The sequence below is a fragment of the Pseudorasbora parva genome, chromosome 15 (assembly GCF_024679245.1).
Source record: "Pseudorasbora parva isolate DD20220531a chromosome 15, ASM2467924v1, whole genome shotgun sequence".
Lineage (NCBI taxonomy): Eukaryota > Metazoa > Chordata > Actinopteri > Cypriniformes > Gobionidae > Pseudorasbora > Pseudorasbora parva.
The window spans coordinates 5,746,676-5,818,764 of record NC_090186.1 but is presented as its reverse complement, the minus strand read 5'-3'; the positions used below and the strand labels follow the sequence as shown (position 1 = coordinate 5,818,764).

The 72,089-nt window shown below is 38.2% G+C and overlaps 1 protein-coding gene across 1 annotated transcript; it reads left to right on the top strand.

Moving 5' to 3' along the window:
- The first annotated feature begins 34,149 nt into the window (after window positions 1–34,149).
- Window positions 34,150–65,867, top strand: moxd1 (monooxygenase, DBH-like 1). The gene is made up of 12 exons (XM_067418456.1): window positions 34,150–34,614; window positions 36,470–36,616; window positions 37,584–37,751; window positions 38,197–38,280; window positions 45,927–46,106; window positions 46,186–46,288; window positions 46,659–46,825; window positions 48,371–48,562; window positions 49,156–49,215; window positions 52,356–52,498; window positions 63,373–63,541; window positions 64,937–65,867. The coding sequence occupies exons 1-12, from the start codon at window positions 34,345–34,347 to the stop codon at window positions 65,096–65,098; spliced, it is 1,845 nt and encodes a 614-aa protein (XP_067274557.1). The 5' UTR covers window positions 34,150–34,344; the 3' UTR covers window positions 65,099–65,867.
- The last annotated feature ends 6,222 nt before the right edge of the window (window positions 65,868–72,089 follow it).

Sequence of the window (72,089 nt, the reverse complement as noted above, 5' to 3'; positions counted from 1 at the left end):
TCCATGTGTTTTTATCAGCCATCTCTATCTTTCTGTCGTCAATCGGCTAATCGTGCGTGTCGTTGTCTTTTGAATAATGACATGCACTGAGCGCTCTCTTCTCACCATCATTAGTAGACACGCCCCTTACTGCTGATTGGCTGCAAGTTTGTTTTGATACTCTCCCCGAGACACTTTTTTAAATATTTTTTTAATAGCACTTACACCCTCTTTAATGCATTGAAACTTTTTACTGCAAAGAATATACAGTGAAAGGCATGCATATTTTTGCTAATGTGAGAACTCCTCCTAATCCAAACAAGATTACAGAACAAATGTTGTTGCATCTGTAGTGATTCTCTCTCCGTTTACCAGTAGATTAATAGCTAGCCAAGTATGCTATTCTAAACTGAAAGAATAAATCTGGCTTAAGTCATCTACAAACTGCCCTATTTAGTTCCAGTCCCTTGAGTGCAGTATCATACAATAGGGACGTCTTCATTTATGGGCAAGTAGATTATACGGGGAGGTTATGATGGGGAATGAGGCACAGGAGTATAGGCACTAGCCCCATAAATTACTCTGTCATCAAAGTGAGTTACACTTCATAAACAGCTTTGTGGTTTGTTTCTACACTTGTACCAGAGTACTCGTATAAAAGACTGACGTTTTGAGAGCTAGCTTTGAGAATCATGCTGAAGACTCAGTAAACACACCTTTGCTGTACAGTGTTTCACAGGGTTCTGTAAACCCTAACGCTTGAAATAATTAATTGTTTTGGGTAGAGCCAACCAATTTAAACAATTAAATGAACTTTTATGAGTATTTAGAACTTTCTTTTTCCTTTGAGTTCTCAAAACTAACAAATTGTCGGTAATCTGAATTGTTTCATTGTTTTTGAGTTTCAGGAACTTGTTTCTTTTAGTTTAGATAAACTTAAATTTATCTGAAACTGGGCTGGGATTTCTATTTTCCAGAATGCTTTGCCATGACAATTAAAAGGGAGCGTAAATGCAAAAATTAATTGTTATTAAAAAAAATTGTGAAAGATTGGTGTTAAGTGGGAGATTTGGTAGTGTTTAATGTTTTGTTACGCTAGTTTAGAAGAGTTTCTGTTATGTTGAGGTTTTGGGCGAGTGAAGCACGAGTTTGAGAACAAATATATTATGTTAAATGTTTTATATTGCTGTACTTATTCAGCAAGTGCTATACTAATGCTATCAAAGCATTGCGTTACAAATTAGCAAGGTGACATTTATTTAATTAGCTAGTTTAAGCTAGCAAAATTTCCACTACTAAAAATATTTAAATTGAGATTACATGATCCTATTAAGTTAATAGGGTGATGAATTGAGAAATCAACTTTCCCTTGAGCTTTTGATATATAAAAGGTCATGGTAATATAAGATTATCCTGTAAGTTTCAGAGCTGAAAACTTCCTTGTTAGTCAAAGAAAAGCTTTTATAGACACCAGGCCCAGAAAACGATGGTAGCCCCGCACACCGACTCATGGAGCTGATCGGCTCGACGTGCTAGCTCAACAACAATAAACATGCCGAGGAAGATAGCAAGATATTGCGCGTTTCCTCGTTGTGGAAGAACACAGTCGCTGCATAAGCTTCCTTCGGATACTAATATTAGGAATGAGTGGTTGAACTTTATTTGTAATGAAGTTCCAGCTCACGTGGGGAAGACATGTTCACTTCAGTTCCCTGCGGGATCGTTTGTAAACTAATCTCCGGTCGATGCTGGATTTGGATCCGACAGGAATGGTGCAACACACTTATGTGAGTAAAACGTGTTTTTATTTGTAATAGTATTGCATTGTTATAGATCGTTTTGCTTATGTGTACGTGTCTAACAGAGCATAACTTTATCACACTGGACTCAGACACGTGTGGGCCAGGGCTCGCAAAGCCCGGCAGGCCGATCAATCTCATTATATTCCGTTCTTGTTCTGCTACTCTCTCTCGTTGACATCTGAAGGGCAGCGCATGCGCCGAACGTGAATGTGTGTGCCGGAATTGCGCTTATATCGACTGATCTCGCGGGCTATGTGTAATATAAAAATAATAGTCCAAACTAGGGCTGGGACAACGCGTCGACGTCATCGATGACGTCGACGCAAAAAATACGTCGACGCAAAATATGTGCGTCGATTCGTCAGACTCAAAATTAAGATGGCGGCGCCGGAGAGTAGTAGCAACCATAGATGTACATAATAAAGTATATTATGTAATTAAGTATATTATTTATTATGTATATCTATGGTAGCAACACGAGTGGCTCCTCAGACTTTAAGAAGTGCAAGGCTTGCGGGTTGGCCACAGTCTATGGGGTTGGCGCGCGGTGCGCAGGGAGCATCACAGGCATGCGTGCACGCGTTTTGTTGTCACGGCTACATAAACAAATTTCTGCACACAGGAAGACAGATGTTTTGGTAATATTTGATGTATTTTAATCACAAAAACAAACGTGTGCATCAAGTGAAAGCATCTGACACATTGGCTCCGTTACCTACATAATAAGCTGTTTTAAATTTAAAATGTTCAATGTCTAATCGCGCTGATGTGACCGAGGGTATCCATCCTCTAAGTGAGCAGTTTCATCCCAGGACTATTCCGGTTTTAAACGGAATATTGGCGCCCATAATGCACTCTACATGTAACTGTTTTCACTGTCATGCCGCGGATGCGCGTGGCGTTTCTGTTGCGGGTCAGCCACGGGGCTGCGTGGCGTTTTCTCTGCCTTTGCACACAAGAAGGGTGTCTGACGCGGCGCTGCTGCTGCTATTGATGCGGAGGGAAGCCCTATTCCTAATGTTAAACAGAAATAGCCTACTGATACAGCAAAGAAAACGTCGGGAGTAGCCACATATCTATGGTATTGACGGCAAAATAGGCTACATAATATTTCGTTCTGTATTTCGTTTTTTTATTATTACAATTAGGCCTATATCTGCATTTATGTAAACCTACAGACTTTCAAACATGAAAATGTAATTTAATAATATGTATTCGTGTCAAAATGATATATAAACATCTTTTCCTATTCTATTTTGCCTGGAGACGCTCCCAACACACATAGGCGCTCTTCTATTTCTAGCATGCACGCGTTTTCCGCGCGTCACAGGCAGTGTGCAAACTCCAACCTGTTAACATGTGAGCCGAAACAAAAACGGACACGCCACGCAGCCGAGACGCTCACGCTTGCAGTGTGTCCCCGGATTTGATTAACCAACTTGTTGATATTTAATCGATGGGCATAGCCTGTAGGCTGAGTTGCATACATAGAAAAATCGTATAATATGTTTCTTTGTTGTAGGTTAATACTTATTTGTGTGTGTGTGTGTGTGTGTGTGTGTGTGTGTGTGTGTGTGTGTGTGTGTGTGTGTGTGTGTGTGTGTGTGTGTGTGTGTGTGTGTAGCCTACTTTATGTTTTCAAGGTTTTATTGAATGCATTGCTCTTGTATAGTCTTACTTTGGAATTTTAAGAGCAATAAACATATATTGCAATGTTAAGGAATTCGTTTTTTCATTCAGATAATTAAATCAACATGTATAAATTGCTATTAGGCAATTAATGGGTAGATAATCGGTAATCGAATCGAATCGTAACCGAATCGGTCAGGAAAAATTAATCGTTAGATTAATCGATGCATCGAAAAAATAATCGCTAGATTAATCGTTTAAAAAATAATCGTTTATCCCAGCCCTAGTCCAAACAATCGCGGGTGGATGAGAAATAAATCATTGTGTTTGTTTGATAAAGACGTTTACGAGCCCAGTGGTTGAGAGAATCATTCTGGTTGCCGCTTCTCCCTCAATCTCTCCTCTCTCATGTGAACTGACAGCGGAGCTTAAGCTCATTTAATATGCAAATCTTCTCCAATCCTAGCCGTGGACGTTTACTCTCCAGTGCGGCACGCCCATCAAAACCCAGCGTTCAGGAGAGAGCCTCAAAACCAGTTTAGAAAATAGCCTATTACTTATGATGTTTTTGAATGTAAAAAACACACAAACATCATTAGTTGACCTCAGACAACAGAATAATACAATTTAAAAAGTCAGTTAATGACACCTTTAAATGTATGAATTTTCTTTACTATTTCAAGTTAAGTGCATTTAAAATCTATGAGTACAAATTCTGCTTAGTTTTGCCAACTTATTAGGGTTTACAGTGTGTGAAACAGCCCCTGTTTTTATTAGAAGCAGATGGAGGGGAGCTTGACTAATTATGATGGGATATTAAACCGGTTTATGTGACTGCATAAAGCAAAATATGAATTATTGAATATGATTATTGAATGTTGTATTTATAGAGTAGAAAATAAATGAACGAGGAAGCACAATCAATGTCTGTGAGATTTCCACTGAGCGGGTAACATTTGGGAAGATTCGCAGGGTTTTGTGTGCTCAGTAATATTGTTAGCCATTTTTGGAAATAGGCCAATTCAGAAAAATAATCAAGTAACAAAATTACTCAATTTAATGAGGTAGACCTCCATACACACCTTTGTTTAATATTTCTGCAATCAGACCATTGCACAGACTACAATAAAACATGATAAATGACTAAGGTAATGTGATGAAAAATGAAGCAGAAATGACTTTGGGGAGGACCACTGGGGAGAAATTACTTTTTAATTTGATTTATTGCTATTCCCTCTGAGCATACACCGAAAATAACAATCACGTATGATATGTAAGGACACAACAGTACTTGCCCACAAACACAAATCCTCTCATGTCCTGTCTTTAAAGCCTAAGGATATTGAAACAGCTGTGTCCGTGAGAGTGTCTCTGTGTTTTATCGTCTGTGTGTGAGACTGAACATCAAGAGCAGTGTCCCATCAAAAAACTGCAAATTGAACATGTTTTACCTGCTCTGCAAAGACAAAGCCTCTTTTTATTCATTCTCTGCCCAATGTGAAGGTGCTGTGGGAAAACAACAAACAAAAGTAAAGATTTATAACAAGACACATGCTGATAATGTGCTGCACAGTGTTACATCAGCTTGTTTACTCGCGGTAAAAGTTTGGTTAATGTCACCATTAAATCAAGATTGACAATTCTATTTTTTCTATGGAACACTGCAGTGTTTATTATGAATCCATGCACATTATTGTTTTTTTCATATATTCATGTGCACTTGTAATCTTTAATCAAATAAAACTTTCCCTCCCTCTTGTAAATAGGCTTCATCTCCTCTGGGGCGGGACAACCTGTCACTCACATTAGATCACAGCAATAGCAAACCACAACCATTCCAACAATTCATGGACAACATCAAGTCCCGCCCTACATTCTTTTTTCTTGATTCGAAATTTGCTAATTATAATAATTTTTGTTGTTCACAACTTCCACTTAATGCTGACTTTAAAAGGAATAGTTTCCCCAAAATGTAATTTCTGTCTTCATTTACTCCCCTCATGTCATTATAAACCTGTATGACTTTCTTCTGTGGAATGCAAAAGGAGAATTTTTTAATCATTTCAGCATATGTCCATTATCTTTCAAACCTCTGTTGAAAGTTGAACTAATCCTATAGCCTTTTGTGAATTGGGTCAATTCATTAATTATCTCTTTCTGTTTTACTCTGCTTTTATTCTAGCTGCTTTCTTTTTTTTCACAAATAACGAAAAATTCAGTTTGTCGGGAAGGGTTTTCTCACAAATAACGTAAAATTCCAACCCGTTCTCACTCCCAAGGCGTCAAAATCCGAAGCATAGTCAAGTGCCTTCCGCGTCACAATTAAGACGCTAAAGGTGCTCCTGGGCGTCATTTTGCGACGCACTGGGTGCTCCATTCATTACAATGATAAACCTTTGGCGTCATAAACAGACACATTTAATTATTTGCGTTTATAAAAGCAGACATGATTTTATTAATATTTAAAGGCTACTATATACTATATTATATTTTGGAGCAACTAACCCCAACTCCTACCCTAAACCTACCCATATCTAAACAATATAAAACACAAAACAGGCAAATAAATGTACAGTCACAAGTATTTATTGCAAAAACTAATATCATAGATAACCCAAGAAAGGTTTTCGTTCACCTTCATTGGGAAATGGACTGCATTTATATAGCGCTTTTAACAGACCCTATGGTCATCCAAAGCGCTTTACATTTTGCCTCACATTCACATTCACACACCGACGGCGATGTCAGCCATGTAAGGCGCCATCCAACTTGTCGGGAGCAGCTAGGGTTCGGTGTCTTGTTCATGGACACTTCGACACTTGGTCAGGTGGAACCGGGGATTGAACCACCAACCTTTCAGTTTGTAGACAACCTACATGAACCACTGAGCCACTGCCACCCGCATTATTAATAAAAGTGGCCAAGACATTCCTCATAAATTCACCTTAAATGTTTCACAAATGTTTCATGGAGGAAAGAAAGTCAGGAGGGTGAGTAAATAATAACTTTTTACCCCCTTTTTACCATCTATTCCTTTAATGACAGTCAAATGTTTGTTCTTTTTTTCCCTTGTGAAGCCTCTGGGTCAGAAACAACTCAAACTTTCTCGAAGTGAGGAAGCGCAGTGACTCATCAACGCTCTCAGATGGAGGGCTCTATGAAACTGCACTGGCTGCATTTTTCCAGGCATATGCAGACAACCGACATCTTCATCCCGTTCCTACAGTATATAACAACAAACAGTCCAATACATTCATGATTTAACTCCATTTTAAAGCAGACTAGACTGTTTCATTTTCTTCCAGAAAGATAAGCGAAATGGCTGCTGTCTGAGTGACAATGAAATGTGAACGGTGAAGTTGCCAAGCCGGCCAGCGAAAATGACGACGGAAAATGGGCCAAAACTGAAAGAACACTAAAACCAGACGTACCCAAACACACACACACACACACACACACACACACACACACACACACACACACACACACACACACATAGTATTCCCTCTCCGCTCCCTCTCTCTCACATCCTTTGATAGAAGGTGCTACAAAGCAACGAGGGAGAGAGAAACTAGCTGTGCATTAATATTTTAAAAAGGGCATCCGCTACTTTTGATGCACGGACCTTTATGTAAATCAGGAGGAAGATACAGGTCCCCGAGGAGCATGTGCAGCTTTATAGTTTGTTCTGGATTTTTCTTTTTTCTTGATGAATCTAAATGAACTTTTCACACTCCCTCTGCAACCTCTGCTCACTGCTGAGACAAAGTTAAACTCTTTTGCCCACCAGCCGTGTGAGTTTGTAAGAGCACATGACTGTATGTGTGTGTTCGGTGCAGTCATGAATCATGTGGGCAGAACTGTAGACCACGTGGCTCAGCAAAATATGCATTCGTTTCCTGTTAACATTAATTAAGTCGATGAGAGCTCTGGACAAATTGGAAATAAATGAAAATAGATTGCAGCATTAGCAAAAATGGTTTAGAACACAGCTATGCCATTGATCACGTTTGACTCAGAGGATCTCAGTTTCAGTGTAAAATTAGATGCATTATAGGGCCAAATTGTTTTAAGAGGTCTGATTGGAAGTCAAATTTTCTCATTTGACATCTCTTTGTGAAATGTCAACAATCTGTCATCAACATAATAAATTATCCTTTGTCATCCCACTTGGTTTTGTCAATTATAGCTTTGTAATTTTTTAATTGTAAAACACATTTGAGTTGCATTATGAAAGTTTATAATTATCTGTTTTACTAGCCCCCTATCCTTGCTTGCTAACAAAATCAGGACCCGTATTTATCAAGCCTCTCATAGTGCCATTTTAGTCTTAAGTGCTGAGAATTCATGGAATTGACTCCTACTTTCAAACTTAAGTATAAAAGCAAGTTATCGTCATTTTCTTAAAGCTAAGAATCCCTCTTACTCTCTGTTATTTCAGACAGCTCGAGAGGTCTCTCGAATGGTTAGGAGTTGCCAGTAGGGCCTTGTGATGGCACTGAGGAGCCGAGACGTGCGGGAATCTCTCAGGAGAGGAAGAATGCTTTTGAAATGTTTGACGATGAGCAGTTAATCATACGGTATCGCTTGGACACAGCAGGCATCATCTTTATCAGCTCTTATGTTTGGCTGAACTTGCCTTTTATAACATCTTTACGCTGTTCGACTAATTCAGCAAGCAATAGCGATCGCTTCTTTCTCCTGCCCATTCAGTTGTTGTTTTATTAATCCATGTTGGATGATTATATCATAAAATCTAGGCTATGGTCAGTTCACAGCACACAGGTTTAAAATGTGTAATTAAGACATGGTGGAAAACGTGTTTCTTTCATTTTTTGATGTGTATCTCATAGCATATTCTCTTAAATTCTTTAGTCTAATGTGTGTTGAATGTAAACTCCTCTTAGGAATTTCACCATTCAATGTGAATTTATCTGAGATTATTCCTAAATAAGGAAATCTATTCAGTGATTGGTCCATGCCTATGACATCATCCAAAAATCTGTTTGCGGCACAGCAAAGTGTCATGAATCATCCCTGAGACGTCTCAAGACTGACACTTAAGATTTAGTCCTACACTTCACTTAAATAATGACTGAGATGCTTAATAACTAACTTTGAAGAGCAGCTTTGGACCAAGAATTTTAGCAGTGATCTTGTGAGTAATTCTCAGAGGCTTGATAAATGCGGCCCTGATTTCACCATGTGCAAAATGTTCTTGGATCAACATCTTTGTCTTTGTCAAGTTTTAACTTACAACCAGGGTTAGGTACTTCTACATCAGTGTCATTTACCTATCATAGTTTAACGTCTTCACTTAAAATTGATATTCACCTAACATATTTAAATTGTATTAATAATCAATAAAGTTGAAGTGAAAAATCTGTGTTGGCTGAATAAGTCCAGCCAATAAAACTGTATTGTAACCCCTCCCGCTCCAGACGGGACTCAAACTCAGGTCCGTCGGCATGAGAGTCGGACACTCTCTGTTCACACCAAATGCGAATTGAGTCAAAATCGTGCCTACCTTGACGCGTGAACATTTTGAATCCATTTGCACGTCCTCAGGGAATTGGATGCACGTAGAAATTGAGCATTTGACGCGAAATAGATGCGTGTTCAAGGCGCTCCAGGAGAAATATGTCATAAAACGCCACTCTGCCTCTTTTCATTTTCAAAATAAAAATAAAAATAGTAAGCATTAACAGCCACACAAATGTAGTTCAGCCAACACACTACCTGGACTATCTTCACTGCATGTATATTTAAATATCCTCAAAAAATATAAAGTTCACTTTGTCCTCAGTCAAAATGATTTGGTAGGCAACATTATATTCATTAGACCAAAGATCGGCCATTAGATGTACACAACATTAATTATGTCATGTTTAACCACTACAGAGACATCCGAGCCAGCGGCAAACGGCAGAAGGACTGGCCGAGGAAAGGCTGCTCTCATCGGGGTTAACGAGCGCTGATCGCCTGGTGATCGCCTGGATCTCACAACTCCAAAAACTCAAGAATACATTATTTAAATAGGTGCTCTCTTTATAAATATTTGAGCTTTCAACAACTACATTCTCACCTGGAAACGTCATAAAACTACATTTTGTGACACAATAGTAGTATTTTTAAATTATGCTGTTTCTTATCACATCACTTTACCACGTCACAGCAGCAAGAGGCTCCTCATTGGTTAACGCGACGCAAATTGAAGCCAAAGTTCAAATTTTTTAAATCAGGCTAAGTCGCTGATTCGCTTCAACACGCGTGAATGCACATAAAGCACTACTGGCGCAAGACGCTCAATTCGCTTCAGACGCGCGAATGAGGCGGAATCCAGGCGCATGTCAACGCACCTCTCCATTGACTTAACATGGAAATAATTTGCTCCGCCGCTCTTTCGCAATCGGTGTGAACGTACCATAACAAGAAGGCTAAAGGCTGCAATCTCTAGAATCAGTCAGTAGAGCGTCTCTTGAGATCAGAGGAGTGAGGTTTACTCGCACAGCAACTACTAGCTGGCCTTCATTCGCATACGCAACACGTGCCTGAGGAAAAACGTCGGCACGGTGAATTCAAATGCAGATTTGTGGGAGAGTGAGCAGAGCCAAACCAACTGAAGACCGAAACAAACATCCTTCCCAAGAGAATACAGATTTTCATCATCACAAGTTTCAAGACAATTATGGTGAGTAATGAGCACTGAAATTATTATCCAAAGTTTTGCCCAGCATAGTGTTTAAAAGGCATTTTGTAGAAACGCAAGTTCATGCATTCATTTGTTTTATGATTGTGTTTTCTCAGTTAAAAAAAGACATATTGCCTTTCAATGTCAAACACAACAATATTTATTTCATACTATAATATGCTTTAGTACAATGACAATGTAAAAGTCATTCTAACTTTGGTAAAAACTCATCATGTCTGGGGGTCCTTTATATTAAAGGTGTGAAAACCCCTGTCCTCACTGAATGGCACAATTATTTTGTTCTATTAGATTTGCATAGAGCTCAATTTTAGAATAATTCGGTGCTAATTATGGTTAAATTAAAACATCACACTGCTTAAATGTCTGTAATGGGTCCAATAATTTGAAAGTGACTCTCAGCTGGCTTTAAGTCTTCATTTTGGTTCATATACCCCTCTTGCATTTTAAAAGAGATCTCAGGAATGAAATATATCTGCTGAGTGGCTAACCAGAGAGAATGGGATATAATGTAAATCAGCTGTACTGAGGGCTTTTTTCAGCCTCAGTCATTCAGCCAGACTGATTTCCCCAAATCATTCATGCCACTGGAGGTAGGACTCATCTCAGAGGGTTAACTTTTAAACTCAGATCTTTAGATCTGTTCACTTTTTTTTTTTAACAGCAGAATTGGCGAATGAAATCTAATGCTTGTTCATGCATAAACATGAGCTGTAAAAAAAAATCCACTTCTGCACTTTACCTGTCTGTGTGGTGTTGAAGCCACAAAACCTCCCCATCTGTTTCTGAGGAAGGTGATGGTGTGTCTTACTTCAGCTTATAGAACTTGTCAAACTTTTAATGGCTCAAATGAAAGATAGTTCTATCCAAAGGCTGTTTGAGTTGGTTTGCAGTCTTCAAAGGAAATCAGCCTTCCCACACATATCGAGTTTTGCTTTCCATTCTCTTTACTTATGTAAGATTTTCGTGTCAGATCTCATTTGAATAATCGACGGAAAAGATTCTTTTCTGTTGCCCACAATACAATCTCAAAATCTTTTTATACACTTGCATTACAATGCAACTGCACTGCCAAATGCTCCGTCAATCAGAAAATTATATAATCTTCTTTTGACTGTCTCCAACATGTGATGGCAATATGTTGCAGCAGACGGAGGTAAAGACAAACAGATATGCTGTTCTGTGCGGTATTGATACGGTTCTGCTACTGTGTGTGGCTGACAGTGATTAATCACGTCATAAAGACCTCACATCTTCCAGTCATGGCTCCGCTGGCAGCCCATGGGTCAACTTAAGTGTCGCGCGGCGAGTATATTCGCCATCGTGACCGTGTGGTTGATCCAAAACCTTTTTACAGTATGTAGGCACAGGTTCACCCACTCATGACACTTTCCAGTGAGTGCCTCTAAAACGCATTCAGTTTTATGAAACCAGATGAACGAGAATCTTGCAGTGTTTTATTATGTTGGTTGTTGTACGTACAGCAACAGTTTGAAGATGAAATATCCAGTGAGTGGCACTAAAAGGTCAGTGCTCTGTTGCATTTGAAAATAACGCATCACCACTAAAAAACCTTCACCCTAACCTAACAGATAGTGTAATAAAATCAAATATAAAAACGCATTTGCTGAAGAACTGTGCCATTTTAGCTCTCATATACAAGTATTTAGGCTCTTTTATCATGATAAAACTCATACCCGAGCACAATGTACCAGGTGAGCTGTTAACCTTTAGTAGGCTATGCCAGGAAAGTCATAAATATGGAGCTGGATATGTGATGCAAACATCAATGTATTGGTTTACATTACAAATCATTACTATAGTCAAATGTTTTCAGGCAATAATATAGTATTGTGCCAAAACACACTATATTGCCAAAAGTTTTGGGATGCCTGCCTTTACATGCACATGATTTTTAATGACATCCCATTCTTAATCTGTAGGGTTTAATATGGAGTTGTCTCCCCAGCTCTACCAGCTTCTGGGAAGGCTTTCCTCAAGGTTCAGGAGTGTGTTTATGGGCATTTTTGACCATTCTTCTAGAAGCGCATTTGTGAGGTCAGGCACTGATGTTGGATGAGAAGGCCTGGCTCTCAGTCTCCGCTCTAATTCATCCCAAAGGTTTTCTTTTGGGTTGAGCTCAGGGCTCTGTGCAGGTCAGTCAAGTTCCTCCACACCAAACTCACTCATCCATGTCTTTATGAACCGACGCTTTGTGCACTGGTCATGTTGGATCAGGAAGAGGCCATCCCCAAACTGTTCCAAAAAAATTTGGAGCATGAAATTATCCACAATGTATTGGCATGCCGAAGCATTAATATTTATTTTCATTGGAACTAAGGGGCAAAGCCCAACCCCTAAAAAAAAACAACCCTACACCAATACTCCACCATACTTTACACTTGAGTGTACAGCTTTGCACTGAGCTCCCCATGAGAGCGACCCATTCTTTTACAAATGTTTGTAGAAGCGCCTGTATGCCTAGCGCTTGATTTTACACACCTTTGATCATGGAAGTGATTGAAACACCTGAATTCAATGATTTGGAGGGGTGGCCCAATAACTTTGGCAATACAGTGGAAGTCTTTTTTAATCAATACTCTGCCCCTGTAATCATAATTTGTGGGGAAAGAAATCAAAGTTAATGGTCATTCATTTCAGCTGGAAACTGCAGTGCATTAGGTATGTTTTTGGAGTTAAAAAAAAATTTAGGTAAGGCCCATTTTTCCAGTGAGTCTATTTATTTGTCAGTTGCTTTAGAATTCAACCCCTCGCGAGCTAAAGCACATTCTCTTTATCTCATTTGTGGTGTTTTGCCATTTTCCCACAGGAGACAACTAAAATACCCCACATCAAGCCCCTGCCCTTCTGATGTGCACATTTGGGCTGCGTAGTGGCTGATAAAGGTGTCCAGCCATGGGCATAAAATAGATCCTAAATGCTGAATGCTACCAGAGAACAGACTGCCACTCAGACTTAACTGGAGTCTTATTAATTCGGTGTTGAAGTTAATTTTCATCTCAGCGGCCTGAGCGAAAACAGAATGTAAATGACTTACACATGTCAAGTTTGGTCATCTTCTCTCTCTCTCTCTCTCTCTCTCTCTCTCTCTCTCTCTCTCTCTCTCTCTCTCTCTCTCTTATTTTGAAAATCAAATCTAATCCAGCCACTTGAGGGGGAAAAATAGAATATGGCATCGGTCTGTGTCGTTTTAAAATTTGCAATAGATTGTGGAAGATAGCACATTAAAATGGCATTTCCAAAAACATTTTTAGTGTCTTCAGGATGACTATGAGCCTGAATTAATCTAAATATGTATGTGAATCTCATACAGTTGCAGTCCATTCATTGTGGGAATATTTCATTGACTATTTCTGCAGGTTACATCAGTAGATGGTGACAAAAATGCCTGTTTTAATGGGGGAGTCATTTCAATAATTCTTTCAAATGATTCATTATAAAACACCAGTTCATGCAGGAACTATGCAAGTAAGTAATTTGAATAATTCACTCAAAACACATGCCTGATTACAGTTTATGTAGTATTAATGTGTGTAGTATGAATGTACTACAATTCCCATGTTTTAATTGTCATATGACCTACCAGCACCAGTTGCCTCATGGGATAATAAATAATCCATTGGATGTACACTTCAGCGTCACAGTTATTTTGCCAAGTAATACATGTTCCTGGATCAACATATTTTGTTGATCCTGGAACTACATTCCTATCCAAAAACCCTACCCATTACTCAAAATTGGGAAAAATCAGAGGGAAATGATAGGTGAATAAGACTGATGTAGAAGCTCGTAATCCTGGTTGTCAGGTCGTCAGTCCATCGTTACATTTTTTAAACTCCATTGTTGACTTGGTGGTTGAAATAAAATGCTGCGTGAACTCAACAAATCAGCATTTTCAGTGCTCAAGTCCCATCCCCAAAAGTTCTGCCAGAAAGACTCGGGAGAATAAATACTGTGACAATTATCCATTTATTAACAACCCAGCAAGCAATAAAGTACTTTGGGATAGACTCTGCATATCCTGCCTGAAGACGAAGGCAGAGGCGCAGCCGACCCCCACGTGAGGTATGGAAGGGACCATCCTGGTGGTGGTGGGGTTTGACTTGAAGGTGGTGGGGATGATGGCGGTGAATTGGGGTGTCAGCATCTGCGAACTCAAACATGAGTAAGTACCGATCCTTTATACCCAAGTATTAAAATGTGATTGGATAGATAGAAGTTGAAATGACGTAACAATTAAGTCTTCCCGGCAGAACTTATGCTAAAGCTTTCATTTCCTGAACTTTGAAAAAGTACTCCCTTGCAAACAGGGACTTCTTGAGGGGGACGTTTTTACCCAGAACTTCATTTAGACCCTGTTCCCTTTGGTCGACGCAGCTACAGATGTTGATCCAGGAGCATGTTGCACTTGGTGAAATCATGTTGTCCCATACGGTCTGCATATTCGGATGCGGCCACTGTTTGTATTAATCGTATGAGTCAGTATGATGTCTTTCCATTTTCCATTGGCAGAGCAAAACTGTACAATGTAAATTGCAATATTTTGTCTAAAATCTTTTATTAACATCACATAACACTTGCAATCCAATCGTGCTTCATAGTATACATTATTTTTTATAAATAATGACCAACTAAATATACTAATATCAATGGTAAGTCATATTTCATAATGTTAAAAACAATCGGGCTGCCAAAAACATAAATAATAAAGTTAGTAAAATATTGACCTTCATAATCAAATAAACACACTATCACCCACACTCCACAACATCTGTTCAATGTTCGCATAAATCATTTCCCTCGTATGGTGTGTGGCATTATACTATATTCATGAAAATAATATAATAAATAAATGTTGAAATTCTCTTCATGGCAGTGGTTGGTTTAACCTCATCTCCAGACATTAGGGCTTCTAGCATGGAAAACCCCAGCTATCTGTCAAGTTGGCTAGAGCGGGCAGCACATGTTCCTGTGGATTCAGATGGCCAGTCAAGGGGATCTCTCAGCAGAGAACCCCTCAGACTGACAGATGCATGCTGGGACATCACTATGAATCAACCCTCACCGATGCTTTGATGCCACCAAAACACGAAAGAAACTCTTGTTCTTGATAAATTGCCTTTAGGAAGAAAAAAAACTTTTGACACATTGTGCAGGAAGAAAAGTCATAGGAAGAAAAATTACAGCCATAGCATATTATGTTTTACTCTATTTTTGCCCCTATGTTCCTGTCACAGAAGTTTGACAGATGTGCTTTAAACTTGCAAAATTACATTTTGATGTGTTTTTCTTCATACTGTAGAAGTAAACTCTTAACTATGATGTCATTTCTGATAGAATTAGGCAAATTAAGCCGATCGTCCGCTGGTCAAATTCACCGTCTTCGTCTGTTCTCGAAACAGGCCAGATATGAAACAATGCAGTGCCATCGTCTCCACGGGACAGTGTCAGAGAGGCTGGTCTATGTGTCGAACTGACCGACCAGTGTCCCCTGGGGCTCCTTTGGTGTAACGGAGCTGATATCTGTTATTCGGGCTTCTCTCTCCCTGTCAGTTAACGGACAGATAAGCTACGGCACACTGTCCCTGCTGAGGGCAATCAAACCCTGAGTGGCTTCTCTGAACACTTTTGGACCACACCGGTTGACAGTTTCAGGGGGAAAGAAGAGGAGGAGAGAGATGAAATAAGCTTAAGTAAAAGAAAGGGAAAATGTACTCTTGCCAGACATGTCGGTTTTGCTGAACCTGAGAGCCCTGTCATAAACTGACTATAGCCGCTCCCTATAGAAAACCTGCTGAAGGATAACATAGTTCTCTCCAGCTACTGCAGTACAGCTCAGATAGTGTATGGTATACTGACAGTCTTGTGTTCACCTCAACTTGATATGTTGATTCTCGGAAGGATTTCTACCTCAGAGACGTGATATTTTTATCTCAGAGCAAAACAACTATTTTCTGTAGTCATATACTTTTTACAACATATAGCTGATTTGTAATTATATCCATTGCGAAATGCAATGAGAAAAGTGCAAACGGCAACAAATACAGCCAAGAGCAAGTTTTTAAACTAGCCATTTTGTACAACCAGCTTTTTCAGGCAAGGCACTAGTATGACTGATTAATGTTGATTTTCATCTAAGTGCAGATACTGCAACTTTTGACATTGCTTTGTATTTTTTATTGCATTGTGGTGTGATGTGAAGAATATTGAGCAGGCCAATGATTTCAGCTCCATCCAGTACATTATATATGGTTTATTAATGAGAATGTTTAGCATTTTATTCTCAGTCACTTTCTGTGAATACCAACTTGCTCTTGACCACGTTATATTCGGGGAATGATATTTGTTTAAAGTGAGCAAAGTGTTGCTGCATGAGGATGTTGTGAATGCAGTGATATTTGGAAACTGTCATTTTGTTATTTTTTTACATGGAGTTAGATAAAGTAAGAATTATGCAACACGACATTTTTAGAATTTGTTAGGTAACAGAGTAAGCAAATACACTGTAAAGATGTTTTTCTTACTCTGTATTGTTTCCCCATACAAATATCTATATTTTTTTAGTGACCCGGGAAGTCATCACTATCGAGCCCGGGCTCACGAAAATCTGTGTAAATAGTACGAGTGTGCAATATTGTGGAATGTATACGCCAAAATGAGTTTTGGCGTGCATATGGTACACACTTTATGCCGTATTATAGATACGAATCACCCACCCCGCAACCCCAACCTACCCAAGAGGTTATTTATTTTTAAAGTTTAACATCAACTTTATTGTTATTCCTCAATCAATTCATTTTAACAACAAGAAAAGAAAAAAAAATCTAAAAGAATGCCTGTTTTTCCTAGCCTGACAAGCCAGACCCACATCAAGATGTTTGGTCTGGAAACTCACCATTGACAGGGCTCAATCCGAGAGGCGGATAAACGGTTGTCTTTCAAACTCCCTCTGCACGCGATAGGATAGCGCTACACCAACCAGAGCAACGAAGGTGAAGCGCAGCTAGTTGACAAATTAAACATTCGCCGTATCCGGTCGGCTAAACTCCGAACACATCTTCCCTTTTTAAGAATGACTTCAGTGCCGTTCTTTGTTCTTTTCTCAGAGAAAAGCTTAACTCCAAGTCTTCCAGAGTCGCGGTCAAAGCTGATTCAAAGACCGCCGTTCGCCAGTTTCTGTGTTTACTAGAAGCACGCAAACGCAACTCGGCCGTCGTCATTATGGCCCCGCCCACCGACTTTATACACGATGTGATTGGCCCGGCAAGAGTTTGGCGTTTACAGCTCAGAAGGGTATTGAGAGTTGCTAGACGACACTCGCGGGCAGATTAGATTTGCTGCCGCTAGGGTGCGTCTAGATTTCTAGGCTGTTTTCCCATTAATTTATCATTTTTTTGTAAAATTGTAAAAAATTAGGTGTGTAACAGTGTAAGTATTTTTTCTGCACATCTTTGATGACTGAATAAATGCAATACACCTTTCTTCTATTCTGACACACAATGATGAAGTGACGTTTCACTGATAGTCACCGCAGGCAGAACACAAAAGAATTGGAAGAATCATCAGCAACACTTGAAATGGCGCAGCGATTTACTGACAAAATCTTTAGTGTCAGTGTCAATTGATATTGGATCTGGTGAAGAAGCTGTCAGCGATCAAAATATTGATTCAGAAGATGATAGTTTTGAGAATATGTTTGAGATGGTGAATATGAGCCAGATGCTGAATGTACTGGGAAATGAGCTCTGACGAGGACAGTTATGATGTTATAAAACATCTGCTCAAACTGAACCCTTCCGAGCTCCAAAATGTAACAAAATGTGCTTTATTTTATTCTTCTGTATACCAGGAGAGTTTTATATTGTCATCATGACAGTTAGAGATCCATCTGTGTTAGATCCAGGATGCTAAAGACCCGAATGTGTAATAATGATTGGTGAAACATTCATGCATTTCAGGGTTAAATAAAGATACATTTTATTGAGAAGCAAAATTAGATAACACTTTGTTTTCTGAAATAATTATCAAAATTAAGTGACATTATGCTTAAAGCAATAACTAATATCTTCCAATGGGGTAAGAAAAATTTGAATTAAAGGGAAACATAAGTAATTTAGGGATAATGTCAGAAAGATATCTGAGCTCCTGTTGTTCAGTGCCATGTCAGCAGAAATAGAGCCATCAGTGTCTCAGTGTGTAGTGTACATGATACACTGATTCACAATCTAGGGAGCTGTTAGTCTCTTGTGCTATTGCTAGGTAGACGTCAACTCCAAAAGGTTTAAAGGGGGGGTGAAACACTCAGTTTCATTCAATCTCATGCCAATCTTGAGTAGCTATAGAGTAGTATTGCATCCTTCATATCTCCGAAAAGTCTTTAGTTTTATTATATTTTTAAAAGATATTTAGGCTGTACCGAGTCTTTCCGGAAAAAACGAGCGCCTGGAGGCGTATCGTGTGGGCGGAGCTAAAGAATGACAAATGCGCACAAAGCGGTGACGTCCTCAAGCGTGGAGAAACCCATGGCTATCGATCTCAGCTAATAGATATATGATCCAGAATCAGATTCGGAGGCTGAAATAAATTGAACAGGAGAAACAGCAACAGCAGGACGTCCGTCTCTGTGGTATGGACTGTATTTAGTGGCCTGCCAACATTTGTGTGCCTTAACTCGCAGTTTATGAGGACATGATTCGGTTTATGGGCTATTGTATGCGACTAAACCTTTGCAGTAGCAAGCAAAACGGTTTTGCACGTCAGACTAGTGTAACGTTATACAGAGAACAACAATGGAGTCCGTTAGCGCATTTGAATGACGAAGCACGCGATTGTGTCGTTTACTGATGTTTACTCACGCGACGATAGCCAACAGCAGAGACATTTGAAGCAGTTTTACTCACCGGCTGCTTCCAAAGCAGGACCGAACCTTTATCGCTGGGACTGCTCCGTCAAAAACACACTTCTTTGGTATGATTTGGTGAAGTCCTGTGACAGCAGTGACCATGGAGATCCACTTTGCGACGCGACTGAAGCGATGTTGTGAAGCTTCCCGTCATTTCTGTGTTCAAATCGGGTCAAATGCAGCGCTGCCTTCCCGGAATGCTGTGCTGAAGCGTTGAAGTCGCTTGACGTCACCCATAGGAATAAATTGAAGCGCGGCGCGACATTGCGACATGACACAGCGCGAAGTGTTCACGGACGACTGGATCTGCAGCTGAAAGTGTTTATGGGCGTGCTTTTCCTCTCTCGCTCTGGTCACGCGCGCGCACCCTACCGGGAGAAGAGCCCGTACGGCCCATACAAGGACCTTCCGCTCTGTTCACGTCAAGCCGACCCATACTCGAAAAAAACTCGCCGAAACTTGTGAGAAACCGGAAGGAGTATTTTTGACACAGAAATACTCCATCAAACGTCCAACATTAGTTTTTGAAACTTTGTCTATGTTTAGGATAGGAATCCAAGTCTTTTACAGTGTAAAAAGCTCAGTATGCATGAAACAGCATCTCCCCCCCCCCCCCCCCCTTTAAGTTAATATGATATGTATGCAATCAAACTGTATAAGTTGGCTTAATTTAAAATTGTATTACATTGCATTTAATATGCTTGTGTAGTACAAAATCAAGATGTAAAGTTCTACTAAATACATTTTTGAGTTTGTTAACTTAAAAAAATGATGTAACTGAGTTCTGCCAACTTATTGGGGATTACAGTGTAATATGTTTATAAAATACACACTAAATTCTTAGTTTGCAGAAGCACATAACTTTGTAATATTGTAGATGGCTTAATGTATCCAGTTCCATATGCAGTTATACAAAGTGTGAATTATATAATGTGGGGACACTTGAAGATAGTAAAATAAAATACGGAGGTCAGTGTCTTTACTCAGCTTCTTGCTAATTATTTTTCATTTGTTAAATAAAATCTGGTTTTCATTCATATTGTTGATGCAGTTAGTGTCAATAAATGGGCTCTTGAGTCTCTGATGAGGACCAGACCAGACATACCAACAGACATTCATGGTCAAGTGGAGACGGTTATTAATCAAAAGGTTATTCATTGGTTTTAGAAATAATAAATGGCAGCAGCTTTCTTTGCATATTAAAAGAATATTCAGTCAGTTTTTGCTATGGCATTGAGAGCATTCCAGGTATCCTCATAATGCAGCCGCTTCAACCCTTCATAACTGAGCTGTTTTAATGGATACAGAACCAAATTAATGACTCAAGAAATCAGATTCCCACACAGACAACCAGGGACAGTTTAAGTCATTTTCTCTCCCACCTATTCACTGCATTTTTCTTGTGACAGGAAAAGTTGTGGCGTTGCTGACCTTAATTTCATCTCCTCATCATGCTGCTATAGATCTCTGTGGAGCGCTTCACCGTGCTAAACAACGACTTCTCCCGCATAACTTATCGCCCTCCCACACACACACACACACACCTCGAGAACACCAGCGTCGGCCTAGCAGCACATTTCTACAACTCAGTGCCTGCCATCAGCATCACTCACAATGAGGTCTAAAGCGGACGACTAGTAATAAAAGGCAGAAGGCTTGACTTCTAGGGGGATGTGGGAGGACAGTTGTACAAGCTGAATAGAAACTCATAGATGTGCAACAAATAACCATTTTAACCTCAGTAGTATTTCATTTATTAAAATGTATTTACAATATTCTTTAAAAGATAATTAAATTGTCATTATTATAGATGAATATATTAATATTGAATATCATTTATATTCACTATAATTATAAATATAGCTGCCAGCAGCAATTATCGGGGCCAAGCACAAAGAACACGATAAGTCAAGCCAACATGGCTAGGAGGATCAGACCAACTGCAACAACCACCAATTAAAGACATATTACGCAAAATGGCTGGAAAATCAAATACACTGTAAAAAATTATTTAGAAAAAAAGTTACCTGGTTGCCTTAAAATTTTGAGTTCATTGAAATTAAAATTTTGAGTTAATACAATGAACATTTGAGATTCGACAACCTTTATTAAAATATTATTAAAAGATTTTGTAAGCATATTGGGTAATTGTGTGTGTTTTATGTGTGATGACGCAGTGAAACGTGCCAAATAGTGCTATTTTCATGATTTATCAAAAAAATGTATGTGATTCAGATACAATAATATTTTGAGTTTCTATTTATTAAACAAATTTCCTTTATTGTATCAACAAAAAAAATTTATTTCAACAAACTCAAAATTTTAAGGCAACCAGTTTACTTACTACAGTTTACACGTAATGTGATTTAATTGTCTATCACCTTTGACCAATAGGTAGCGCTGTGACCACACTGATGTAATAACACATGGCATGTTTAGAGTCAACGTGTCAAAGCATTGCAAACATACAGCCTCAGAGTAATTTTGCCATCATGCCTCAAATTTGTTGCTGCAGTATATGAAAACGGTTTCATCCTTAGACATGAAAGCCATATATTTTTGTCGGCACAGTCTAAAGATGATGCAATTCGATTTTGGTGTAAATTGGACAAACAGTCTAGGAGGAGTTAAAAAAAAGTATGTTTTTAAAGAAAATCTAAATTATTTCTATGGAGAAATGTATACATTTTCATTACAATAGGCTAATTTAATCAAAAGTTATTAGCATTTTTGTATATTTCATTATAACGTTTGACCACAAGTAGACGCTGCCTCAAAACATTTCGAGTCCCATCAGGACATGGTGCCGAAAACACATGCCGATTTCTGTAATATGCCAATATATTTGTAGAATATAGCATTTTACAACTAAATTCAAAATGGCCGACACCCTAAATGGCCAATTTAGAAACATTGGGTATTAAATCTAAAAAGACCAGTGATTTGGGATTTTTGGCCAAAGCGTTAAGAAGTTAAAAAGAAAAATAGATATTTTTTCATATCTCCCGACCACTAGGTGGCACTGTGCGGAAATTGTGCAGGTAGACTCAGGTCATGGTTGTTATAACACACCAAGTTTGGTCAGAATACGTGTTGCCATTTTAACCTCAGGATGCGCAGTGCCATCTCATGTTCACTTTGTCGAACATGTTCGCACATTATTCGAGAATGGCTTGACGAATGGACTTTGAATTCCATAACTTTTTTGTCTGAAAATAATCTGGTTAAAATTTTATGAAAATCAGAGCAGCGACCTAGGAGGAATAAAAAAAAAAAAAAAGTAGTTTGTTTTTTCAGAAAATTAAAAATGCCGGAAAAATGTTCATGACGGAAAATGCATTTGACGTGCATTTGAATCGTCTTGAGCCAAGGAATCAGGGTAAAAAAATATTTTGATACTATCATTATGGTACAAAAGTTATTAGCATAGAGAGAGTTGGTGATGCTAGAGGGATTGAGTAAGAGACAAATTTGCTATGGTGACAGTTCAGACTGTCCTCTGAGTGCCAAATTTCACAACTTTCCCATAAGTGGTTCTATGGGCTGCCATACACGGAAAAAGGGAAGAAGAATAAGAACGTCAACAGATTTTTTTGAGCGCGATACTAATGGTCTAATACGATTCAATGATCTATGCTAAGCTATGCTAAAAGTGCTACAGCCAGATACAGAGATCGGCTGAATGGGGTAATAAACGGTAAAACCCAACTGTTTAACTCTAAGGGACTTGGAAAATGAGCCTATTTTCAAAAAGAAGTGGAGTGATCCTTTAACTCCGTAAGCCTAATATGCAAATTAAAGAGTGAAACCAATTAAAGTACGTATTCATTTGTTATTGAATATTTTATTAATCTGAAATGAAACAGAAGGCAAGGCATACAATATTATTAATAATTGCTATTATTATTGAGTGCATTTCTGTTTTTTTACTCTGATTTAGAGACACTATAGCCCAAATGAGTTAACGCTGTAGGCCTAATATGCAAATGAAAGAGCAAAAACCAATGCAAGTTATGTGTTTCTACATGCTCTCCTCTGTGATTATATTTCAAAGAGGCACCCTCTTAATTTCGAAATCACTGAGAAAACTCGACCTAATTTCTTGAAAGAATGTCTACACATGAAAAAGGCAAGGCGGTCTTTGAAGTCTCGAAATAGACGCATGAACTCTTGCCCCTCCTTTAGTGCAATGACGCCTTATCAGTTCTGCTTCTTATTTACTCATAATTTGACTTAATGCTTTTGAGGCATTCAGGAAACCCATCCACAGCAAGGCACTCCACATACAGGCGTGTGCAAATGTTAGGACACAGCCTATATTCAAAGGCAGCAATTAATATTTCATATCAGCCTTCAGGATTAGAAAACGGGTAATGCAGATTAATTGCCCCAAGACAAAGGTTTCTCACTTTAATGCTGTCGTTCCCTTAAATATTTAAGGTAATAAAGTGCCGTTTATTTTCCCAGTCTTAACAACGGTTTTAGCTGAATAGCGATCATTTCGAAACAACTTCACCGAATGTTATGTGAATCAGTCACGCTCTACGGCCACTTTGCTGCCTAACCATACTAGCGAAATAACGTGAAAGCCACCACTTGTGCTGTCTTTGTAGTCTCCTGTTGGAAGGCGCAGACTATGAAAGCATTTATTCTTTCACTCAGCTCGTGCTCGCAGCTCCTCAGAGGAGACAGCGGGCAGCTGAAGGACTGTAATTAGCACCTGAAGGCTAATTCTCACTCGGAGTTTATTTTTCGATTAAGGGCAGCATGGTGGTCTTACTGAGTCACAGTGACCATTCATTGGGAACGGTTCAGGGGCCGCATTCACAAAACATTTTATGTTAAGAGTTCTCCTAAATAGCAGTAGTTATTAGTTCACTTCAAAATGAAAATGCCTGATGATTTACTCACCCCCCATTTCATCCAAGATGTTCGTGTCTTTCTTTCTTCAGTCGAAAAGAAATCATTTTTCGAGGAAAATATTCCAGGATTTGTCTCCATATAGTGGACTTCAATGGCAACCTACCGGGTTGAAGGTCCAAATCAATGCCGTTTCAAAGGCTTCAGAGGCTCTGCACGATCCCAGCCGAGGAATAGGGTCTTATCAGGCGAAACCTTTTTAAAAAATATTAAGATTTATATACTTTTTAACCTAAATTGCTCATCTTGTGCTACTCCCCGGCACGCCACGGATTGCGTAATCACGTCGAAAAGGTCATGCTAGACGTAGGCAGAGGTAGTGACTAAGTGAGTCAGATTTAGGAGCTGGTTTTAGCACTAAAATGCTGACAAAACCATTCTTTTTAAGAGTTTCTCTTAAATCAGCCAGTTTAGACTTAAAGGCATAGTTCGTCCAAAAATTAAAATAACCTCATGATTTTCTCATAGCCATCCCAGTTATGCTACATCCAACATCGTCGTACCATTTACGTTTGTTTGGGGGGGGGGCGAGCTAGATATTTTACTTTATAACATGTTAAATATGGATATTTGTCTTACACAAACCCAATGATTTGCTTCAGAAGGCCTTTATTAACCCCCTGAGCCGTGTGGAGCACTTTTATAATGGATGAATGCACTTTTTTGAGCTTCACATTTTTGGCTGCCATTATTTCCAATTTTAGTGCTTTGCTTGGAAGAGCCAGGAGATGTTTTAATATAACTGTATTTATCTGAAAGAAGAAAGTCATATGCAACACGGCTTGAGGGTGAGTAAATCATGGGGTAATTCTCCTTTTTGGGTGAACTATTCCTTTAAGGGGCTCTATCATACATCCGGTGTAATGCGATGGCAGGCACGACGCAGTGTTTTTTGCTAGTTTCAGCACAGCGACATGTTGTTTAATAGCAAATGCACTCGCGTCATCTGTTCACCCATGGGTGTGCTGGTCTGAAAACCAGATGTGTTCAGGCGCATTAATGACGTGTTGATATTTTAAGAAACTGAAAACAGCAGCACCACTGACCAAAAGAAACCTGCTCTAAAGTTAATAGAGCATTTTTTTGTGTGTTATTTAAAGGGTGTGTTAGTAATATGCACCCATAGGCAGTGCACAAAGTGTACACTCTGCTTATTACACACACAGGGATGCACAGCAGCACACAAACATTTTTAAACATTAAAAATAAAAGGATTCCTAGCTCGCTGGAAAAGCGCTCAGTCGTTCTGCTTGCAAATCCCGCCATGTAAATAGCGAATCCAAGATGTTTTTTGAATACGGCCCCAGATTTGATTTCTGCACGTCTGTATGTCTCATATGCATGTGTACTATGTATTACTTCACTCTCAGTCACAAAAGCTATCAAGGACAAACTAGCAAACTGAATACTAACAATCAATGACAACAAGCTAAAGGCTACAGAATGAAGGTGTCAAAGAGAATGAAATGAAAAAATGAGCTGATGATAACAGCAATTACATAATTATCTCTAAACAGAGGAAGCTGGGAACACCTAGTAACAGTTTTGCATTCGGGTGTTAATGTTCCTTCCCTCTCCAGCTGTTGTGCTCTCACCTGCCATTGTGTAGCTTGTAGTGTTACAATGTGCCTGCAGAGGGAGACAAAAATCCATTGTTTATTCTTCAGATTAGATTTGTTTTAGTGAACAACTTTAACCTACGAAATACATATAAAACATCAACGCAGTTAAAAAATGATATAGTAAGTAAGCGTAGGGTATCCTTTCAGCACAAACATAAACTAAATATTTAGTACTTCCATAAGTTAAAACGTCTAATGTGCACTATTTAAAATCATGCACTATCAAACTGTTATGGTAACATAAAAAGGCTGTTTTTATTCTACATTTTTATTGAACAGAAATCTGCATTCAGATTCAAATATGACTCCAATCAAATTTTCACAGATGCATCTCAGTCTGCACAAATCGGATAATCCATATATATATATATATAAAACATACATCTGTGAGCATGCTGATAACAGGATCACATCAAGTATATACAATTATAATATAGTATATTATATATTATTAAGCAAACATAATATTTTCATATGTTAAATAAAAAATTTCTTGATTTTAAGTTCTAGAAAATTACTTTTAAATATACCGTGGAGGTGAGTTGTATCATTATTGCTTGTCCTGTTGTGTGACACTTTCTCAATTTCATTTTGTGAACGCATTTCCACAAACAGCAAAGTTTTGACAGCCACTGAGGCTAAATACAAAAGTGATCTTGATCAGGCTGTTTTTTTTTTTTTTTATTCGTTTTTTTATTTAACTGATTCTTAGGGACGCTTGCTTCTGCCATTGAATTTTATAAAAATAAAAGGTTATTGACTATATAATTTATCTCACAATCCAGACTTATTTTTGTATTTTATACCTCGCAATTCTAAGCTTATATCTTGCAAACTTGAAATTGCGTAAAAATAAAGTCAGAATTTTTTCAAGATTGTGAATTATCTATTTTCTGTGGTGTATTAATAAGCTTCATAGATGTTGAAGAGCGGTGTCGTTAGTGTCTCTATAGGGGCCAGTGGTTCAAAAGTGATCTGATTCCTGCTTTCGGACTGGATCAAATCTTGAATATGGTTTGCAAAAGAAGAAAAGGATTCTGAAATCAGATCAGATCACAAAATCCATTCTTGGTTTTGATCTGGATCAAATCATCAGTTTGTGTTGTTCAAAAAGTTTTTGGAAGATTGGGATATCTTTGATCCCCAAAAAACTAAACTATTTATTCTGGATTATACTTATCCCAGCAGATGAGTTGATTAAGGGAACAAACATTTTCTAAAAATGTAAAACTGGTCAAAAACAACATTTGTTTATTTAGCTCTTGATTGTTATAACTGTTAAAGTAATAAATTAGTAGACGTTAGGCTTCCTATTAAGCTTTTCGGTAGCCTACAATAAAGTTAAAAAAAAGGTAAAAACTGTTCTCACCGTTTGTAAACTACATTGGCACAATCATTAGAGATAAACCAGTCAAAAGTTATTTGTGAGCGAACAGCAATCTTTTGGGGTGAACACTACACTAAACTTTCTCAGAGAACTCAAAAGTATATTGAAATACAAAAGTAAAATGGATTACCTGATCCTGGATAGCAAAACGACAGAAAATAGTTGGTTTCCAGGGCTGGAAAAGGTGCTGGGAGTAAACGAACAGACAGAAGCATATCGTGGGCTAGACACTGAACCACCACACAGAAGACTGTGACCTCTGTCTTCTACTTGAAGGACATGCAGGACTTTAGCCAATGGCCAAAATCTTTCTTTGTATCTAATGCACATAAACATTTACTTTTCAATGGCACCATATAATCAAATAACAATGTTTTTCTTATTCTCAAAACATAAACTGTACTGGGTATGTGCAGCCCTTAAGCCTGTTTAACACGCAAACCTCATTATTTTAGGCCTGGCTAATCTTGCTAGATAGATGCAGTATTAAAGGGATAGGTCACCCAAAAATGAATATTATGTCATGAATTCCTCACTCTCATGTCTTTCAGACATCGTTAAAATAGTCCATGCGACTCCAATGGTTCAGCCTTAATGTTATGAAGAGAAGAGAATACTTTTTGTGCGCAAATACAGACAAAAAGAACTTTATTCAACAATTTCGTTCTAGCCTGTGTCAGTCTCCTACACAGTTTGCACTCTCAGATTTCATCAAAAATATCTTTATTTGTGTCCCCAAGATAAACGAAGGTCTTACAAGCTTGGAACGACACGAGGGTGAGGAATTTAATGACGGAATTTTCATTTTTGGATTAAGTCTCCCTTTAAAACCTCATAGCATAAGATGTACTAAACATTTATACACATTTACTGAGCAGCCTGCCAAATGAAACATCCCAAATGAAAGAATGCACAGATGGAAAATGTATGTTTATTACTAAATGTTTCTTTAGCATAACAGAAACAAGAGTTTATTTCTTTTATCCCTCTTCTTTTGTTCACATCACACACTCTCATGGGGTATGAGAGTTTGAAGTGCATGCACAGGTATTTCCAATTATACGTGGAGAAACAGATGGTAAATGAAGCTGATTGAACATTAAAACAACGGTAGCTCATGGTGACATGACAAAAATTCAAAAGTTCATACATAACTCACATTTCATGTACGAAAGCTGTACGACCGAGTCTCCTCTCGCACTGAAAGTGTCCCCTGAAAGCTGCTCGTATTTTATCCACTCTGAGGTGATGGAGGGATATGCCTGGAGGAGAGAAATGAAAAGGATCCGAGTGAAAATTAAATGGCTCCGTCTGGCAGTCAGCTCAGCGGGGGCCTAGGGTTAATCAGAGGGGGTGAGAGAGAGAGAGAGGGAGAGAGAGAGAGAGAGAGAGAGAGAGAGAGAGAGAAAGAAAGAAAGAAAGAAAGAAAGAGAGAGAGGAACACTAGGAGGACGGCAGTAATGCAGACAGACTGGAAAGCATCAGAGAGACAGAAACAGAGCAAGAGGAGACACTAAGAGAGCAGCGAGTTTGAGACACGGAGTCAAAACCAGACAGAAAAATTCATCAGGATGGAAAGACACAGGGACAGGAGGCATGTTTAGAGAGGCTCGGCTGCCCTCAGAGACCTTTTGAACCGTCCGCAGTGGGTCTGTCTGTGAGTCAGCACTACATGAGTGCTGTGTGTGTGTGTGTGTGTGTGTGTGTGTGTGTGTGTGTGTGTGTGTGTGTGTGTGTGTGTGTGTGTGTGTGTGTGTGTGTGTGTGTGTGTGTGTGTGTGTGTGTGTGTGTGTGTGTGTGTGTGTATCAGTGAAATCGCAGTCGAGTCGAGGGGAGAAACTTTTTCAATCTCAGTCTCTATTGAACCTCGCCATAGGTATAGGAATATACTTGAAATCTAATTAAATCCGTATAGTTGAAGTTATTTGGCCAACAGCTTAATATGTGTGTGGAGATACAAAACACAGTTTTTCTATTAAGAAAGTGTGAAAGATTGCATTGTGTGTGTCTGTGTACAAAATTGTAAGTATGAGTTAATATCCAACACTATATAGGTATTATACATAGAACATATGTATTAATGTTACATATAATATATAGTGTTATATTTTCTGAGAGAATGCATTATAGCATTTCAAATAATATAATAAATGCTATAAAAATGATTTATTTACATTATTCTCCATAATTGGTTGCTCTCAGGAGCTCAGTGAATTGTAGCATATACCTTGATATGTTGCCACCTGTGCAGTAAGTCCATTCGTGAAATTTCCTTTAAATATCCCATGGTCAACTGTTAGTGGTATTATAACAAAGTGGAAGTGATTAGGAACAACAGCAACTCAGCCATAAAGTGGTCAACCACTTAAAATCACAAAGCGGGGTCAGCGCATGCTGAGGTGCACGGTGCGCAGAAGTCGCCAACTTTCTGCAGAGCCAGAAGCTTCAGACCTCCCAATTTTGTATGCAGTGGTGTAAAGCACGCCACCACTGGACTCTAGAGCAGAGGAGACGTGTTCTCTGGAGTGGCCAAACACGCTTCTCTGTCTGGCAATCCGATGGACAAGACTGGGTTTGGCGGTTGCCAGGAGAACGGTACTTGCATGACTGCACTGTACCACGTGTAAAGTTTGGTGGAGTGGGGATTATGATGTGGAGGGTTTTTTCAGGGGTTGGGCTTGGCCCCTTAGTTTCAGTGAAAGAAACTCTTAATGCTTCAGCATACCAAAACATTTTGGACAATTTCGAGCTTCCAACTTTGTGGGAACAGTTTAGGGACAGTCATTCCTGTTCCAACATGACTGCACACCAGTGCACTAAGCATCAGTCCATGAAGACATGGATGAGCGAGTTTGGTGTGGAGGAACTTGACTGGCCTGCTCAGAGTCCTGAGCTCAACCCGATTGAACGCCTTTGGGATGAATTAGAGCGGAGACTGAGAGCCAGGCCTTCTCATCCAACATCAGTGCCTGACCTCACAAATGCGCTTCTAGAATAGATAGATAGATAGATAGATAGATAGATAGATAGATAGATAGATAGATAGATAGATAGATAGATAGATAGATAGATAGATAGATAGATAGATAGATAGATAGATAGATAGATAGATAGATAGATAGATAGATAGATAGATAGATAGATAGATAGAATATAGAATATAAAATGTAAATAGTATACATTAAATATCTAAAGTCTAAAGCTAATGTCATATTTTACTTTCATTATTTTGAATATATGCATTCCATCTGCCGATTGTACAGGGATGGGTCAGCTTGCATCCATGTGCTGGTGGCAGTGTGCTAATCTGGGTCTGGCCAGCTGCTTCTAGTGACGGCTAAATATCTTCAATGTAATATATATACTGAAAGTTCAGCTGAGTAGTCAGAAGCCATTATCAGCAGTTTAACTCCGCACAGGCTTCTGAAGTCAATTATGCTGCATATTATATGCGACTGAAAGCACCCATTTGACTTAAAGTATACTTGCAGTGTCTATAAAATAGATGTGCAAATACAGTAATGTCCTTTGGCCTAATATATAGGAATATGGGTCAATCACAATGAAGAAGCTTTCACACGCTGTTGGAGGCCTCCAGAGAGCAAAGTTGCATCACCTGAAGAGAAGAGTAACTTTTTTAAACAGGGTTTTTCTAATGCTGCATCAAAACTTCTTGGAGAAGAAATTAAGGAAAGTTGTTTTAAAGTTAGTGGAAGAGTACTCGACATTTCCAAAAGAAAAGCAATTTCACGCTTCATTCCAAGATCCAAACACTACCTTATTGGAATTAACACTAATACACACCGACTTGAAAAAACAGTGTTAGAAGCAGTTAATTATCAGTATGATAGCACATCTTGTTAACAAAACCTCCCATGATAATCTCCTCAATAGCATTACCAAATAACTTTTGAATCCTAAATTTTCCTCGAAAAACAACCATTTCAACTCTTTATTTTATAATGCATCTAAATACTTAGGAGTCATCTGTTTGGATGTTGTTGTGAATTCAGGAAGCCGTGCTGACAAAAAAAAAAAAAAAAAAAAAATATATATATATATATATATATATATATATATATATATATATATATATATATATATAGCCTACTTGTGCAGCATTAATGAATATATTTATTTACTTACATAAGGAAGAGGTGACCCAGCAGGTAGGAACATTTGAGTTTAAGTTGAACGTACTCGTAGAAGAAAGTTACCACACAGTGTTAAAAAAGGTCTACATTTTGTTGTTGTTTTGAATGTGATTAATGCCAGTGAGTTAATCGTTGTACTCTACTGTCCTCTAGTGTCGTCAGATGAAACTACAACACAGATAATGGACATGTGAATAACATCTGTATACTGATAAATAAAATAAAAAATCCTTCGTTTTTCGACCATCTCGATCTGATTTTAGACAGCATTGTTAAAGGGACAGTTCACAAGATATTTTGAAACATTTTGGTTTCTGGTCCTACTATTGTCCTTTAGTATTTTTGTCCTACACTAGAAGTCATACTGTTTGATTACCGACATTCTTCAAAATATCTTCTTTTGTGTTCAGCAGAACAAAGAAACTTCTACAGGTTTAAAACAACAGGAGGGTGAGTAAATGATGACAGACTTTTCATTTTGGGGTGAACTATCCCTTTAAACTAAAGTAAATTTAAAGTAACTAAAAAATATTTTGTTTACAATCATCCAAAGCTAATATAAACTTACTATTTTTGTCCACAAATTGATGTCAAAGGGAATTTACATATATTAAAATGCCCTAAGCAGCCCCACCCAACGAATTAATAAAAACATCCATACTTTGTCAGATCTCAGTAATGTTTCTAAAACCGCACAAATGGATTTTGTCATCACACTGAATTTGATGGATGATAGATGGATAAATATATGACGTTATATCATACAAGTGTACTCGTATATGCATTACCACCACTAGATGGCAGTCATCCGTCACGAATGGAATAGAATAGAATAGAATAGAATAGAATAGAATAGAATAGAATAGAATAGAATAGAATAGCTTTTGTCGCCACACAACCAGGAAATTTGAATTATTATTAAAATTTCACATGTAGGCTAAATTTTAAATTTAAGAGTGTGATGTCTAAACAGACACAGAACCTGCTAGGTGACAAATTGCCAAAACTCATATAGTTGCCTAACTTGATCTGCTTGTGTCCCTTCTCTAGTGCAAAACACAGTAATTAAACTAGAGTAATTAAGATGAGTCACTGACATGTTTTTCTCAGAGTAAGATATCTGGATGAATATGATGTTTTCCCTCTGCTCTATTGTAAAAGCGGATCTTATGAATTTTAATCAATTATTCAAAAGTGTGCCGTTCCCAGTTACATAAATATTTATTATGGACAACCAACATGTTGTACCACAGTGACACGTATAAAACGGTTTCGCACACAATCGTGTTGTAATAATAAATATCTGCTAATCAAAACAATGCTGATATTCAGAACAATAACAGGTCTGGTATTGCTTAATTATATTTGTGAAGGAGACTTTTAACTTGTATAATTTTACATTCAGTGGTTGGCTGCACACTTCACTGTCCCTGGATGCTCCATAAGGACTTTTTTTTTTTTATTATTCAAATTCAACCTAATATAAAATATTATAGAGATTGGCATTCAAAATAAATGAGATGTACAAAAAAACTTAAGTACAAAAAATGTGTTGACTCTATAAGATGAAAATTGCTTAACTTAATTTGTTGAGTTAAATCAATGCCAATGTTGTCAATGTCAACTTAATTTTTTACAGTGTAAGATTTTATTCATTAACATGACTTTTCAAGCTCTAGAAATCATTTGGTTTATTCTAGACAATGGAGTGGAGTGGTGAATTAAAATAATCTGGATTTTTGTTGCTTTTGTTGTTTTTGCCTCAAATTTTTTCTTCACTTTTATTGGAGAAAAAAATGTGATTCCGATCTGATATGTGATGGGAAAAGAGAGTATTGTTTGCAAAAGGCGGATTCAAACCTTGTCGATTTGCATCAAAATGATGCTCTGTGTCTTACCCCAAAACTATTGACACGCTAAATGGTTTAGTGATTTCCATATGTTTGTCTTTGCCCAACCAGATGTTTAGTAAACAACAAAGCATATTTGTAACGTTACTTAATATAAATGGCATGACTGAACTGATTTTACTGATTCAACTCCAGTAAAAATGTTTCCGACGCCTGTGGGGTAGGCTACCTTATTGATTTTATGAAACGGTTACCACACAATACAAATACTAAAGCCAAAAATATGTATCAACTTTCATGAAGTAAAATCACTAAAAGCCTTCCTTTTAGTGATTTAAAAAAAATATATAGTAAAAATAGTCCCTGATCGTGAACAGCAACAGAAGTTAGGCCTACATTAGCCTAACGTTACACCATTAGATGGCGGCAAACGCTGTCTTTGTAAGTGAGTCGAAGACTTATTTTTAAAGGACTGAAACTTGTTATAAACACGAAACAGGCTGCAACTGAAAAAATACTTTGACTAGCGCTGAAAGAAAAAATACCTTAACTGTTAAAAGCACAAGATATCGCACCGAACATTAAAAAATATTTTTTCACTATGAATATAGGACTGACCTGAAAGAAAATGCATATTAATTAACAGAGTGAGCGAGTATATTAATACACTCACTCTGGCTCAACATAATACAGTAAGCTTCAATAAACATTATCAATGAGAACATATGTTTATGTTGCTAAGAGTGGTTGCTAAGGGTGTAGTGATACACAGAGCCATTGGGTGAAGAGGTCATAGCCATGTTTAATCCATATTATTGACCAATCCGAATCAAAGACTGGAAATTATATATTTTTTTAAATTACACGTTTTATAATACATTCTGTATAGTGTAGATGGGCTCAATGCTAGATTTTACCCTTATTGATGAAGAAATGTATGGTTATTATATTACAAAATACTAGGATTTTTTTAAGTGAACAATTAAGCCTTGGGTCAAAGTGACCAACATTCAAGTGATTCTGCTCTTACTGTATCCTACTTGACCCGCAGAAACGATGCCTTACTTAAGTGTAGTTAATGGTGTATTGTATTGTAATCACGCCGTTGATTATAATGGCAGCTGCTTGACTTGTGTCGCGTCGCGCGCTCGTAGAAACGGTGTTGAGCTCGACATGTCTTTCCACATCAAAGGGAAATCACACAAGTTCCAACAGTTCAGCGGTGGGAGGCTGCCAGCGCTTGAAAGGATCCAATGCACCAAAGCAAACAAACACTCTTGCCCTCGGAAGTTGCATATTTCCATAAACTGCTCTATGGATAAAAAGCTTTCATTGAGTGCCGTCAGTGTTGTTTGCGATTAAGCTCGATATGTCTGAAAATCAGCTTCTTTGCGCTCTAGTTTTCTTAACTTCACTCTTCTGCTCGACATGCTCACAGGGGACACGCTTCTTTCATTCAGCTGCCCTAGATGCGGATGGGAGATATAACATTAAGTGGGGATTTGACGAGTCCACGATCACTTTTGAAGTAGAAGTGGAAACGAGGGGATATGTGGGATTCGGTTTGTCTCCGACCGGTGCGATGTCTTCGTCTGATATCGTGATAGGTGGTGTGCTCAACGGAAGTCCATATCTGCTGGTAAGTGTACACGCACCTTTGGGTGGGAATGCATCTCTGATTATTACACACAGCTCACTCAGCCTGCTGCATGTTGACCCTGGATTGATTCGTATTGTTATTATTTCAGTCATTTGTAATTGTATATTTTTTTATGGACCTGTGATCGGGAAAAACAAAATGATTTAACAACATATTTGCTTGCATGCATTTAACGTATACAACAATTAAATGTAAAAGTTTGACTATTTTTATTTTTACTTTCATTTGTTTTACTATCCCATAATGGCAAGTGCATTCAATGGGAAACAACACTGGTCAAACTTAAAGGCACAATATGTAAGATTGTTGGATGAAAATATCTAAAAACCAACTGTTATATGTGTTATTGACTTGTGTACTTACATTATCCCAGATGTTACCATTACCAAGAATGTTTAAATCCATAGAAATAAGCCACTTTAACCAGGACACGCAATCAATGACATCATACCTGGGTTACTCCCAATTTCTGGTTTTATTTTGTAGAAAACATGGAAACACCAAAGCCTCTTTAATATCTGATGTGTTTTATTAGACAGGAGAGCAACTGTTTGGATCATTGATGGACAGAAACTAATGATTGTTCTCCAGCTCAACACAGTTAGTCTTATTGTTTAAATCTGGTGTTCTTGATTTACCGCACAGAGTACCATGTTTTACCGCCTAATATCCATCTCTCACTGCAGTGTGAACAAGTGTCTCATAGTAGCGCCGAGTGAACGCACAGAGTAGCATTATAAGATCACTCTCAACACACTCAGATGTGTGTGATATGATAAAGCAGCGCTCGTCTGCGGTAGAATAAAAGATCCACGAAATCAAGGCATCATCAAGCTATGCTTTTGATTTGAATAAGCAGCAAAAAACAAAACAAAAAAACATATATTGTGGCTTTAAGGCGAGGTCCATAATTTTTTGCTTACTTTTTATGTTCCCATATGAGCATTTTAAACATAATATACACGAGATCAATATTAATTTGCCCTCATTTGGATCACAAAACAACTTTACATAAATACAGTACATCTTATTATTAATTATTAATATAATAATAATTATTAGTAATAATAAAGCATTCATAATGCATATTGTTTTTTTTTATTGTTGTAGCAGTTTAATTTATTATTTGTGTCCATTAAGCAGAAATAAAACAAACTAAAAATAAAAACTATATCTTTATTTGTATAGTTTCTGTTTGTTTTCCTTGATTTACGTCTCTGTACAATACAGGGGAATCTTTAAATAGAGTGTATGGCATTATTTTCAAGAGTGTGAGTAACATTAAAGACCACTGCACTGTGTGAATATTGAAATCTGCAGTGATATTTTTTGTGTCCTGGATCATCGACAGAAACCCACTGACCTGACTATAATCAGCTGCCCTGATGTGACCTGGATTTTAATCAGACAGTACTTGCACAGACACTATACCATTTTAAATGCACACAGGGCAATATTTGAATACATCTACACCAGCTGTCCATATTCTCTGCACTTTATAATCCCCATCCAGCTGTGTCTAACTGTATGGTGTATAGAATAGTCCTTAGATGTTTATTATTAGTGTTCAGTACAGGTCTATTCATCATCATTGTTTAATGAAGGCTCTTTTATACCTACACACTGGAGTTGTAGCTTGCAAGCATGAGTCATGACTGCTTTTGTTCCCAAACTTAGTCGTAGCTCGAGTGCAGAACATTTTGATCAAAGGTTATCAAATGTGAACACATGCAGACCAAAACCAATCAGATATACTCACATGATCCCAATACTTCATCAAAACAGATTCAGATTTTTAAGATGGACTAACTTGGTTCCTCCTCACCATGCTCAGGACTACTTTACAGACTCGAACAGAAAGGTCCACAAAGATCCACTGCAGAGCTACCAGCTTCTGTACGGCAGAGAGAACGGCACACATACTGTCCTGGCTTTCAGCAGAAACCTCCAGACCTGTGATGACAATGACAAAGTCATTACGGTAGGTTTGACTACATGCATCGTTACATCTGGCTCCATAAGTCTAAAAGAAACCGCTTTCAGTGGCAGTCTGGCATGGTCTCTTTATCCAGTTCTTGGAGCGTGCACCAAGCCAAAGTTGTACTCTTAGTTGTAATTATAATGTCAGCACATTGCATTTTGTTTAGAGGAAAAACAATAGTAGGGTACAACAGGACTAAAGGCGCACAATAAACATGTGCTTTTCATTACTCCCATTGTGTATAATTACAGAGAAGTATAAGCTACATTGCCAAAAGTATTGGGACACCCCTCCAAATCATTAAATTAAATTAAGTTGTTTTAATCACTTCATGGCCACAGGTGTATAAAATCAAGCACTAGGCATGTAGACACTTCTATAAACATTTGTGAAAGAATGGGTCGCTCAGTGAACTCAAGCGTGGTACTGTGATAGGTTGCCTAATAAAGGGTTAAAGATTTTATTTTGACAACATTGTAAGTAAATATCTAACACTATATAGGTATTATATGTATAGAACATAGGTCCATTCGTGAAATTTCCTCACTATTAAATATTCCATGGTCAACAGCTTCACGCTTCTCTTTCTGACAAAACCATGGACAAGTCTGGGTTTGGCGGTTGCCAGGAGACCAGTACTTGCTTTACTGCATTGTGCCAAGTGTAAAGTTTGGTGGAGGGGGGATACAACGTTTTTAAAAACATCAAATGATAGATCAAATTAGTGCAGAATAAACCTAGATTGCATCAAGGATCAGACAATTTTCCACATACATACATCTTGAAAATTGGCTGTTTTGAAAGGTGCTGGGGCAAGTTTTTGTGCCATCTGGTCGTTTAGAGGAAAATAAAATCAATTATGGTGTTTTATTGAGAAGATAAATTCAATTCCCTAAAATGCTGTCAAATGAATAGACTCTTGCACTTAAAGTAAATGTTCAATTACCCATAATTTGTCACTGACCAGGGCAGTACAGTGAGAGTGATCTGGGCGTTCCACGCGGAGGACGTGGGAGTGTCAGGACCAGTCTACCATGGGATGAACCGAGGCAGAAAGAGTCTGCGATTACTCAACCCTGGAAGCAGCTCCAGCATCCCAGCAGGAACGGCTTTCTTTGACCTTCAAAACGAGGAGGTGATGACAGTGCATGCAACAGACTGCTGAAGCGTTTGATGGGCTAAGAGTGACAGGACGGTTTAGCCTTAGGCAGTGTTATGCCTACTGTTTTGTCTATTTGAGCATGCTTAAAAATCAAGATCTTTAATGTCAAGGGTTTGTGGTTACATATGAATCCTTTTAAAATACAGACCCTTTTGCCTGTGTTTGGGTATTTTCAGTGAAAACAAGGCCTCTTTTATGCCTGTGGGACACTGCCAAACACAAGATTTTATAAGAGTGTACATATTTACAACCTCATAATAAATACTCAGCATTGAATAGGGAAAAAAACAGGAAATGGGATTTATACGCTGGAAGTCCAAACTCTCCAGTCACAATGGAATATTGCTGGTTGTTGCCATGTAACTGTTTTGTGACTTGTGCAGAGCTACAGTCTTGTAAACACTTTTAAATATTGCAGGTTCACGTGCCTCATAAGGATACAACATATTGGTGTCAGATCTATAGATTTCCAGAGTTGAAGAAGAAACACCATGTGATCAGAGTGAGTAATAAAACTATTAACTTGTAAAGCATGCCCACCTTAATGATATCATGTTTAAAACACATTAATCATGTTTGAAACCAGAGATGAGATAACTATTCCAGAGATTCATGCATAGGAAATTATAGGCTTACATATCGGATACAATTAATGTATCCTCCCTGTTGTCAAGTACCTTTTACTCTCCAAGTTAACATTTATGGGCTTTAATGAAGCTTGAGCATTTCCTTTAATCTGCAGTTTGAAACAAATTCCTGTCAAGGAAATGACCACAGGTACTTACTGTAGTTTGCCAGGCTACTAAGTAACCATAATTTGATTAGTTGGTAGTTAAACTTCATTCAAGCTTCTGTTTTCAAAAAGTATCTAGGCACACTACACATTTCAAACAATAGCTAACATTGTTTCTAAAGTCCCCCTGTGATGAAAATCAAGTTTTTAATGTTGTTTGTATGTCTGTTTAATATGCTTTCATACAATCCATGTGCAAATTCATAATTCAACACCATCGCTGAGAATTTTCTCCTTAAAACTTCAGTGAACCAAAGACAAAAACACGGTTTGAATCGCTGGTGTCTATGACGTCACAAACTACCTTGTATGCAATCACATCAACGTGTGGTTGGGCTTTAGCATATCATTAGCTATTCTCTGCATTGGACAAGTCTCAAGAGAAGCCAGGTTATCCGGTATATTTTTCTGTTGATAAGAAAAATCGGGTAGAATTAACTATATAGCTACTGAATTATGTATATTATATTATGCAATGATGAACTACATGCAAAGCATTTCTAAGGATGATAAGGCTAAGGTGGCGAACGGAAACATGGTTTGTGTAACATTAGCATTATTAGCTGTTTGATGACGTAGTCAAGCTAAAGGCTAATCATATTAATTACCGTTATGTGTCTGATGTTGTAAAGAGCGATACCTTTGTGCAGCGTTTACTACAGTAACTTGAGTAAAAGTTGAGCGAGTGGATCTCTGAGCTGGGGTGAGTGAGAGGAGGCGGGGCTCATTTGCATATTCATGGTTCGGCTTATACTAAATGATGCAAGATTGTAGAGTTACATTCAAGCTATTTGATGCATGAAGAATAAAAAATAAAAAAAACTTTTAATATGTATTTTTGGTGAGCAAGATGTGTTTTAAAGGACACAATGATTGACCACAGGGGGACTTCAACGGATTATATATATATTCAATCATTTAGTTTTACGTTGACAGTAGAAGCTTGAACAGGTACATTTAAACTAAATATAATAATGCTACATATATAAGAGAGGATCATTTAGAATCCACTAGACTGAATCGGATGTTACAGTTATGTACAGTGTACTGTATAACAGAGGATCAGACTCGACAATCGTTACTGATTTAATAGCTGTCAGTGTGAATGCTTAACGCAGCTTAGCTAAGCGTGTTTGATTATTCCTCCAAAGCTAAAGAAAATGCTACTAATATGAAAATAACTGAAATACAAAGTTCTGTCTTGAAATCTAGATGGCGCAGACTGATATCTTTAACTCAATCTGCTAGCAATCACATCGTTTTCTACAGGGCACAGCGGATTGGTTCCTGCTGCATCAGCAGCCAATGAGCTCACTGCTCAATTTTCAGATACTTTGTCAGTGTTTGCTGTAGCAGTTTGCAGCACTCTTTCAGAAACTGTCCACTTTCCCCAGCTCCACCTGTATAGATCTGCCCAAGCCTGCAGTCTCCCTCTCATTTACTGAAGCTTTCGCGCCTCGATCGCCCCCCGGTGACCGCTCCCAGTATAGCCGCCCCTCTGTGATTTCTAATGGACGCGAGGCAATCTAAATAATAAAATTACACTTCAAAAATGTTTTCCCCAAAGTTAGTTTATGTCACTGAAGGCAGTTATCATCACGATGATTTCATTTCAGGTGTTCGTTTTAAAAATAAGTTTAGTTTGAGTTAGTTATTTGATGCTATAAAAACGGGGGGTGTGACGTCATGATTGACAGCTGAGACTGACGGCTTCTCTGAGTGAAGTTGTCACTGAGGCGCTAACGGACATTTTTCGAAATTTTTGGGAGCAGATTAAAGCTTTAGCTTTAATTTCTACATTTCCATAACTGTTTATTTCACACCAACATAATTAATTGTTCTGCATCTGCGAGAGTGTGGGCGGGCTTTTGATATCGCGACTGTACTTCCTGCTCTACTTCCTGCGCTCTATTGCGCAACTCCGGTCCCGAAATCGCTACTGCGCAGACTCGGTCCCAAGATGTCCGCGCCGTGCAAGGCTGCCTGAAAGCTTCAAATATGGCAAGCGGAAACGGATGATGTCGAGTCGTCCATATTTTTTTACGGTCTATGAGATCTGCCACGGGTAATGCTCAGAGCAGTGTCTGTGTATTGGCAGTAGTAAGATCTATTCCACCAAGACCAAACAGAGTAGCATTGTCATATTTTTATTAAATACTCAGCAAGTTTTCATGACTACTGAATAGCTTGACCATTTGTAGTTAGTTAATTTCCAGGATACTATTTTTATTTCTTGAAAATATGTTTAAAACATATTATCCACATGCATGTATTTACCATTGGCTGTTCTTACATCAGTTTATTTAGCTCTGTTGTCACCTTCCATCTCTTTCTGCCTCTCTGTCTCCCTCGCTTCTATTTTGTGTCTCACCTGCTTATTATTGTCTTTTGCAGCTGCTATTTGTAGATCAGACATGTTACTGAAATGATACTCTCTGACCCAGATGAAAGAGTCTTCCCATAACTAAGGTTTTCAAGTTTGACTTAATTAAAGGCAGGATAGGTACTTTAATCATATGATAAAATACTACAATTAAGCTTCATCCTTTCAGGCTAATTTTTCAGATGCACTAACCTTTAATTTATTTTAATTTAACTGTTGTAGTCACCAGTTTGTGCCTATGTAAAATTGAGCTGAGGAAAGACAGGCGTGCATTCATCCCCATGAACTCATCTCTATGGCTACAGCTCAGCGTTTTTAGGGAAAACATAAGCGCTGCACATGCAGAAGTAAGCGGCACACAGTATGAATGTGAGCCATTTACTATAGTTTGCTGCAATGTTCAGTATGTAATGTGCTGGAAACAAAGACTGTACAGTGAATAGACTTGAGTAGTTCTTGTTTTACAGGATGATGAAACATACTGACAAATGCACACATACACTAGTCAGTGGCATGCAGACTTTAGACGTGGCCTAAATCAATCTATTCTAAATGACCAAAATACTACTAAAGTTTATAATTGGGTACATGTACTGTAAATTGACCATGTTTGAGTAAGCTATTACATTAAGTCTCCAGTTAACCTCAACTGAACACGAGTCAATAAAAAGCAAAAGTGAATAATTTTCGTGACCCCTCTTCACCCTCTTTTCCTGTCCTTTCTACATACACTACAGTAGTCTGGTATTTGTGAAGCTCCAGGCTGTGTTAGTCTGATGCCAGCAGCTGCCCCATAACCACAGCAGTGTCTGAATGTTTCCTGCTCCGTTTCATAGAGCAGATGTTGAACTGTCAAACAGGAGCATATTTTCCAGACACTATGCTCTCACTGTCTATATTCAGACAATATATTGTCACTGTCCTTATTCAGTCTATGTGATGCTATGTGATGACAGATGATGCTGTCTGGGTGTACTTTATACTGGGAGATCCCAAGTTAAGGTTGTTCATTTTCTTGTGTAGTCTAACAGATGTGCATGCACACTTTGTAGGCATCTATGTTTTCGGCGCTCTGTGACGAGCATTTTTATCAGAAATACCCTGGTGCAACATTTATTGCAGAGGTGGACAAAGTACACAACTTCATTACTTGAGTAAAAGTACTACTGGTGAAATATTACTCTGTTACAAGTGAAAGTTGTAGAAACAGATTTTTACTTAAGTAAAAGTACAGAAGTATTTGTTTTTAAAAGTACTTAAGTATCAAAAGTAAATTTCCTTTTTTATGTCAACCCATTATTTTATTATTGTTGTATAAATGCACATTATGCCATCATGGGTTAAGCCAGTCAGTGATGCTCCATCTGACATACTAGCATACGACTAACTTAAACTCAAAAGTTACAAAGTTACAATGCCCTTTACAAAGCTTCTGTCACTTTAAGGCCAAATGCACGGATCCAATACACTGATACACATCTGATCTTCTCCAACTGTTTACATTGACTTTAGACATAATCATTTTCAACAAAATGAGCATTTTGACATCCGTCTTCATTTTACTATAAACTATAAATCAGTGTTCAAAAATTGCTGGGAAATCATTGAACTTCACATGACCCTAGAACAGTGATTCCTGAAAGCCTTTCTGCAATAACCCAAACACCTTTTAAAGAAGAAAAAAAATCATCCACTGACTTTTCAAAGCTGCTACAGAAACAGCTTTTGACATTGAGGACCTTGGTAGAAATGTAGTGGAGTAAAAAGTACAATATTTGTCTTTCAAATGTAGTGAAGTAAAAGTCATAAGTTTCAAGAAAAACACAAATACTCAAAAAGTGTACTTAAGTACAGTACTTAAGTAAATTTACTTAGTTACTGTCCATCTCTGCATTTTTGAATGTTTGCAAACAATGTTAGTGTCTTCACATTAGCCCCTTTCACATATACAGGGCCCAATCACATGCCCGGCGCAATGTGACGCAGAGTTTTTTGCTAGTTTCTGCTTGACACAGTTATCATTTTCACGTCTAGCTCCGCATTGTTTAAATAGCAAATGCACTCACGCCTTCTGATCACCCATGGGTGTGCTGGTCTGAAAACCATGAGTGTTCAGGCACATTGTTGGCGTGTTGCTATTTTGAGGAAGTGAAAACGACTGTAACATTGACCAACAAAAACCTGCTCTAAAGTCAATAGCGCAGTATTTTTGTGTGTTATTTAAAGGACCCATTAGTAATGTGCGCCTATGTGCGGGTACACAATGTTCTGTACACACTATACTTATTACAAAAGTTGTAACATTACCAGTCAAGTACCGGTGATGTAAGAAGTCTGCTTTGGGCCAATCATAACTTATGAAGATAACATGCTTACTCCGCACTGTTTACAGTAATAGTTTTTGTATTTAAATATTTTACCATTGCAGCTTTTTCAACATGCCGCGCTCAAGACCCAGCCTTCTTTTTCATTCATCAGCGTTGAGGTTCTGGATACTATTACTCGCATCTCGTGTTTTTAAGAGCAAACACACGTTCTGTTTGATCATCCCTTCACGCCTGTCAGTCAGACGTCAAAAAGGTGTTGACAAATTGATAAACTGATAGTGAAACTAAAGCGCTTCTCCTCATGAAGACAACGGTGCGGCGTTTAAAGAGCATTTCTGATGACATCACAGAATTTACTGGTATTTTGGTGGTGGTGTGTAGATGATCTCTTACCGGTAAAAATGCCAGAACGGCGCTGCTTGTGTAAACATCATATTTGTGTATTTACTACCAGTAAAATAATTTTGGTAATTTTACGGTAATTTACAGGTATTGCTGTGTTAAAGCGGCTAATGACAAATCACACAAAATTGTGTTACCTAAACAAACAGTCCATCTTTCATAGCAACCTATTGATTTTTTAATACAGTCATGTGCATGAAATGATACTGTAATGACAACATCGCATTATAATGGATGGTGAGAGCTGAATCTGTGATGGATTTACAGTAGATGGATCAGACATCAGTTAGAAACAATAGAATACTAGTACAATACAAAAATGTTCATTAGATTTTGGGGTCTGAAAACAAAATGGCTTCCCATGGGTAAAACAAAAAGAGTAGGTGGAAGGGAAATAAAGGAATGTTTGAATATTTATTCAGCCACTGTTTGGCCCTGGGTCCCACTGCTTCAGGCAGAGGCCCCTGGAAGAGAGGACACAGTTCGCTCTGTTGGAAATGCTTTTATTTGGAATTCCAGTTCCGACAGAAGAAGCCCACTGTGAGGAGAAAAATAATTCTGAAGTCCCCCACTTCTTACTCCAAAGATATCTGAGCTAGTTTTAGCTCAAGAATCCACACACACACAGAGTTTTCTTGCAGAGGATCAAAACAGAGCGTCTTAAAAAGATAACCTACTTTTAAAAAATCGTTATGGCTGATCCCTTTATCAAAGCTCAGAAATGTGTAGTGGAAAGTCTTCTTGTTTTGGATTTATAAAAAATAAACTGTATAACATTTCAGGTTCATTTCATTGCATTTAAACTAGTGCTCTCAACGTTAACATGTTCAAATATTTTACGCTATTAATTCTGCATCCGTTTTTCTGTCATCCTTTGCGAAGAGGTGTAAAGAGTACCAGAAAACCACACTTGAGTAAAAGTACAGACTCCTTACAGCAAAAATGACAAGTTCCAATTTTAATACAGCTTGAGTAAAAGTCTTAACAGTAGTTAAGTATTTTACTAATACTAATACTAAAAATATAAGCTCAAAGATGCACTAGTCCTCAACACCTGAGAGACATACCAGTGAAAATAAGACACTATTGATCTTTAAGATTAGAAATCAGGTTTATTTTTTTAAATTCAAAATAAAACTGAACACCTCAATATTGCAATAAATCAAGTCATCACAAAAGCCTCTTAAACGTCTACAAACTCTCGAGTCTCAGTTAAGCTCAAGTGCCATAAGTAAATCAATATCTTACAACAAGGTCTCGTCAATATAGCGGATAAATAAAATAATGTTCATGAAAATGAAATGGTCAAAACCTTCTTGCCCTTGATGTCTTTCTGTGCATGTGTGTGTCATAGTCTGGACATTCACAGATAGCCCTTTCTCTTTTGTCTTGACATGCATGAATGGTTTAAAAGCATTTGCATGAATAAGAGAATGATCATATAATGTAACGCTAGCCAAAGGATGACAGAAAAATATGATGCTGCGTTAAATATTTTGGCCCCAAATACTATGTACATACATCAACAAATAATTACAATGTACTTACTGTGTTCAAATTGTATTGCAAAACACCTTTGCTGAGGTTGGATACAGGTAGAGTTAGGGACAGGTGTGGTATGTGTGGGTCAGTTTAAGGGTAGGGTTAGGTGTAAGGGAAGTGTCAAAAGTGTAATTACAAATGTAACTACAGAAATTTATTACAGATGTAATTACATGCAGATATTTTTAAAAATCTAAGTACAATGTACAATGTTTTTTAAGTTAAAAATGAATCACGTGTTAGCACGTTAACATTGGTAGCACTATTTTAAATACATTTTATAGTCTATTATTCCTTTATAAGAAGGTTTTTCTGTTCTGCTAAGTGAAATGGCTATTTAAATTTAATACCATTTTAATTCCTTAAATTCAAACATTTCTGCACCCATATAGCTACCTCAGTTCAAACTCAGAAATAGAAAATCAATTCAATTCTGAGTGGCGCACAACCCTGCGTTCATATTCCACTATCTAGACTGTAAAAAAAGTATATGTTCAACATGTGTTTTTTACATTGTTTTAACTCAACAAAAAAGTTAAGAAATGTTAAAGTTGTTTTTATAAGTTATACAAGATGCCACTCATTTTTTAAAGTCAGTTTAACATAATCTAAGTTGAAATAACCAAAACATCCAAGTTGATTGTACTTAAAAATTTCAGGCTGTCACTTTTTTTTTTACAGTGTATGTTTGTTGTTTTCAGATAGAGCCACTGATTCAGAAAGGTCATGAGAATCTGGTTCATCACATTCTGCTCTACCAGTGCGACAGCAATCTGAACAAGAGCGAGATCAACAGAGGACATGAATGCTACCATCCAAATATGCCAGACTCCTTCTTCACCTGCGAGACCATTCTCTTCGCTTGGGCTATTGGGGGAGAGGTGGTCATGTCAGATGTTCATATTCGTTCGAAATAATGAGAGTTTCAGATATTGAATGAGTTTGTTTCATATATTGCAGGGCTTCACCTATCCTCCACATGTTGGAATGTCTGTAGGAACCTCAATAGATCCAGTCTACGTACAGATGGAGATTCACTTTGATAACCCATCTTTACAAAGAGGTACCGTATGTTATATCTGTTTTTTTGGCCAAACCTGCCTCGCTTAGAGACCTCATTAAAGAACATTACAGTTATTTCATGTGACATTTTTTGTCGGGTATATTTATGTATCTGTGCATGAAATAATCAATATAGTCTCAATGGTATACTACAATGATTGTCAGTCAATCAATAATGAGCTTTTCTGTCTCATGTGTTGTCTCATGTGTGTTGTATGCTTAGGGGTGGGGTTTCCTTAATGCATACTTTTTTTTTTTTTTTTTTGAATTATCATGCACTGTTGTATGATTCACATCGCACAAATTCACACGAGATCAGGTCGGTTAAGCCGCAAACTTCCGAGCTGCTCAGAGTTTTGCTCTCACCACAGGGATAGTGGACAGTTCAGGCCTGCGTTTGTACTACAGCCCCAGCCTGAGGCGCTATGATGCCGGGGTCATCGAGACAGGAGTGTGGGTCAGTCTCTACCACATGCTGCCCCCAGGCATGCAGGATTATATTACAGAAGGACACTGCACACAGGAGTGTCTCCAGGAGGTGGGACCGCAAAAACACAGCAATTAATGTGTTTACACTCCATTTACACTATATAAGATAATATTTGATAGCTACACTACCGTTCAAAAATTAGGAATCGATGTGTTTCTGAAAATAAGCAATACTCTTATTCACTAGGATGCATTAAATTACGTACATTAAAGACTTTACATTATTATAACTATGTATATGAATAAATGCTGTTGTAAAAGTATTTTATGCTCACCAAGGCTGCATTTATTTGGTCAAAAAATGAGTAAAAGATATTTTTTAATACATTTAAAATTTTCATTTATTTCTGTAATGCAAAGCTGCATATTCAGCATCAGTACGCCAGCCTTCAGTGTCACGCGATCACACGAAAAACCTTTGTCGTCACTTTTGATTATTGTAATGCTTCCTTGCTGAATAAAAGTATTCATTTATTTAAAAAGAAAAATGGGTAACACTTTATTTTTAAAAATGGGTAACGCCACCAAATAAAAAAATAAAAAGAGTAATTGGGACTTTTTAATCTCACAATTTTTACTTTATAACTCGCAGTTGTGGGGAGAAAAAAAGTCAGAATTGTGAGATAAATTACTCTTTTTATTTTTTATTTAGTGGCAGAAACGGCGTCCATACAGTAGAGCATTAGTTGACTGTTAGTATCTGCTAACTCTTTGTGATAAACAATGATCTACTGACTTTAAGAAACTTTGCAACTACATGTTATTCTACCCTATGAGTCTACAAATATAGAATTCCAAAGCGGACTAAAATATAAATAAATACATATAAATACAAAGAAATGTAAAAATACTAAATTAAATGAGTATGTATATTTTTATTTCCTTATTTATGTATAATTGTATTTTTTTCCACATTTACTTATTTCTACATTTATTCATTCATTTATTAATCATTTTCAAATTTATTTATACATGTATGTGTTTCTACATTTCGTTGTCTGTGTGTGTGTGGGGGGGGGGGGGGCATAATGTACCTCAAACATAGCTATGGAGCTCAGAGTGTCAGTGCTAAAGCTTTGAGGCCACAGGAAAGCCTTTGCAAAAAGTCACACAGGATATGAATGACTTGGAGGCAGTTTATCCGAAATCTTATATCACGGTATAAATCTTTTAATATCACCCTAACTGTATGTATGTAGGGTTACCACACATGGCCGTAAAACAACGTCTGGTCAGGATGTCTATAATGTCTTGGCACACATGAACAGAAACTGCATCTTCAACAGATCTGATAACAGATACTTTGACATGGAAGCACGTAAAATTATCCACTAATCACATTTAATAGTTTTAACACAGTGGGAAACGCATTATTAACGACTCGTTAGGCGGTTCAGAGTCGATTCTTTCGTTTGGGAGACAAGCTTTATTTATTGTGCTCTTTCAACTTTACAGAATGTTTACATTCACAAACAGCGATATTACTGCATGAGGGGATATTTGAAATCCATAATGGGGCCCTTAAATATTAGTGCAAGTTTCTCAAAACCCAGACAAATAAAAGGAGTATAACATGTTTCTCTCTTCCCGTAAGTCATTAGACAGTGAGATGCCCAGTGGAGTTCATGTGTTTGCAGTTCTCCTCCACGCTCACCTGGCGGGACGGGCTATCAGAACCAGACACTTCCGCCAGCAGGTCGAGCTCCAGCCACTGGCCTCAGATGATCAGTTTGATTTCAACTTCCAGGAGTTCCAGCCGCTCAGCCAGGAGAGGATCATCCTGCCTGTCAGTCAGAATCCATTTCAGTGTCATAATCTTCATTGCTCCATCTGAGGATGAAATTGACGTGTGGCATTGATCACCAGATACAGCAAACCTCACAGTTTGCTTTACTCATTTTTGTTAAACCAAGAAATAGGTTCATAATATAGAGAGAACAGACTGTGCTTTTATACAACCTCGTTTGTGTCAAATTAAATGGCATTTACTCTGACTAAAATCACTGTTCTCTGGGGATTGGGAGTATTTTAATAGTAAAGTATAGCGCAAATATCATTATCTTCTCCATTGTCTCAGCCACATCCGAGCACTTTGTATTACCTAAGAGTGGTGTAATAAATTCAACATGTAAAGCGCGCGCATTGTGCGTCTGTGTCTATTTAAAAGGGCCTTCAGGCGAGAGGTGACTCATGTGTGAGTTGTGACTTGTCATTCTGCTTTATTCTGTGATAACAATCAGCAAGGTTTTAACGGTTTATGCTCAAATGAGTTTTAATGACCTATTCTGTTGGGCTAGCACCCAACAGTGAGCATAATAGATAAGCAAATGTTTTTTTTATTATTCTTGCGTTAACAGACCTGTTTTTTTCTGTCACCAGGGGGATTCTCTAATTACTGAATGTAGATACAACACTAAAGGCAGAATGAACATGACCTGGGTAAGATTAAAGCTCGTGAAGTCTTGTTTCCTTTTCTTTAACAACAATTGTACAGATGTGTGACATATACGGAATTATTAATGATATTAATCCTGGATAATAGCAGACCTTAGTCAACTGTAATAGAGCTGTTCAGTCAAGATGTCTGATTTGTAGGCCACCCCGAGCAGTAATTTCCCATTGCTTCCTTTGGGAATTTCTAATTGGATTTTAAAATAGCATTTCTTGATTTATGACTACAAAATGTCTTTGGTGAATATTACTTGAAACTTCATCATTTTGCTCTCCAACTTAAAGGGATAGTTCACCACGAGATGTAAATTCTACAATTTTCTTTCTTTCTTGTGTGGAACATAAAATATACATTGATTGAATGATCTTATTTTGTGTTTCATAGAAGAAAGACAGTTGTATAGGTCTTGGACCAACAAGAGGGTGCAAATGATGACATTTTTCTTTTTTAGGTGAACTATCCCTTTAAAGGGTTACTTCAGCGATTAGCGATATGGCTTTGTATCAGTAGAAACCCTGGAGTATAATCAAATGATTGTGCTTTCCTCCCCTCATATCGCCCTGAGACGAGAGATTTATGCATTTTATTTCTGGAAAAATTCCTCCCGTGACACAAATTAACGATATTTGCGTCATCTTTGGCCAAAGGCTAAAGACTACAGCCAGCAGAGGGAGCCATTTCCGCATGTTTGTTTTACACCTGCACATGCTGCCCAGCTGCAGGCATTCACTTAAACGGATGCTAAGCAATGTTAGTGTTTTAACTTCTCAAATTAATTCCTATGAAAGTTAAGCTTCCAAAGGAATGAACTGAAAACGCGCCAGACTGAACACGCGTTGTGAATGTATGCCGCGAATGTGGTTGCGATTACATCAGCTCTCATCTCATCATTTATGACGTTAAATGTAATTTTACTCCTAATCTGAGTTAGTGCTGTGAGACTCGCACGGTGACTCGATCGTTATATTTATTTATTTATTTTTATTTTTATTTTTTATTCTGCAAGGATATCACATGGATACAGTACAAGGGGTGGAACGAAGCCCAATTGGGTTTATGCCATAGACTGTAAAAAAATATGGACGTAGTGTCCGTGATGTCACCCATAGGTTTCTGATAAGCCGTTCTGAAGCTTAAAGTATGGGCGAGCTGGGCGTTGCCATCTTGTGAGCGAGTCAACGCGTGTAACTCCCGGATAACAGAAAATGGGCAAAAAGGCGGGATGTGCGCGGAGCTGAGGTGACGCAATAACTATAGACGGCGGATAAATGGCTATCCACCTGTGACCACGCCCTTAATTATGCAGAACCTTAAGGCTTTATATAACAAAAACGAATGAGTTATAAAAAAATTCACCCCCCTCAGAGTTGTCATGAAGATCAAAATTAGCATTATAAGCCAAAACCACAAATTGTACCAGGCTGTAAACATGTTTTTTTCTGCTTTAAAGTTGAGAATTTTAATATGGGGCTCAATGAGATTCTGCTCCCTTCTGGAGCCTGTCCCTAGTGGCCAGTTAAGGAATTACAGTTTACATTACTTCCGTATTGGCTTCAAGAGAGATCGCGGGAGGTTGCCGCTTGGTTTATACAGAGTTCCACTCCACTTACATGAAAAAACAAAAAAGACAGAAAAGACACGCAGACAAATAAATTGAATAAAAAATAAAAAAGGGTGAAAAACACATTTTCAGAAGCCTGATTATCCTTTTAACTTAAGGTTACAGATGTTGAAGGGTAATGGTAAAGGAGGATCAAAGGAGAAGAGCAGCATATGAAATATACTGCAGGAAACTAAGACAAAAGACTGTCATAGTAAAGTTAAATGATCTTTCAACTGTTTTTTTAAAGACGAATAAAGATGACATAGATCTTAGGGACAAACTTAATTTACTCCATAATTGAGGACCCCTAAAACTGAGGTCAGTTTTATGACCTGAAGTTCTAGAGAACGGTAAATCAAGATTTATTTCTCTATGCCTTGTTTGATGGATATGAGTATCTGAAATGAAAGTAAAACAGTGTTGTAATGTTGGTGGAAGGTCTTCTCTCTTATAAATGAATTTATGAATAAATATGCATGATAAATAAACATTGACTTTCTCAATTGGAAGAATCATATTGAACAGACATGTTCAGTATTTAATTGTAGTGTCTGTTCTCTAACTCAGACACAGTAATCCAGTAGCTGTGGCTTTGGGAATGGCTTCACAGGGCAGCGAAGCATTCTGGGAATTGTAGTCTTTCATCCCCATGAGACAAAAATACATTTTCTGTCTTTTCTCAGTCTAGAAGGCACCAAATTCAGAAATAATTTCACATTTCTACGACATTAATGACCCAGTTCAAATACAGATTCATCTTTCCAGCGCTGAAGTACCCCTTTAAGTTTACAAAATTTTACACATTATAACATGGTAGTCCTAATGTATCAACTTCTTAACAACTTTAGGGCGTCATGAACTGCTTTTTGTTTTATAATGTTTTCTGTGGTACACTTATAATGTACACTAATTTGCACTGCTCTTGGTTGACTGCATTGATCATTATTGAAACTGTGTGCTTTAATTTGCGTGTCGTCCGTAGATCACGCGCAGAACTTTCCACTCCCATCTGCACTTTCCTGGAATTGCGCTCTCACGCTGCTTGCCCCGTTTAGAAAATCAGGCCCTAAAACTATAGACTTGAGGACTACAAACTGAACAGCTCTATTAGAAACACGTCTTTGAATCTCAACTGCAGGGTTTTTTTCCAGCCGGTCTTTTAAAGACTACATGCTCTTGGCTAAACAATGTGTCTGCAAACAGCTGCAAGTCTGTGGAGATGCATCCAGCTGCTGACGTTTGCCCAAACACATGAAGCCAGTGAGCTGATAGGCTAAGCCGAGCTGCTTTTTCTCTGTAGACAGTCCACAATCCATAAACATCAGGGCCAAATCACTGGTGTTTTGGATTCATATTAGAAAGATCAAGATATATTTGCTGCTCTGTGCATGTCAGTTCAGCTTTGCTCAGTACTGGGCATAATTTGTCGCAGGCCTCTGGCTGTAACAGTGATTCAGATGCATTATGTCAGTTTAGTATTTCAAGGTTTTGACCCTAGTAATGTGGAATCTTTTTTTTCTACAGGGCGGTCTTAGTACACGGGATGAGATGTGTTTGTCATATCTGCTGTACTACCCCAGGGTAAACCTAGCCAGGTGTGAGAGTTTACCAGAAATCACAGGCCAGCTCAAATTCATTGGGGTCAAAGAGATTCACGAACCTGTTACGTAAGTCTGAAAAAAACCTTTAGAAAAAAAGGGCTTCTTTGGTAGTTGCATAACAATGAATAAGTACATTTATCATAAATGGCACTGTGGTATTGCATCAGAACAACAAAAACATCCCAATTACCTGAAAGATATGACTGTATTAGACATCCTGGAATATCAGACATGTCTGTGACAGGCTGAGACTAGACTCTAGATTTTTGTTTAGCCAATCAGAAGACTTTAAGGTGCTTTCTGCAGTGTGCCTTGTTGGCAAGTGCTATTCGCACCAGCTTCGCCTAACAATGCCTTGTTGGGTCAAACAAGATTTCTATAAATGTGCGTATTTCAACGTCTTCAGTGACTCGATTAGTAAAGCTTAAGGATATTGGTTTTGACGCGATCAACCCGGGTTCGAATCCGCCTTTCGAAGCTGGCTTTTCTTCCTTTTCCTCATCACATATCACATCGGAATGGCAATTACTTTAAACTAATTAAGAAAATGTTTTAAAAGTGGAAATGAAGTGCCTAATGAAATGTTTAATAATAATAAAAGCATTTCTTGGGTAGGGTTAGGGATAGTTGTAGGGAGGGCTTTTATGGTTCCTTTAAGGCAGCATCCATTTAATAATTGTAATACATATTATCATTTACACTCTGTTACTACTGCATCCTGTTAATGTAGAACAATACTGAGGTGCAAATAGTATGTATTTATCAAAAAAAGTATAAATTGCATGCAATTACTATTTACACATATTGCACAAATCTAATACGCATACTAGAACTAGGCCTATTACTTTTATATGATATAAATAGAATATATCATTATTTTCACTTAGTATGCTATTTCACGCAGTAAACAGCATCTACAGAAAATGTTATTTTCACTTCATTTTGCTACAGTATATCTAGCTAGCCTTATTTAGCAGTTGTTAATTATTACTTCTAGATTCAATAACTCTATTGCCATTTGCTAGCCTGACAAGCCAGACCCACATCAAGATGTTTGGTTTGGAAACTCACCATTGACGGCTCAATCTGAGGGGCGGATAAACGGTTGTCTTTCAAACTCCCTCTGCACGCGATAGGATAGCGCTACACCAACCAGAGCAACGAAGGTGAAACAGAGCTTGATGATAGATTAAACATTCGCCGTATCCGATCGGCTAAACTCCGAACACATCTTCCCTTCTTAAGAATGACTTCAGTGCCGTTCTTTGTTCTTTTCTCAGAGAAAAGCTTAACTCCAAGTCTTCCAGAGTCGCGGTCAAAGCTGATTCGAAAGACCGCCGCCGTTCGCCAGTTTCTGTGTTTACTAGAAGCACGCAAACGCAACTCGGCCGTCGTCATTATGGCCCCGCCCACCGACTCTATACACGATGTGATTGGCCTGGCAAGAGTTAGGCGAATACAGCTCAGAAGGGTATTGAGAGTTGCTAGACGACACTCGCGGGCAGATTAGATTTGCTGCCGCTAGGGTGCGTCTAGATTTCTAGGCTAGCCATTTGCTACTTGCTTGGTGTTGTTTTTGTCAACTTTGAGAAAACTCAGATACTTTAGCCACCAAATTAGACTTTCCAATGCTCTGCCTTCAAAGATACATTGTACTTTGAGCATGTAAGCAGACATTCTCCAAGTACAATGTATCTTTGAAGGCAGAGCATTGGAAAGTCTAATTCGGTGGCTAAAGAACGCTTCAGTTTTGACATGAATACTTAACTTATGCATAGTACCGAACACATAGCCTATCAAAGTATGCATGTTTTTTTCTGAAAAAGAAACGGGTGAGACGGAACAACAAAAGATGTTGTTACCAAGTTAACAAGCACTTGTGTGAAAAGAGTGAAGAGATACACACAGCTATCAGACCGTCTAACTTCTCCAGAGAAAAAGCAGAAAATGGACTAAGATGAAACTTTTTAGAGCACAAGTGTGAAATAAACCTGTGTTCATGCTCACTATCCTCTTAGAGTATAATCTGAAAGGCCAAGCATTCTCGTCAAAACCGATGCATACTTTTAGACTTTACGTATATAAAATGAGTGTATGTGTAAAAAAAACAGAGTATCTGTTTAAGTAAAGCCCTCTCGGTAGAAATCGTGCTCAGTGTGCGGTGGAAAAGGCATTCACAGGGGCACTGTGGTGTGATCGAAAAGGGCACTTACCCTTTCACTCTCAAAGGGGCTCAAGCACCCCCACCCACCATCCCAATCATGTGATTATTAGTGATTTTGTGACCTATGGGATGCCCGTAAAAATGTCAGCCTCTATCGCTCATCCAAAAACAAACTCCAGCATATTCAGTTCAGACACGACTGGAGCTTCAGACGGACCTGGTTCTGTGGTCAGATCAAACTAAAAAAAGAGCTTTTGGCACAAACACACCAGATGGCTTTGGTGCAAACCAAGCCTGCAGTCTCCCTCTCATTTACTGAAGCTTTCGCGCCTCGATCGCCCCCCGGTGACCGGTCCCAGTATAGCCGCCCCTCTGTGTTTTCTAATGGACGCGAGGCAAACTAAATAATAAAATTACACTTCAAAAAATTTTCCCCAAAGTTAGTTTGTCACTGAAGGCAGTTATCACGATGATTTCATTTCAGGTGTTCGTTTTAAAAATAAGTTTAGTTTGAGTTAGTTATTTGATGCTATAAAAACGGGGGGTGTGACGTCATGATTGACAGCTAAGACTGACGGCTTCTCTGAGTGAAGTTGTCACTGAGGCACTAACGGACTTTTTTCGAAATTTTTGGGAGCAGATTAGAGCTTTAGCTTTAATTTCTACATTTCCATAACTGTTTATTTCACACCAACATAATTAATTGTTCTGCATCTGCGAGAGTGTGGGCGGGCTTTTGATATCGCGACTGTACTTCCTGCTCTACTTCCTGCGCTCTACTGCGCAACTCCGGTCCCGAAATCGCTACTGCGCAGACTCGGTCCCAAGATGTCCGCGCCGTGCAAGGCTGCCTGAAAGCTTCAAATCTGCCAAGCGGAAACGGATGATGTCGAGTCGTCCATATTTTTTTACGGTCTATGGTGCAAACAGGGATCAGAAGTCCAAGCACAAAAGCACAAAATGAAGCTTCTGCCATGGCCGTCCCAGTTCCTGAGCTGAACCCAATAGAAAATGAGTGATGAGCTGAAGAGAAGAGCTGGAATCTGAAGGATCTGGAGAGATTCTGGATGAAGGAATGGGCTCTGATCTCCAAACTCATCAGGCTTTACAGAAGAAGACTCAGAGCTGTGATCTTGGGGAACGGACGGCGCAATAATTGTGGTCAACGTGAACTAGAGAAAAACATTTATTTCATAATGAGATTTTCCCCCCACTTTCAATTATTTTACCTTAATGAAAGTTAATGATTAGGATTTTGTGAATTAAAAAAAAAAGATCAAAATAAATAACAATGCAGATTTATTTTCACAGCTGCCTTTGCTCATATTTACCAAGATTGCCAATATTAGCGGAGGGCACTGTGGCGTCCCTATCGTAAAGCCGTAATAGCTTAACAGCGGTTGATTAATGTCCTGCCGGGTAGTTAGATGATCAAATGAGGATAAATGTTTTCACTTATCATCCAAATGTTCTTGCTTTCATGTCAGCACAAGAGCTTTACCAAAAGACATGCCATCTTGCTTCCATCAGAAAGTACAAATTGTTTGTCCGACCCACTGGAACATCTGGAATGGTCATTGCAAAATGTGTTTGTCTCATGCTAAGAGAGCTAAAAAGGAAAGACACTTGGAAAGAGGTTTGCCCCTTCTTGTGATTTTTGTCACTGAGATACAAATAAATAATCCATCAATCTCTTTTACATGTTTCTGAAAATTCCAGTTTTGTTAAACTCTATTTTTGATTGGAAACATCATCTGTGGGCATCGTAACATCACTGTTGTGTAACCCATCAGTTTAATAAGATAAGTGGTTCTTAGCTAAACGTAGGCGGACTAGCTCTTCAAGATGTTATCGTAACCATGGTACAAATAAAGACATAATATATGAGTTTTAAGGGAGGTCCACATCTCAGAGCAGCTGCGTGTTTTCGACTCCCAGGTTCTGTGGGCGTCCGCTGAGCTGCTGATATTTTGTGTAAATTCCTTTCACTAGTTTGTGTAGAGAGAGAGAGGAGAGAGGAGAGAGAGAGAGAGAGAGAGAGAGAGGAGAGAGGAGAGAGAGAGAGAGAGAGAGAGAGAGAGAGGAGAGAGAGAGGAGGAGAGAGAGAGAGAGAGAGAGAGAGAGAGAGAGAGAGAGAGAGAGAGAGAGAGAGAGAGAGAGAGAGAGAGAGAGAGAGAGAGAGAGAGAGAGAGAGAGAGAGATTTGTGGTTTGTTATGTCCGCACATGTTTGTTTGTGATTTTGCATGTGAGCAGGCGAATGTGTGTTTTGGATGGACGTGGGTATGTGTGTGTGTACGTCTGAAATGAGGAACATCTGAAGGGCCCTGCTGGTGGAGTGTGTTTATTCGACCCCCTGAGGCGCCGAGCAGTATTGTGCTCAGATGCTGGAATTGGGGGGGATTGTAAGGGAAAAGACCTGGCAACTCTAAACAGATTTAGTTTCAAAGCTCTGCCCCAAGCGCCCTCTGTCTTTCGATCACCACACACAAACACACACCTATAAAGCTCACTGAGGGGATATGGACCCTCGGGAGTATCTTTGATCAGTGAGTACATTTATAATAATAATAATAGATTTTATTTATAATGCACTTTTCATTCCGAAGAATCTCAAAGTGCAACAAGGGGGGGGGGGGGGGGGGGTAACAACAAAAAATGAATAACAAGTAAAAATATAGAATACTACAAACAATCAACCAACACAGAAAACAGAACAGAAACAGAGCTGATGGTGAACAGAAACAGAGCTGATGGTGGACAGAAAACAGCTGATGGTGGAAGTCTCTGTTAGCTCCGCAGCACACTGTTAGCTCCGCAGCACACTGTGGTCCACTCCATGTTCCAGATTTCTCCCAGCGGCAGTGTCCCGATGACATCGCCGAGGCACGACAGCTGAAGACCAGATGATGGGTCTTCTTCATGATGATTCAAACGATGGGGATCGCTGCAGCACCATGCAGGAGGCAGAACATTCCTCCGGGCACTTCTGTGGACACACCGGGGCCGGCGCAGATGTCGCTCCACGGTCGCAATGCAGGACGGAACAGCGGCGCAGCCGAGAAGCAGAACATCACAACATCATGCCGGACGCCGACGACGAGAGCCCGGATGACGCTAGCCCGGTGCAAACTTCAGCCACCATGCAGCTTAAGCCCAAGGGAGACCACCAGTGATCACCCGCGGCGAGAAACATCAAATGTCCTCCAAACCAGAAACCAACCGCAGCAATTCAAACATAAACATTAGAGAAGCGGTTGAAAACGGCGAAACGACGAACAACGATCTCTCAGTGGCTGCCAGCAATCAGCAACAGTCCCAATTGTAGCTCTGACTGTTAGACTAGTCACAAACATAAGGAAATAAAATAAAATGTAAATCTAATAGTACATTAACATGATTTGTTGTGGGTGGAGAAGCGGCGAACAGACAACGCCAGCGTCCTCTCCCCCACGTTGCCTAGCAATCTTTTATTGACACTCAAACCATTATATATGATGGGGAATATGATAAACTGTTCCATAGTTGTGAATGTTTAAAATGTTCAATGTTTAAAAATCTGTATTCAGTTAATTTCACTAATAAAGGCCTTATTCCAGGACCACAGAAGAGGACAACCCAGGCTCATTGGAAATACGTGACTCTGCCTACATTTTTGCAACACATATACATATATATATTTACCTGCACTTTTTGGGTGAAATCTCCACCGGAGGCGCTAAGTGGTAATATTTTTTCTCCATTCCCAGACTGATCTCATGAAATGGTGTATGTGACACGCCAATTCGTATGCCATTTTGGCGTGCTATCAAGACTCATAATCGCTTTTTAGCGTGTTTATCAACGCCGTTACATTATATCCCCCTACACTGCCCCTACACCTAAATCTACCCATCACACACACACACACAGCCCCTAAACCTACCCATCCCAAGAAACATTCTGCATTTTTACATTTTCAAAAAAACAATTTAGTATATTTATAAATCCATTTACCTTGTGGACACACACACATATTCAGACACATTTTGAACGCGTAACTCAAACCCTTCCCTAAACCTACCCATTTGTGTATTATAAAAACACGATATAACAGGCAGATACGACTGCGGGCACAGTTTAGTCAGAAAGTACAAATACTCCAAGTGCTCCGAGGCCAAACGATTGATTTGTGTGAAGAAAATCCCCAAAAGCGATCAGTAACGTTGAGTCCATCCGCCAAAGATTAATCATTTCAAATATTGCCGCCAAAAGAAACGTCAGGTCAGCTTTGACAGCATTGGCTCTCGTGTGTCTCGTGACCAATTGCGTCATTACGTCAGCTTTGATTGTAAAATGCCATTGGCTCTCGTGTGTCTCGTGACCGATCGCGTCATTCTAATCTTGCCCTGTGTATCATTTGAATTAGAAATATGAATGAACGAGTGAGTATGTGTTCTGTTCGCAAAGAAGCGCGATCATCATTTCAACGACTAAAACATTAAGATCAACTCTGTTCTTCACATGAAGATATCGTTTGACTTCAGAAGACTTGGAATGCAACATGAATTAATACTTTTATACAGTTTTTTGGTCCGTTTTTGCAATAAATACAACTGGCTGTACATTTATTTGCCTGTTACGTGTTTTATATTGTTGTCAGTTGGTAGGTTTAGGGTAGGAGTGGAGTTAGTTGCTCTAAAATAAAAAAATAGGCTATAAATATGAATTCTGTGAGATCAGGTTGGCGGAATCACATGGCGTTGACATACACGCGGAGACAGGGGCGTAACTATAGACAGTGCAGGCAGTGCAGTCGCACACGGGCCCATGCCCACATTGCAAACGTGCCCATGGCGACAAAGTGACTCCGCAGAATATTGTGACACTCACATTTCAAATGAAAAGCACTGGTTTCAAATTTTACACGGCTGTCGCGCTCTACCGTCACGCTTAGGATAGGCTACTGACCACCTTTTTCAGCATGTGAGCGGAGCACAGTTGCGTGACGCTCCGCTAGATATTCCGCTCTATGCCAGTGAGCTCCACAATTCACTATAAAATGTGAATTATTTGATTTAAATCTAGCGATTTCAAGCTTTCATTAGACGTATGTTTCATGTTTATGTCATGTATTCACCGAGTTTCAGATTCTCGCAGATAGAAAGCGCACCTTTTTTATTTATTTTACTAAAGCACAAAGTTTTGTTGTCATGTGAGTGTACACAAATAAAAGTAGACAATTAATCGTTTATAATTATGTCTCTCATTTATCTGTATGGCCAAAAATTACGGAGTATTGCGAGTTATAGGCTATCCCCCGTCATGACTCGTGATGGGGCTCCTCAGTGGTACACTAACACCAGCGATTATAAAAGAAAAATGTCTTTATAAACTTTGTTCAATGCATGCGAGTGCTGCCTTAGGTTCGAATATGGACAGTGATTTTCACCATCATCACCCGCGTGTAGTGCCAGAAGACGCGAATGGGAACATCTGTCTCTGTGCACTCATCCGAAAGCGCGCAGTCTCACATCGCGCGCAAATATTGATTTCTCTCTCAAGTCTTGCATTTGAACGGACAAACTCACAAAAAAAGTAGCCTATGTCAACATGTCCATCTTGATGATTCTCTAGTAATATTGTTATCTACTTTTTTGGCCTTCAGAACATCTTAAAATGCACATATGTAGATCCTAGAAATCTAAATTTTCTCTGGGGAGCATGCCCCCGAACCCCCCTAAATAACCTAAATAACTCACATTTGGAATCTTAGTGATTATAAAATAGTGTCTTTTTTACGATTAAGGGATGTAGGCCCTACGGTGACACAGAATAAGCCATTAATATTTGATTTGTAAATAATAATAAACAACCGATATCCTGATATAGAAATGAAACCTAAACCTAAAGTGTTACATGCTAGGTTAGGGGGGGCCTAACTGCATAGCATGCACTGGGGCCCATCATTAGTAAGTTACGCCACTGCGCGGAGATGATGGTTCGTTTGGGCTTACACATACACGCGGAATCACACGGCGTAGAAATACAAGCGGATAGCTCAAAATGCGTATAGATAACACGCCACTTGGCTTTAGAAAGTGGTGTATGTTTACGCAAAGTCATGATGTCATGATGCATCTGGAATGGAGAAAAATATTACCACTTAGCGCCTCCGCTGGACGTTTCACCCAAAAAGTGCAGGTAAACGTACCTTGAGGTATATATTTCGAGTGTTGCAAAAATGTAGGCAGTCACATATTTCCAATGAGCCTGGGTTGGAAGAGGAACATGAATTATTACCCTAAAACTCATTTACACTTTTAAAAACTCATTACTGTTAAGAGGAGTTGGAGTATAGGGCAATTAAATGAATATAAACCATTTTAAATTTGTGTTGATATGTAGACTCATAGACTTAAAAAATTTAAGTATATATAATTTACTCTCCCTCAAGTCATTTCAAACCTGTACGGCTTCTCTGAAACACAAAATAACAAGTTTAAGGTCGCCATGAAATTAAAATGGCATTTTTTTGGCTTTGAGTAAGAATGTTATGCTAGTGTGCCCAAAACAAAATTTGTATTTAACAGATATAAGTGTTCAAAACTTGTCTCTTTCTCTCACACTTCCGGTTGCACATGACGTCAGGTCACTGCTTCTGGGACTTTCAATTTTTGCTTCGATTTTACATAAGAAGCACTATCTCAAACTCAAAATGCTTTTTTGCTTTGTTTATTGTTGCTCAAATTGATCAAATGGAGAAACCAGAAGAAGCTGTTATCGTTTATGTAACTTTAATCGTTTTTTTAACTTTAAAAGTTGTCGCCTTTTAATGCCGTTTTGCATCTGCTGATACTGAAATGAATACAGATACTGCTTACCTTTTGATTTGTCGATCCATTTCTTTGCTTGAAAGGTGTAAATGTAACTGAAGTTTTATTGTTGTCATATTAAAGATATTCCCTTTCCCACATAGCCACGGAGAAGAATCAGAGAGGGTCACATTCAGCAGACAGATCCTTACACACAATTTTTTTTAACAAATGACAACCAAAATCAAACCCATGGAAGCTTGTGAACAGTTTGAAGTGTCTGCGTGCAAGTTCTGCCGAGTGAAAGTCAACTCATGTTTATTATTAAACCATACAAAATGCAAATCTTTTAAAAACTCTCAGCAATGTGCTTATTTCATTGAGTGATAGGGTTTAATCAGTGACATTATTACTAGATTTGTTATCCAGCGTCTTCCCGTCACCTCCTCTACTTGCTTTCCTTAGTGTTTTTACAGACGGAAAAGTGTTACACTGTCCAGTTTTCACCCTAAACGATGATGCGAGTTCCTACGGTAATTCTCGATGCAGCATGAATGACCCACAATGGACATATTTTTGACAATCACGACAGAAAATCAAAATACTGCCCTAAACTCACTAGTAAAAAGGCAGCACGATAAAGCTTCACATTCTCTATATCTACCGCCTAAATGGATGGCAAGTCTTTCAATTCAGTAGAAAAATTGCTCCTCTTCATAACATAAGGATCATGTCCAACATATGTTCTGAGTTTCTGTTTAAACCTTTCTAAACCAGAACAGTATGGGCTTCCTTTTCACTTCCTGCCCTTCATATGAATTTCATCAGATTAACGTGACCGCAAACCAGCTATATGGATCAGTGATTTTGATGACATCACTCAGATTTTCTGTCCAATCAATTGCTCTCTAGACTCTGAAGCCCCGCCCCTACATTATAAATAGCCGCTGAAGCTACAGCTGAAATCGGTCACTAGTTCTCACATTTACTATTTTCTGCATGGTGAATGGCACATCGTGCACTATATAGGGGATAGGGAAGGATCAGACAGTGTAAATATGTTTTGATTGCTTTCCATTGGGCTGAGAATGAAGTCTGGTTTCACATTAGTGTCACTCGAACTGCGAAGCTCCGGTCCAGAGACAAGATAGCACAGAGCAGATCATAGGATCAAGCTGCCTCATATTAGACACATTTGGACACATTTGAATTCTGGAAATTGGATAGAATTTAAAATTGGATTGAATTGAATTTCCTCACAAATTGGACACATTTGAATTCTGTGCAGAATGGTATATTTTAAGGCAATATGGAAGATTTTAGGAAGAGAAACGGTTATAGGTTAGGAGGAAACTGCAGCTTTACCGAGCTCAGCGGCTCTGGCTGAGCTGTAATATAAACTAAACGCTATTGGCTATTTTAAAAAAGGGGGTGGGGCTGTACAATATGTCCCGCCCTGTCTGCCTGTTTCAGTGGACATTACGTCAACATATTGAATAATGCTGCTTTGGTGGGCCAATAAAAGATTGGTGCTGGTTGCGGTCTCCATAAAAATCATTGTATCTGAATAAAAATTTAATCATTTAGTACACAAAAAACCTGAAAGTGGTTTGTACAATTAGTGTGGAAATCTAGGTTGTTATGCTCTGAAAATCTGAACGAATCATTCGGTTCTGTAAAAGAGCAATCAATTAATTGAAAGATGCGTTTAAAAATAAGGATCCGACCACACATTCTCTCATGAACACACCAAGAGAGTGTGTCTTCAGTATATTGCAGTTGCTTCATATAATTTAAAATAATATGGTGGACGTGCCATCTAGTTCAAATAGATCATATGGACTCCTTTTATGATATTTTTTTTTTGGCATCATCTTAGAAGCTTGACAGCTCCAGTTCCTTTTCCTTGTAACTGTATTGGAAAGTATGATTATGATATTAAGTAATCACACTACACCAAAACCATCTCTTTTGCTTTTTGAAGGACTTGGCCATTTGTGATTAAGAGTCCTAAGAAATACAGCAACCTCTCCTTTACGGAGGCCATGGACAAATATAAGTGGACGAGGAAGAGAGGGAATGCGTTCAACAGCATTGTACGGAAACTCCCCATGAACGTCCGCTGCTCCAAGATCGGCCAGGATGAGTGGTCGGTGAGTGATTTCGTTTACACAGAGCCTGTGATCTTTTATAATCTTTCATTTTAAAATTAGATTATCACATTTTAAAGTACTCTTAATCAGACTAATGACTTTGTATTGATTACTTGACATTCTAACAATAGCAGTCATATTCATTCCTACTTTTTTATTTTTTATATTTCCCTTTCTAAAAATGCCCACTGCTTGTATATGTTCAGGTTTGTGGAAACACACAGACCAGCCACTGGTCATGACTTCCACTGAAAACTGAGAAACACACACACACACACTGCGTTTGATCACTGGATTTACAGAAATCGTTTCACTTTTAACAAGTGGTTCTCAACATGTTTAATCAACTCCTGATCAACACATTAACGGTTCTCTGATGTAGGTAAATGGTCACGACATGCAGGCAAACAAAAAACATTTTTTTTAAGTATTTTAGTTTTAGTTTTTATTTTAAAATTATTTAAATTTAAAAATGTTATGCTTTATTTACTTAATTGCTTTTCATTAAACTCACGAACCCCAGTCTGGGGAAAAACTGACTTAATGGAATATTTAATGCACTTCTTGTTGTTGAACAAAGAATGAAATATTTTCTTTATGTATTTTTATACCAATATTGTAAAAGATTACTACTCAAATCAATGTGACAAACAAGTTAGGTCAAAAGTAATCTAAATTAATCCAAAATTAGTCAGATTACCTTAAATATATGTAATGGATTATGTTACTAACTCTGGTGGCCAGTAAGGTGCCTTGGACATATACTGACACCTAGTGATGTGGATGTATAGGGTAATACAAAAGAAGCAGTTTTTAGGTACAAAGGGCTCATTAAATATTCACAGGGGGGATATTCAGATAATACTATTATTTGGCTGGTCATGTGATCTCAAAAGTTATATTTGTTTCTCTGAAGTATGTGAACAACTTTTTCTCGTGGGGGAAAAAATACTGAATGCGCAACGCTCTGAAACACTGCTTATGTTTACAGTAAATTGATCAAAAGTGTCAGTGAAGGCTCTTATATTGTGACAAAAGAAATCTACTTCAAATAGATGTTGTTCTTTTGAACACTGTTCTCTTTTTAACAGTGATAAGAAATGTCAGCAAATCAGCGTATCAGAATGATTTCTGAAGGATCATGTGACACTGTAGACTGCAGTGATGATGCTGAAAATTCAGCTTTGCCATCACAGGAATAAATTACATTTCAAAATATATTCAAATAGAAACCTGTTATTTTAAATGGTACTATTACAGTTTTTACTGTATTTTTGATCAAATAAATGCAACCTTGGTGAGCATAAAAGACTAAAGTATCCATATCAAAGTGGTCAGTATTTTAAAGTGTTTTGTAAAAGTTTGATTCAAGTTCTTTTTCTCTGTCTCAAATAGATTCAAGGGATGATCGTGTCTCCTCCGGAGCTGAAGTCAGAGCAGACGTCTGCTTCTGTCCTGACCTGTAGGAATATCTCCGAAATTCACTGTGAAAGTTCCCTCGCTCTGCTCCTCGCTGCCGGTCTCTTGCTCATACTGCAGACCTGCTCACACCTGTAACGTCTGCTGTCATCTCACCCCCTGTACTACACCTACACACACACACAGCTGCTTCCATTGGCCCTAGTGTTTGCCAGCAACAGTGAAGCTTAAGATTTACATCTTGTAGACAGCAGTAATTGCACTGTGACACACTCTTTCTTAACCTAAATCAAGTTTATCACTAACACTGATCCCAACTGTGCTGTTTACATGCTTGTCATGGAATTTCCTTTGGTTAGTACAACTGCGGTCTTGAAAGCATTTCTAACAAACGCCTTGCATAGCGGTAAATCTTCAAAATCTCACCAGATCCCGTGTCTTGAGAGTTAAAGAGATAGTTCACCCCAAAAAAGAAAATTCTGTCATTTACTCACTCCCATGTCATTCCAACTCTGTATGACTAACTTTCTTTTTGAAATGCAAAAGAAGATTTTATTTGAGTTTTTTGGTCCATAAAATCAAAGCCAGCGAGGTCTACTGTCGTGTTGGACCCTATTGACTTTTTGTAGTTAAAACTACAAAGCACTGTCATGCAGAACTCCTCAGAAGTGGTGTATATTTTTTAATACATTTCTGTCATTCACACTGGTAGTTTTATTCAAAGTGAAAACTGCCTTTAAAAAAATAACACATGCAAAAGCGTTTAGTCCAGAGCTCTGCGAACTGTGTTCCTTTCATTATAAGCAAAATGTGTCTTTCTTAAATCAATGCTGGCATTATATTCAAAACCATTACATTTTTATACACTGTCTATGTCTTTTAAGCAATAAATGTTTATTTCTTGTAAGATTTTTTGTTGCTGGAGTTTTTCTAATGAAATGACAATAGTGTCGTGGCTATTTTGTGTATCTTAGGTAAACATGTTTACTGTATTTTTTCTTGCATTATTCAAATTAGTTTGCTTGCCTGTTTGCTTTTAAGGTCTGAAAATGAACATTATTCCTCTGTATAAAACAAAAGGGAAAAAAACTGTAGTTATTACATTACACGTTTTAGGTAATTCATCAGATTACTTTTGATTTGACCTTGATGTTGTGCCCTAGTTTGAGTTGTAGTTTAATAATGGCGGTCATTGTCGGTCCATTGTGGCACCGCTGCTGAATATCCAGAAGTTAAAGCCAGAGAAAGAACCGTCTTTGTTGGTGGCCATCATGTTGTGGCCCTCCTCCCCACAGGGTTCGTAAAAAGTTTGATTTTCCAGCTCGCTCTGAGTTCAGTGGTGAAGGATTTGGCTAGGCCAACGCTAGCGATTCATCACGACTAAACATAGCGATTGGTTATGGCAGAACCAGAGTGGCTCTGGGCAGCTCCAATAGTTTTAAACCTCAACAGTCCAAGTCTTCGAAGAAGTTTGACAATGTAGTGACCAGACTCTGTAATGAAATGTACACAATCATAAGATAGAGAGAAAGGAACATTCCCGTCTGCTCGATGCATACCATAGGATGCCTACGCATATAGCGGACCCATAATCTACAGTCACGTTGCCTCAGCAAGTGCGAGATCTGAGCCGCGATCTGTAGCAATTTGATTATTTATAGATGCAGACCCATAAATTAATATACGCGCGCGATCTGAGCCACGCGACTCAACCCCGTGATCTACACGCTGCCTCGATCCGCAAACGCGAGCTCCGAGCTGACCTTTGTTGACTTTCTTCCCTCGATAAGTGAGCCAACAGGAGCTCTCGATGGTGCATAAATATTACACGTCAGGAATTTTTGAAATGAACACTGTCAGCTCTTACTAGAGCTGTGCATACTCCACTTCCAAACAAACAACACATAAACCGCGTGTATACTACTCGTAATGAAGCAAGGGTAGGAAGGAACACCTGATCCAATCCAAAATGCTGTCTCGCCGTTATACTCCTGTCTATATTCTATATGTACTCTTTTTTGGACAAACAACAATAAATAGACAAAGACAGTTACACACAGAGCGCTTGCTGAAGACAGAAGCTGACATCGGTTGGTTTAGGGGTGCTTTATAATTTCCTGTCAATGATGTCACCCACACCTGTGACGTAATTTCATGCCATTGGACTGATTTCACCTCATGACGCAATCACGCAGAGGCGTTCACGCAGATTTTCGATGCAGAGGAACTTTAAATGTGCACTATGTAGTATTTTTCCAGTAAAATATCCAAAAACCACTAGCCCAGTATTACTTATTTTGTTCATTTGAGTAGGCTACTAACGATATCCCAAATGTTTCCTACTATTTGTAAATTGTGGGAAAATTGCTATTTTAACCAATGACCCAGAGACGTTTCAGCATAGTGTGTGAGGGAGTTGCCTATCAATCGCGTCATATCTGCGCTACCCTCAGTTTTATTCTGCAGAAGCGCTTTCTGCAGAAACATGTCACAGCAGCGCCGAGCCAACGCACAGAGTAACGTAACGTCATTTTGAAAACACTTAAATGTATGATTAACAGAGCTGCTTTATCTTATACTCATGAAAAGCGGAAATAGTGCGCACGTCCAGCAACTGTGTCCCGTCCCGTCATAATAAAAGTCCCGGTGTTCGCGAGGCGGGTGTTTGTGTAACAATCGCTCTAGCGGCCGTGCTCAGCTCCACAACACTCTGTCCTGCTCTGCTTTACACTACAGTAACGTTAATAACCGCATGCATGAACATGATTACTGCCCGAGTCCTATTTTCCACCGGCTGTGAGGTGAAGACCACCTGTCCCAAGATACTGCGCTCACACTTGGCGTCATCAAACTACACCTTTGTTTTGAATAGGCTCTCTCCAGTGGACAGAAAGTGCATAGTGCACCTTTAAAGAGACTCACACACACACACACACACACACAAACACAAAGAGAAAAAATATATATTTTGAAGACTTTTTGTTAAACTTTTAATAAATTGTTGTTAAATTGTTACATTTTCTTCATTTAATCCTTAAATGCATACCTCGGGTCGGTAGCAACTCGAGACGTCATCCACTACCCTGCTTCTCATTAATTTTTTTAAGAAGGAAAAATAGAATTATAACTGAATGCCTGTTTTTCCACTAGTTTTTTTGTCAAAATTATATAGGGTCACTAACGACCCAAGGTGTGTACGATTGTATGTATATTTTTTTGCATAATAATAAATTAATCTATAATGACAAAAATAGGACACAATTCACCTTTATTCCACAAGGTGGCAATGTCTGATATGCAATGATGAAAGCACTCAGTTACCTCTGACAGAAAACGAAACAATAATTCAAATGGCTTTGTGATTCACTGCAGAGAGCAAGTAGACTACTAAACACAATCAAATGTTGGTGTCACTGTGTCTTATTGATGGATGTGGTCAAGAAGCTGTCAGTGATCAAAATATTGATTTTGAAGACGTTGAAAATGAGTTTGGAGAATATGCGTGAAATCGCGAATATGAGTCAGATGCTGAATGTACTGGTAAACGAGCTCTGACGAGGACATATATGATGGTATGGTATTAAACATCTGCTCAAACTAAACGCTAAGCTCCAAAAGGTAACGAAATATGTTTCATTTTATTCCTCTGTAACTGTTACTCAAACATCAAGAGTTGTATATCGTGACAGTAGCGACCCGAATATGTAAGAATGTTTGGCAAACAGTCATGCTGCATGCATTTAAGGGTTAAATTAATTAATTGATTAATTAAATGTTAATTAATTAGACATGCTTTTTGATTACTACAATTTTATTTAGATTAACTATTAAAATGGAGTAATACAAAAATAAGGTTTTTGTAAAAATTTGGTAAAAATAACAGATTTCATAGGGCCCTACATGATGGATATCTTTACTTGCTGCACAGGTCTAAATTTACGTCTTAAATAAAGTGACACAACTGTGACTTGATTCGGATTGCTACAATAACAGGATCAGAAATGCCAGTCATTGGCAATGATTAGACAGTTAAACAGACTCAGGATGTATTTTACAGTCCTTAAATGTGAAGCTGAAGGGCTGTGATTGTTCTGAAGGCTCCCAGTAGATTTATCCTGTTACAGCAGGGTACTATAAGCCCACTGTTACCGCCTGGGAGTCCCTGGTACAGCAAGGAACATCTCTTGGTAAGGCCTCCAGCCTCACTCACACACACCAACACGGCAAAAATGTGCCAGTGTGTGCTCGAGAATGCCACAGAATGCTTTCCTTCCCTCAAAATCTGACCGGCCACAAAGATGTTCTTCAAGAGCGGTAAGATTTGTTACTTGTTTACTCTTTAGCCCAGGATTGCACTTATGAAGAGACCGTGCCACAATCGTCAGCCTAAGCCTGAAAGAGCCAGGGAGAGGAAGTATGATCTCTCTCTTCAAAAGACTTAGTCCTATTATAATATGGAAAACAGCAGTCAGTCAGGCATTACGGGTCTTAATGGTTAATGGGCCACTATAGGAGGTTGCGGTCATAGTCGAGTTTAGGAGAGGAAGTCACTGATGTAATACAAAGACAATGCCCTTTGGTTTGGGGTTGCACTTCTTCTTGTCAGCTGGAGCCGTGAAAAGAGGTTTTGTGACGGAGATTTTCCAGGCTTTGGTGTGGGAGCGCAGATCTTCGTCAGTGTAGCCACATCACAGGATGTCCAAAATCTCAGCTAATGTAAAGAAACAAGGATTAAAAAACAGATTTGTTAAACACGTATTTGTGGTTGAGTTGTTGTTTATACTGTGGCCTGAACTGGGTTATATAAAGTAGAGACTGAAAGCGTCCGTCATGTTTGGGAGTCGTCTTCCAGTCTGAGCTGAACTTTACCTGAGGTTTGGATTCTTGTAATGGAACATCACAGAGAGTTGAGAATATGGCAGAGTAATGAGAAAGCTAACACATCCTGTCGTGCCAAGGCCACTTCCTGTTGATTTTATTTCCATTTTGACTAAGTCGAGAGTTGTTACGCTTTCTAAAAATGTCTGCCAGCTGACATTTTGTAATATTGATGATTATTATTGATGAATTATTCATATTTTTAAATTATATAACAGACCTAAAACCTGGCATGACTTGTGTGGACATTCTGTGTGGCGTCACAATATTTCAGATCATGTTCGTCCAATAAGAGCCAGCAGAGGGCAGTGTCTGCCAGGGATGGAAATTAATGCTTCGTTTTGCTCACAGGGATGTTTGAACACAGAGGTTTTTGGTCTGATTTGAAGAATATTTAAAAAGTTATTATTTACAGCCTAATTTTTCCTGGAATTTCATCACAATAAAAGAGTAACATCATACTTTTTATAAATTATAAAACTTACATTAAAGCTCCACAGTCTTTTTGGACAAGATACCGTAGTAACATAACATAACATAACATAACATAACATAACATAACATATAACATAACATAACATAACATATAACATAACATAACATAACATAACATAACATAACATAACATAACATAACATAACATAACATAACATAACATAACATAACATAACATAACATAACATAACATAACATAACATCAGGTTAAAGTACTAAAATGACTCAAGCCTAAATTAAAATTAAAATAAAACTTTGAACATAATTCAATACTATAATAGGAAAAAAAAAAAAATATATATATATATATATATATATATATATATATATATATATATATATATATATATATATATATATATATATATACACACACACACATATTAATTATACACAACACACACTCATATATTATGTAAACATGAACTTTTATTTTGGATTAATCATGATACATTTTTCCCCAGCACTAATTAAATAATTATATTAATTATATACTAATTATATAATATAATTATATTATATTGTTATGTTATGGTGTATTGTATTGAATAAATAAAGTACTACATAACATAATATTTGTAATGCAGTAAAGACAGCGTGGTTATTGTTAAGTAAAACTAAAACAATTAAAAATCGTTTTCGTTGATTGAAATAAAGTTTAAAAAATAAAATAACTTAAAAGAATTCCTGGAATTTTATCATAATAAAAGTATTATGAAACACTATACTTTTTAATTGATTTTAAAACTTACAAAAACGTTCCACATAAATAAATAAAAATTACCAAGTAAAAAAACAATGATATACAAATATGATACCAATATTTTGTATTATTTAAAAAATGAATATTGTTGCAGATGATAGGCCATATACCATGGTACTGAAATGAAATGAATGGTATTTATAAGACACTCACACGAATACCATGGTACCTACATCATGTCCAAAAATGAAATCCCCCTGGTATACGTTTTAAATGTCAGATTGTTCAGCTTGAGTTTTCTGAAGTCTGCCGTTCATTAGTTGACTAGACCTTTGCTAAAGTATGCTTGTAAATGATAAAACCCATCTGCTCCTCCTTTAGTACAGGCTGTTCTTGCTCATGTAACGTTTTCATTCTGACTGTAGTTCATAATGGCACTGAATCTCAGAATAACCAGATACAAATATTACGTTACAGAAGAGTCAAAGCATTACTGGAATTCATCTCTGAAGGACAACTGACTAAGACTATTAGCTTAAAATAGATCCACATCCATTCAACATCCTGGGACGCTCATAACCCGCCGTTAGATTTATCCAAATATTATAAGAGTTTGGCATGAGGGCTTTGAGGCACAGCACGTGCTCCAAACTGCTGTCGCTGAGGTAAAACCCTCTGTTTGTCTCCCAATCTTGGTTTCCTCATTAGGAGTTTGAGGTCAGCGTTCAGAATGTAACCAGAGGACTGTAGTCTGAGACCATGACCTAAATATCCTTCAATAGGCCTCAAACCAAACGGTTTACATTAAAAGGTTCTGATGAAAGAAATAACAAGCTACTTAGCTGCTTTACGCCGGTTTACGCTGGTTTCTCAGCTTGCTGAGGTGTGTCCAAACATTTAGCTGTACTGCATTAAAAAAAAAGTGTTATATGTTGTCATGTCATGTTACGTTATGTCACATTACAAGTTATGTTATATATGTTGTTACATGTTGTGTTACGCTATATATGTTGTTGTTACATTATATGTTGCATTGTGTGTCATACTGTTATA

Bases quoted from the DNA above. Each gene is read 5' to 3' on its own strand.
- moxd1 (XM_067418456.1), top strand. From the start codon at position 34,345: ATGTCTGAAAATCAGCTTCTTTGCGCTCTAGTTTTCTTAACTTCACTC. The intron at 36,617-37,583 runs GTAGGTTTGACT...GTCACTGACCAG, and splicing joins ACAATGACAAAGTCATTACG to GGCAGTACAGTGAGAGTGAT. The intron at 46,107-46,185 runs GTGGTCATGTCA...CATATATTGCAG, and splicing joins CTTGGGCTATTGGGGGAGAG to GGCTTCACCTATCCTCCACA.